Here is a 72,089-nt window from a genome sequence, read left to right as displayed (position 1 = left end):
ACAACCTCTGGATATAATACTGAGCACATATATTCAACTTCTTTGGTCTACCATGGCGAGGCCTGTTCTGAGTGAATCCTGTCTTGTTGAAAGGAATATTTCACTAGGTTTTTAACACCTACCGTAATCTGAAAGCAGTATAATGTAGTGGCAGAGATCCTGATTCCAGTGATGTTTCACTTACTGGGCTCCTTATTGTAGTTTTGATAAAATCACTGTTTAATCAGCAGTAGATTATCATTAAAGGACTACTTGGTGTGTTGCCAGGTTGTCCAGCATATTCATAATCACTCTATAACTGCTAGACTTGCAGCAGTGCAGCAGAGAAAACATTGATTTTAGCAAAATGACAGCAAACAGCTCAGTAAGTGACACATCATTGGAATCAGGGTCTCTATCTCTACATCATGCTGCACTCAGATGGGGGAGCAAAAATGTGGTGACAGATTCCCTTTAATCGCTGTATGGTCTTCTCAAACATGCTGCAGCTCAGTGTCAGGGTATTGACAATCTTCTTATAGCCTAGGTCATCTTACTGTAGAGCGACAACTCTTTTCTAGATCCACAGAGAACTCTTTGCCATAAGGTGTCATGTTGAGGTTTCAGTGACTATTCACTGAAGTATTGAAAAAATCCCTGGATAATGTACACCTCATTGAAAAAGAGAATATTTTTAGTGCATACAGTTAGGTCCAGAAATATTTGGACAGTGACACAAGTTTTGTTATTTTAGCTGTTTACAAAAACATGTTCAGAAATACAATTATATATATAATATGGGCTGAAAGTGCACACTCCCAGCTGCAATATGAGAGTTTTCACATCCAAATCGGAGAAAGGGTTTAGGAATCATAGCTCTGTAATGCATAGCCTCCTCTTTTTCAAGGGACCAAAAGTAATTGGACAAGGGTCTCTAAGGGCGGCTTTGCACACTACGACATCGCAGGTGCGATGTCGGTGGGGTCAAATTGAAAGTGACGCACATCCGGCATCGCATGCGACATCGTAGTGTGTAAAGGCTCGATGATACGATTTACGAGCGCAAAATCGTCGTAATCGTATCATCGCTGCAGCCTCCGACATTTCCATAATGCCGGTGCAGCGACAGGTGCGATGCTGTTCCTCGCTCCTGCGGCAGCACACATCGCTGTGTGTGAAGTCGCAGGAGCGAGGAACATCTCCTACCGGCGTCACTGCGGCTTCCGTAGGATATGCGGAAGGAAGGAGCTGGGCAGGATGTTTACATCCTGCTCATCTCCGCCCCTCCGCCGCTATTGGCCGCCTGCCGTGTGACGTCGCTATGACGCCGCATGACCTGCCCCCTTAGGAAGGAGGCGGGTCGCCAGCCAGAGCGACGGTCGCAGGGCAGGTGAGTGCATGTGAAGCTGGCGTAGCGATCATGTTCGCTACGTCAGCTATCACACAATATCGTACCTGCGACGGGGGCGGGGACTTTCGCGTGCGACATCGCAGCATCGGCTTGCGATGTCGCAGCGTGCAAAGCCCGCCTAAGGGCTGCAATTAACTCTGAAGGCGTCTCCCTCGTTAACCTGTAATCAATGAAGTAGTTAAAAGGTCTGGGGTTGTTTACAGGTGTGTGGTTTTGCATTTGGAAGCTGTTGCTGTGACCAGACAACATGCGGTCTAAGGAACTCTCAATTGGGGTGAAGCAGAACATCCTGAGGCTGAAAAAAAAGAAAAATCCATCAGAGAGATAGCAGACATGCTTGGAGCAGCAAAATCAACAGTCGGGTACATCCTGAGAAAAAAGGAATTGACTGGTGAGCTTGGGAACTCAAAAAGGCCTGGGCGTCCACGGAGGACAACAGTGGTGGATGATCGCCGCATACTTTCTTTGGTGAAGAAGAACCCGTTCACAACATCAACTGAAGTCCAGAACACTCTCAGTGAAGTAGGTGTATCTGTCTCTAAGTCAACAGTAAAGAGAAGACTCCATGAAAGTAAATACAAAGGGTTCACATCTAGATGCAAACCATTCATCAATTCCAAAAATAGACAGGCCAGAGTTAAATTTGCTGAAAACCACCTCACGAAGCCAGCTCAGTTCTGGAAAAGTATTCTATGGACAGATGAGACCAAGATCAACCTGTACCAGAATAATGGGAAGAAAAAAGTTTGGAGAAGAAAGGGAACAGCACATGATCCAAGGCACACCACATCCTCTGTAAAACATGGTGGAGGCAACGTGATGGCATGGGCATGCATGGCTTTCAATGGCACTGGGTCACTTGTGTTTATTGATGACATAACAGCAGACAAGAGTAGCCGGATGAATTCTGAAGTGTACCGGGATATACTTTCAGCCCAGATTCAGCCAAATGCCGCAAAGGTGATCGGACGGCGCTTCATAGTACAGATGGACAATGACCCCAAGCATACAGCCAAAGCTACCCAGGAGTTCATGAGTGCAAAAAAGTGGAACCTTCTGCAATGGCCAAGTCAATCACCAGATCTTAACCCAATTGAGCATGCATTTCACTTGCTCAAATCCACACTTAAGATGGAAAGACCCACAAACAAGCAAGACCTGAAGGCTGCGGCTGTAGAGGCCTGGAAAAGCATTAAGAAGAAGGAAAACCAGCGTTTGGTGATGTCCATGGGTTCCAGACTTAAGGCAGTGATTGCCTCCAAAGGATTCGCAAGAAAATATTGAAAATAAAAATATTTTGTTTGGGTTTGGTTTATTTGTCCAATTACTTTTGACCTCCTAAAATGTGGAGTGTTTGTAAAGAAATGTGTACAATTCCTACAATTTCTATCAGATATTTTTTGTTCAAACCTTCAAACTAAACGTTACAATCTGCACTTGAATTCTGTTGTAGAGATTTCATTTCAAATCCAATGTGGTGGCATGCAGAGCCCAACTCGCGAAAATTGTGTCACTGTCCAAATATTTCTGGACCCAACTGTGTGTATATATATATATATATATATATATATATATATATATACATACATACACACATACACAGTACAGACCAAAAGTTTGGACACACCTAATCTCTAGAACAACTGATAAGAGGAGACTTTGTGCAGCAGGCCTTCATGGTAAAATAGCTGCTAGGAAACCACTGCTAAGGACAGGCAACAAGCAGAAGAGACTTGTTTGGGCTAAAGAACACAAGGAATGGACATTAGACCAGTGGAAATCTGTGCTTTGGTCTGATGGGTCAAAATTTGAGATCTTTGGATCCAACCACCGTGTCTTTGTAGAAAAGGTGAACGGATGGACTTTTTATGGCTCGTTCCCACCGTGAAGCATGGAGGAGGAGGTATGATGGTGTGGGTGTGCTTTGCTGGTGACACTGTTGATGATTTATCCAAAATTGAAGGCATACAGAACCAGCATGCCTACCACAGCATCTTGTAGCGGCGTGCTATTCCATCTGGTTTGCGTTTAGTTGGACCATCATTTATTTTTCAACAGGATAATGACCCCAAACACACCTCCAGGCTGTATAAGGGCTATATGACTAAGAAGGAAAGTGATGGGGTGCTACGCCAGATAACCTGGTCTCCACAGTCACCAGACCTGAACCCAATTGAGATGGTTTGGGGTGAGCTGGACCGCAGAGTAAAGGCAAAAGGGCCAACAAGTGCTAAGCATCTCTGTTAACTCCATCAAGACTGTTGGAAAACCATTTCCGGTGACTACTTCTTGAAGCTCATCAAGCGAATGCCAAGAGTGTGCAAAGTAGTAATGAAAGCAAAAGGTGGCTACTTTGAAGATCCTAGAATATAAGACATATTTCCAGTTATTTTACACTTTTTTAAGTATTTCATTCCACATGTTTTAATTTATAGTCTTGATTCCTTGAATGTGAATCTACAATTTTCAGAGTCCTGAAAATAAAGAAAACTCTTTGAATGAGAAGGTGTGTCCAAACGTTTGGTCTGTACTGTGTGTGTGTATATTATATATATATATATATATATATATATATATATATATATATATATATATATATAGGGAGGGAAATAGCACAGTGAATAATAGAAGACCTAAAATATAACTTTAAATATAATTATTAGTAAAAATCCATATAGGACCTAAAAAATCAAAATAAAACTGCCAATGTACTCAACACCTGCAGAGGCAGAAATTGGCCAGTTAGATAATGTGGAATTTATCATTCATGTAACCAGTTACTGTACATAACCGGAAAAATCCGCAGCATTATTGATAGAGTGAGTGCTGCATATTATACCGCCACATGGTCACCTGCCATAACTGGATGGTAGTGAAACAAATGGTAGAGAGTAAAAAGGGAACGGTCTTACCAAATCTGCCGTATACACCTTTCCCTACTTATAAAGGCACTGGATACTGGATAGTCTTGGTAACCACCATAACAGAGAGAAAACCTGGTCCTTTATCTGGATGACTCAGGATCCCCACTGGTTCCAAACATGCGTCCAGCCGTTGTGCATAATTCTCCCAACGCGTTTCTTATATCATCAGGGGAGCATAAACATCCTAAATTCCGGTCACAAATGACCTACACAATATGGCATAAGTTACTGTTGAAAAATATACATAAACCACGTCAATCAAAGATCCGAGCATAATAACAAAAGCAGACGGTCCGTGTAACAAAGCGGGTATAACTTACATCCATCACATCCAGGAGTTTCCTGGGCAGATCGCGTCTATCGTACATTGCCGCCTGGTTTAAATAAACCGCTCATTAGGAGTAGCGTGTGACGTCACATCCGCGTGTAGCGGTGAGCTCACTTCCGGGTCACCTGATCGCGACCGCGGTCTGAACGTCATAGAAGGGGCGTATAATTTAGTCATGTGCTCCTATGCCTCAAGGTAGTATGACTACAACAAAATGGCCACGATTAGTCTCGCAAATCAGCGGTAATGATACGGCCAATATATTGACAATGGCCCATCCAAAATGACAGATGGGCCATACGAGCAGCTGTAACACCTGTTACAGGCACCCAGATAGGTAGATGGCTCTACAAAAATTGCAAACGGGCAGCAAAAAGATTTAAAAACCAGGACGAATCCATAGGAAGAATTATCAAAGAAGGCAGAAACACTAAGAAAAATTTTTTTATGTGTATATTAGTAGTTGTTAAAAATAGACCACATAACAATGGATCAGGAAAGGCCAGGGTGGACCAGGAGTATTAGATCACAAAAAATGTTATTAGGACAGCAGACCTCCTTAAATGGGCAAGAGGAAAAAGAAAAACCACCACCAATCTACATCATCCTAGGGGCCCTAAGGTAAAGACTGACCCTACCTATTTGTGGAGGTCGGCACCCTAAAAAGGCACGGTGATTGGTGCCCCCACTCGGGCGGCGACTATCCCTCCTAAATTCTATCTAATCTAGTCTACTACAAAGGGTGCGAAGGAGAGAGCTTCATTAAGGCCCAATGGTTTGCTAGTTTTAAGCCAAAAAATCCACTTGGTTTCTTGTTTGAGAATTTTGTTGTCCCAATTACCGCCTCTAAGAGGGGGGGGCACTACATCAATGCCCTGGAAACTGATTGCTTTGACATCCCCTGCATGATGTTCCATGATGTGACGGGCCACGGGAGTATCATTACCCAGGCGAATATCCCGGATATGCTCCCCTATTCTCCTCCTAAATTCCCTTTTGGTCTTGCCCACATATTCTTTGTGACAACTACAGGTGGCTTTATAGATAACGCCCTTAGTTCTGCAGTTAATGAAAGAGCGGATATCATAGCGTTTTTCCAAAACGTGGGAAAAGAAAAATTTTCCTGGGTTGAGGTGACTACATGCAATGCACCCACTGCACCTGTAGCAACCTTTAACTGGATTAGTCAGCCATGTCCCATTATGACATGAGAAATGGCTGTGCACCAGTCTCTCTTTTATAGAGCGGGCCTTCCTGTAGGTCACTGCAGGGGCGTTGGGAATGAATTTACCGATATCATCATCCATTTTGAGAATGGACCAATGTCTCTCAAGAATCCTTCTAACCTCCCCTGATCCATTATTAAAGGTGGTGATGAAGCGGATGAATTCCTCATCTGATGTTGGTCTCCCTGATCCATGTAGAAGGTCGTTCCTGGTTTTCTGCTGTGTCTCAAAAAAAGCCTTCTTAATCACATGGTTCGGATATCCTCTGTGATGAAATCTGGAACTTAAATCAAGGGCCTGTTGGCGGAATCTCTGCTCATCCGAGCAGTTTCGTTTTAATCTGTAAAATTGGCCCTTCGGAATACCTCTTTTCAGACCATTCGGGTGGCTACTCTCCCATCGTAGGAGCGAATTGGTAGCCGTCGGTTTTCTATATGTACTAGTATGGATGTTACCCATAGAGTCTCTTTCAACCAGCACATCTAAAAAGGGCAACCTCCATCTGTCAAACTCACAAGTGAAAAACAGGCCCAAGGAGTTATTATTCAATGCAGCAACCGTTCCGATTATCTCATCTTCAGTACCCCTCCATAGAACGAATACGTCGTCTATGAAGCGACACCATAGCAAAATGCTATCCTGGGGAACAGGGGAAGAGTCTCCAAAAACGCAGGTTTCCTCCCACCAACCGAGGAGGCTATATGACTAAGAAGGAAAGTGATGGGGTGCTACGCCAGATAACCTGGTCTCCACAGTCACCAGACCTGAACCCAATTGAGATGGTTTGGGGTGAGCTGGACCGCAGAGTAAAGGCAAAAGGGCCAACAAGTGCTAAGCATCTCTGTTAACTCCATCAAGACTGTTGGAAAACCATTTCCGGTGACTACTTCTTGAAGCTCATCAAGCGAATGCCAAGAGTGTGCAAAGTAGTAATGAAAGCAAAAGGTGGCTACTTTGAAGATCCTAGAATATAAGACATATTTCCAGTTATTTTACACTTTTTTAAGTATTTCATTCCACATGTTTTAATTTATAGTCTTGATTCCTTGAATGTGAATCTACAATTTTCAAAGTCCTGAAAATAAAGAAAACTCTTTGAATGAGAAGGTGTGTCCAAACGTTTGGTCTGTACTGTGTGTGTGTATATTATATATATATATATATATATATATATATATACACACACAGTGCCTACAAGTAGTATTCAACCCCCTGCAGATTTAGCAGGTTTGATAAGATGCAAATAAGTTAGAGCCTGCAAACTTCAAACAAGAGCAGGATTTATTAACAGAAGCATAAATCTTCAAACCAACAAGTTATGTTGCTCAGTTAAATTTTAATAAATTTTCAACATAAAAGTGTGGGTCAATTATTATTCAACCCCTAGGTTTAATATTTTGTGGAATAACCCTTGTTTGCAATTACAGCTAATAATCGTCTTTTATAAGACCTGATCAGGCCGGCACAGGTCTCTGGAGTTATCTTGGCCCACTCCTCCATGCAGATCTTCTCCAAGTTATCTAGGTTCTTTGGGTGTCTCATGTGGACTTTAATCTTGAGCTCCTTCCACAAGTTTTCAATTGGGTTAAGGTCAGGACACTGACTAGGCCACTGCAACACCTTGATTTTTTCCCTGTTGAACCAGGCCTTGGTTTTCTTGGCTGTGTGCTTTAGGTCGTTCTCTTGTTGGAAGATGAAATGACGACCTATCTTAAGATCCTTGATGGAGGAGCGGAGGTTCTTGGCCAAAATCTCCAGGTAGGCCGTGCTATCCATCTTCCCATGGATGCGGACCAGATGGCCAGGCCCCTTGGCTAAGAAACAGCCCCACAGCATGATGCTGCCACCACCATGCTTGACTGTAGGGATGGTATTCTTGGGGTCGTATGCAGTGCCATCCAGTCTCTAAACGTCACGTGTGTGGTTGGCACCAAAGATCTCGATCTTGGTCTCATCAGACCAGAGAACCTTGAACCAGTCTGTCTCAGAGTCCTCCAAGTGATCATGAGCAAACTGTAGACGAGCCTTGACATGACGCTTTGAAAGTAAAAGTACCTTACGGGCTCGTCTGGAACGGAGACCATTGCGGTGGAGTACGTTACTTATGGTATTGACTGAAACCAATGTCCCCACTGCCATGAGATCTTCCCGGAGCTCCTTCCTTGTTGTCCTTGGGTTAGCCTTGACTCTTCGGACAAGCCTGGCGTCGGCACGGGTGGAAACTTTCAAAGGCTGTCCAGGCCGTGGAAGGCTAACAGTAGTTCCATAAGCCTTCCACTTCCGGATGATGCTCCCAACAGTGGAGACAGGTAGGCCCAACTCCTTGGAAAGGGTTTTGTACCCCTTGCCAGCCTTGTGACCCTCCACGATCTTGTCTCTGATGGCCTTGGAATGCTCCTTTGTCTTTCCCATGTTGACCAAGTATGAGTGCTGTTTACAAGTTTGGGGAGGGTCTTAATTAGTCAGAAAAGGCTGGAAAAAGAGATAATTAATCCAAACATGTGAAGCTCATTGTTCTTTGTGCCTGAAATACTTCTTAATACTTTAGGGGAACCAAACAGAATTCTTGTGGTTTGAGGGGTTGAATAATAAATGACCCTCTGAATAAACTTTTCACAATTTTAAAAAAAAAAAAATAAAAAAAGAAATAACATTCTTTTTTGCTGCAGTGCATTTCACACTTCCAGGCTGATCTACAGTCCAAATGTCACAATGCCAAGTTAATTCCGAATGTGTAAACCTGCTAAATCTGCAGGGGGTTGAATACTACTTGTAGGCACTGATATATATATATATATATATATATATATATATACACACCAGCCCCGCCGCTGTCTCCGATCGCCCCGCCCGCCAGCCCCAGCCCCGCCGCTGTCTCCGATCGCCCCGCCCGCCACCGCCAGCCCCGCCGCTGTGTCTCCGATCGCCCCGCCCGCTAGCGCCAGCCCCGCCGCTGTGTCTCCGATCGCCCCGCCCACCAGCCCCGCCGCTGTCTCCGATCGTCCCGCCCCGCCAGCCTCAGCCCCGCCGCTGTCTCCGATCGCCCCGCCCGCCACCGCCAGCCCCGCCGCGGCTCCGATCGCCACCGCCAGCCCCACCGCTGTCTCAGATCGCCCCGCCCGCCACCGCCAGCCCCGCCGCGGCTCCGATCGCCACCGCCAGCCCCACCGCTGTCTCAGATCGCCCCGCCCACCACCGCCAGCCCCGCCTCCGATCGCCACCGCCAGCCTTGCCGCTGTGTCTCCGATCGCCCCGCCCGCCAGCCCCAGCCCCGCCGCTGTCTCTGATCGCCTCGCCCGCCACCACCAGCCCCGCCGCGGCTCTGATCGCCACCACCAGCCCCGCCGCTGTCTCCGATCGCACCGCCGCTGCTCCCGATCCACCGCTGTCCCCAATCGCCCCGCCCGCCACTGTCCCCGCCACCACGTTCGCCACTATCCCCGCCGCCACGCTCGCCACTGTCCCCGCCGCCGTCGCAGCCACCTTTTTCAGCCGCTGCGGCCCCCGAATTTGCCCCCACTGTTCCCAATCGGCCGCTGCCGCCTCCTTCATTGGCTGCCCCTTCTCCATCGCCATTACACCTCCTCCCCCTCCATGTGCTGCAAGCCACCCTCCCCCCACATGTGCTGCAAGCCACCCTCCCCCCTCCATGTTCTGGGGGCCCCCTCCCCCGGGGCCCCCCCTCCTCCATGTGCCATCTCTCTCTCCCATCAGACTCTGCCCCCCTCCCTGATCTGCTGCCTGCTCTCTCCCATCCCCTTCATCTACTGCCCCCTCTCACACTCCTCAATCTGTTGCCTCCTTCATCTGCTGCCTCTTCTGTCTGCTGTGATCCTGCTGCCTAGATCCATCCTGTAAGGTAGGTATCCCCATCTCACCTCCCTCCCCCCCATCCTCCGCCGCTCCTCCATCCGCTGCGCCATTTCCCATTATCCATCCGCTGCGCCCTTTCCCATCCTCTGCCGTTCCTCCATCCGCTGCGCCCGTTCCCATCTTCCATCTGCTGCGCCCCTTCTCATCTGCCGCCCCGCCCTCTCGCATCGCATTATCCAGCGCAGTTGCTCGCTTCCAGACTGGAGTGGATGATGCGATGCGAGACTCGTGCATTGCTCTCACGTTTGGAACTGGTCTTAGTGGCAGGCGCTCATATTTTTTTTTTTTTTTACTGATGTCTGTATTTTTTATTTCGCCAAACTAATTTTTTTGTATGGGTGGGGTCTAGTTTCCAAAATGGGATCACAAGTGAGGGAGCTCCATTGTTTAGGCACCTCAGGGGGTCTTCAAATGCAACATGGCGTCTGCTAATAATTCCAATCAATTTTACTGTGAAATGGCGCTCCTTCTCTTCTGAGCCCCACAGCTGAGAGGCAGAACTGCAGGGTTTGTGAGGAATAGTCAGACAGGCTGGGTCAAACACCGTACGGGCAGAAGCAGGACCAGAGGAGCAAGCAGAAGCGAAGTCAAAGTCAGGCTAAGGTCAGTACCGGAGGAAGCAACCGAGTGGGGAATAGGAGGGGGGACACAGGACAGGAGGGACGACCAGGGGACAGAACACAGACAAGGGCACGGGGGCACAGGAACAGACAGATCAGGATATCACTCACAGGACCAGCAATCACAGGCAAAGCAGAGCTAAGCTTATAGCCGGCGCTGGTTCACTGGAAGTGTCAGCTTTTAAGGCATCCAGGGGCCGGAAGGGAGGCCCGAGAGAAGGCTCTGCCCCCTAGCCATGTGGATAGGGAGCTGAATCATGACAAGACCAGTATCAAGGCTTCTCACAAGAGGTTCCCACTGACCCCCAGTCAGCTGTAGTGAACCCCCCCCCTCTCTCTCTCGGGGCGTTTCCTTCAGAGAGGCTTCAATACCTCTGTTGGCAGATGAGCAGCTTCTCCACACTGGCTGCTGCTCAGACACTCTCTCTGCCATGTGCCAAATATTAGGCTCCATTTTAGAAGTCAGCAGTGACACCTCCAACACACCCATGGGCGGGGTATGTGGATGGCCAGACCCACCCATCTCTCCAGCCATCCATGATACTGGGCTGTATGAACATCATACTAAGAACCTGTGGCACTACAGGTACCAGCATGGAGTTCCAGAATAACACCACTTCCGTGGTACATACTGACCAATCATATTCAGGCCAGTCACCTTGTCACAATAGAAAAAATGATATATGTATTGTCACTTATGTGCCCAATATTCATTTGAAAGTCACAGGCAGGGCCTCACAAATATGAAAAAATATGCATGTTCTTCCTCTCGTGATAACAATTTTGAAAATGTACCTCCCATAATTTTTTTATACAAACCCCAATATTCATCACTGACTACCAATTCCCAAGTCTCTAGCAGGATCAGCGAAAGCATACGCCATTGGGAAGGCAGTTCTCCTCCTCTGTGTAAACTAATCTGAATAACATAGAAAAAAATGAACATTGGGCAAATGCACTTAGAAGATCCAATATTCTTTATTTAAGATTCATTAAAACATACTCTGTAAGTGTGAACACATCATCTCTGTATCTCAGACTAGTGGCCTCTTTCTTAGCACATTTCTATGCGATAATTACCTGTCCACACCAAGGGGCTCTAGCTGAACAGAGGCGGGATGTTAGATTGCAAGCTTGCTTTCTTCCTTTTAATTAGTTTCTTTCTTCCCAGCTATACTTATGTTCAGTGTTCGGATGGATATGTCCTCTCTAGAGATCAGAAAGATGTCATGAATTTTACAATTTCTCTGACAACTTGTATTCTAAGAGTACAATAAAAGTCAAATTTTGTTTTTCTTGACATAAAATTATTAAAAAAGATAATGAAAAACAATTACAATTATAGTATATCACAAAAGTGAGTACACACCTCACAATTTTGTAAATATTCTATTATATGTTTTCATATGACAACACTGAAGATATGACACTTTCATACAACGTAAAGTAGTCAGTGTCCAACTTATATAACCGTGTACATTTAGTGTGTTCTCTAAATAACTCAACACACAGTGAATAATGTCAAAACTACTGGCAACAAAAGTGAGTACAGTCCTAATTGAAAATCGACAACACAGAGTTGGTGGATATTAGAGACTATGGGCTCCTCCACCTTTCATTTGAGAATGCCCCACAGATACGTAACCCCTTTGCGACAGCCATACGGATTAAAACGGCGGTAGAAAAAGATACTTATTCTGATCTGCCGTTTTAAAACGGCGGTTAGAAAAAAGTAAATAGCGCCCCCAGTGTCAGACAATCTCTGGGGTTTCAGCATAGCTGAGAGCCAGTAGCTCACGATTCTGGCCGTTTTTCCGTTCCCCGGTCACGTGATCATCGGTACACACCGTTTAACCATGATGACATGACAGTAAATGGTGGCGCTGGTGAAAAATGATGTCCCACCTGGCATGATAAAACATGTCAGATGGGAGCTAAATCTCCCCCGTTCCCTCGGTGTCGCCAAAGTACCCTCCTCACCCTCTCTCGATAATCAAAGATGGCGGCGTGCACAACCAGTGCGCCTGCCGCAGTCATCCTCATCGTTTGATTTCTGTTGCATGTGCCATGACAGATGCAACAGAAAACTCCTCCCCATGTCCAGTTAGGTTACCCCTATAACTCCCCCCGGTGTCCCCGGTAACTTGTGCAACTGCAATCCACTGATATCCCTCCTTCTCAAAAGATGCTGGCCGCATGCGCAGAGCGGTTGTCACCCTTCTTCCTGCGTTCAATGATGAACAGTGGACCCGGGGAGAGTGGGTGCAGTACCCACACTCCTCACATGGAGGGTCTGCACCTCCAGAAAATGGGGGATACGTTCCCTGAGCGTGCCCTCCATATTTTGGAATGAGGTTACTGCAGGTCACTCTGCCCTTGGTTGGACTGGGGCAGTGTGAGTGAAGTATTCTCAGCTCACTGCAGCCACACTCCTCACATGGAGGGTCTGCACTTCTAGAATATGGGGGATACGTTCACTCAGCGTGCGCCCCATATTCCTGTAGGTCCAGAATCGTCGTGGGACCCCTAAAATGGATTACGGCGCACTGGATTTTTTTTTCTTTTCAATAAATTGGTGAAAGAGGGAATATGTTGGGGAGCGTTTGTCAATTTTTTTTGTCGTTTACTTTTTTTTATTTTATTACTGACAGTTATTGATGTCAGGTATTTGATAGATGCCGTGACATCACTAACCACTGGGCTTGATGCCAGGTGACATTACAGTTGGTATCAACCCCATTTATTACACCGTTTGCTATGCCACCAGAGCAACGGGATTAGCTGGAAGCACCAGGATTGGCGCATCTAACAGATGCGCCACTTTTGGGGCAGCTGTGGCTTGCTATTTTTAGGCTGGGAAGGGCCAAATAACCATGGCTCTTCCCACCCTGAGGATACCAGACCCCAGCTGTCTACCTCACCTTGGCTGGTGATCCAATTTGGGGGAAACCCCACATTTTTTTTAATTACTTATTTATAAATAATTAAAAAAAACAGCCTGGGGTGCCCTCTGTTTTATATCACCAGCCAAGGTGAAGCTACCAGCTGTGGCCTGCAGGCTGCAGCTGTCTGCTTTACCCTAGCAGCTACCAAAAAGGAGGGCCCCACGTCACTTTTTTATTTATTTTTTTGGCTAAATACAAGGCTAAGCACCCTTTAGTGCTACATGTAAGTCACTAAAGGGTGGCAGCTTAGAATATACAGGGGGTGGGACGTTATATAGGTGTTTGACATCCATCCATCCTAGCTTTTTAGGCTGTGTGCCCACGATTAGGGTTTGCAGCGTTTTGGAAGCAGAGTATTTTTGCTGCGTTGTGCAGTGTGTGAGAAATTTGGCTCTACAGCAACATTTTTGTGAAGTAGCTGTGGATTCAAAATGCTTACTATACCCATGAATAAAATCCTTCAGGGGCCTAGTTTCCAAAATGGGGTCACTTGTAGGGGTTTCTGCTGTATAGGTACACTAGGGGACCTGCAAATGTGACATGGTGCCCGCAATTTATTTCAACTTTTCCAAAACTCAAATGGTTGCCTTCCATTTCAAGCCCTACCGTTTGTCCAAAAAGAGGTTTTTGACCACATGTGGAGTAACCCTGCGCTCATAAGAAATTGGTTAACAAACCGTGAGGTCCATTTTTTGGTGCTGCCTCTTGAAAAAGTGAGAAATTTGGTGCTAAAGCAACATTTCTGTGAAAAAAAGAAATGAAAATTTTCAATATGGCGACCTAAGGTTATGAAATTCTGTGAAGTACCTGTAGATTCAAAATGCTCACTACATCCTGGATAAAATCCTTCAGGTGTCTAGTTTCCAGAATGGGGTCACTTGTGGGGGAGTGCCACTGTTTAGGTTCCTTAGGGGCTCTCCAAACGCGACATGGCTTCTGCTAATAATTCCAGCCAATTTTTGCAGTCAAATGGTGCTCCTTCCTTTCCGAGGCCTGCCGTGCGCCCAAACAGTTGATTTCCACCACATATGAGGTATCAGCATAATCAGAAGAAATTGCACAATGAATTTTTGGTGCATTTTTTCCTGTTACCCTTGTGAAAAAAAACTATTTAGTTGAAGTAACAATTTTGTGGTAAAACTTTATTTTTTTTATTTTCACAGCTCAACGCTACAAACTTCTGTGAAGCCCCCGGGGTTTCAAAGTTCTCACCAAACATCTAGAAAAATTCGTTGAAGTGTCTAGCTTCAAAAATGGTGTCAATTGTAGGGGGTTTCTGCTGTTTAGGTACCTTACGGGCCCTACAAATGCGACATAGTGCTCGTAATCATTTTCAGCCAAATTTGCTTTCCAAAATTCAAATATTGTTCCTTCTGTTACGGGCCCTCCCATTTGCCCAAACAGAGGTTTCTGACCACATGTGGGGTATCAGCTCAGAAGAAACTGGGTAACAAATTTTGGGGTCCATTTTGTTGTGTTATTTCTTCTAAAAGTGAATAAATTTGGGCTAGAGCAACATTTTTAGGTAAAATGATCATTTTTATTTTTTTTTTCATTCCATATCACTTTAGTTCCTGTAAACTACCTGAAGGGTTAATAAACTTCTTGAATGCGATTTAAAGTACTTTGAAGGGTGCAGTTTTTAGAATGGTGTCACTTTTGGGTATTTTCTGTCACCTAGGCCCCTCAAGTCACTTCAAATGTGATGGAGTCCCTAAAAAACGATTTTGTAAATTTTGTTGAAAAAATGCAAAATTGCTGATGAACTTTGAACCCTTCGAACTTCCAAAACCCAAAAAATTTAGTTTCAAAAATTGCGTTGATGTAAAGTAGACATGCAGGAAATGTAATTAAGTACTTTGTGTGACAAAACTCTCTGGTTTAAGGGCATAAAAATTAAAAGTTTGAAAAATGCGAAATTCCCATAATGTTCATCAAATTTACGATTTTTACACAAATTAAAGCAAAAAAAAATATCGTCCTAAATTTACCACTGTCATGAAGTACAATATATCACGAAAAAACAATGTCAGAATCAGCGGGATCCGCTGAAGCTTTGCAGAGTTATAACACGTGAAAGTGACACTGGTCAGAATTGCAAAAAATGGACTGGTCATTAAGTACAAAACTGGCTTCGTCCGTAAGGGGTTAGTAGGGTTTAGGTCTGGAGACATGCTTGGCCAGTCCAGCATCTTTATGCTCAGTTTCTTTAGCAAGACAGTGGTCATCTTGGATGTGTGTTTGGGGTCGTTATCATGTTGGAATACTGCCCTATGGCCCAATTTCTGAAAGGAAGGGATCTTGCTCTGATTCAGTATGTCACAGTACATGTTGGCATTCATGGTTCCCACAATGAACTGTAGCTCCCCACAGTCAACACTCATGCAGCCCCAAACCATGACACTCCCACCACCACCATGCTTGACTGTAGGCAAGAAACACTTTGTACTCCTCACCTGGTTGCCGCCACACATGCTTGAAACCATCTGAATCAAATAAGTTTATCTTGGTCTTATCAGAGCACATCACTGGGTTTCAGTAATCCATTTCCTTAGTCTGCTTGTCTTCAGCAAATTGTTTGTGGGCTTTCTTAAGTATCATGTTTAGAAGGGGCTTCTTTCTGGTACAACAGCCATACAGACCGATTTAATGACGTGTGCGGTGTACGGTTTGAGCATTAACAGAGATTCAACAATGCTGGTAGCTCTGCAGCAGTCAATTTTGAAAAGACAACCTCTGGATATAATACTGAGCACATATATTCAACTTCTTTGGTCTACCATGGCGAGGCCTGTTCTGAGTGAATCCTGTCTTGTTGAAAGGAATATTTCACTAGGTTTTTAACACCTACCGTAATCTGAAAGCAGTATAATGTAGTGGCAGAGATCCTGATTCCAGTGATGTTTCACTTACTGGGCTCCTTATTGTAGTTTTGATAAAATCACTGTTTAATCAGCAGTAGATTATCATTAAAGGACTACTTGGTGTGTTGCCAGGTTGTCCAGCATATTCATAATCACTCTATAACTGCTAGACTTGCAGCAGTGCAGCAGAGAAAACATTGATTTTAGCAAAATGACAGCAAACAGCTCAGTAAGTGACACATCATTGGAATCAGGGTCTCTATCTCTACATCATGCTGCACTCAGATGGGGGAGCAAAAATGTGGTGACAGATTCCCTTTAATCGCTGTATGGTCTTCTCAAACGTGCTGCAGCTCAGTGTCAGGGTATTGACAATCTTCTTATAGCCTAGGTCATCTTACTGTAGAGCGACAACTCTTTTCTAGATCCACAGAGAACTCTTTGCCATAAGGTGTCATGTTGAGGTTTCAGTGACTATTCACTGAAGTATTGAAAAAATCCCTGGATAATGTACACCCCATTGAAAAAGAGAATATTTTTAGTGCATACAGTTAGGTCCAGAAATATTTGGACAGTGACACAAGTTTTGTTATTTTAGCTGTTTACAAAAACATGTTCAGAAATACAATTATATATATATAATATGGGCTGAAAGTGCACACTCCCAGCTGCAATATGAGAGTTTTCACATCCAAATCGGAGAAAGGGTTTAGGAATCATAGCTCTGTAATGCATAGCCTCCTCTTTTTCAAGGGACCAAAAGTAATTGGACAAGGGTCTCTAAGGGCGGCTTTGCACACTACGACATCGCAGGTGCGATGTCGGTGGGGTCAAATTGAAAGTGACGCACATCCGGCATCGCATGCGACATCGTAGTGTGTAAAGCCTCGATGATACGATTTACGAGCGCAAAATCGTCGTAATCGTATCATCGCTGCAGCCTCCGACATTTCCATAATGCCGGTGCAGCGACAGGTGCGATGTTGTTCCTCGCTCCTGCGGCAGCACACATCGCTGTGTGTGAAGTCGCAGGAGCGAGGAACATCTCCTACCGGCGTCACTGCGGCTTCCGTAGGATATGCGGAAGGAAGGAGCTGGGCAGGATGTTTACATCCTGCTCATCTCCGCCCCTCCGCCGCTATTGGCCGCCTGCCGTGTGACGTCGCTATGACGCCGCATGACCTGCCCCCTTAGGAAGGAGGCGGGTCGCCGGCCAGAGCGACGGTCGCAGGGCAGGTGAGTGCATGTGAAGCTGGCGTAGCGATCATGTTCGCTACGTCAGCTATCACACAATATCGTACCTGCGACGGGGGCGGGGACTTTCGCGTGCGACATCGCAGCATCGGCTTGCGATGTCGCAGCGTGCAAAGCCCGCCTAAGGGCTGCAATTAACTCTGAAGGCGTCTCCCTCGTTAACCTGTAATCAATGAAGTAGTTAAAAGGTCTGGGGTTGTTTACAGGTGTGTGGTTTTGCATTTGGAAGCTGTTGCTGTGACCAGACAACATGCGGTCTAAGGAACTCTCAATTGGGGTGAAGCAGAACATCCTGAGGCTGAAAAAAAAGAAAAAATCCGTCAGAGAGATAGCAGACATGCTTGGAGCAGCAAAATCAACAGTCGGGTACATCCTGAGAAAAAAGGAATTGACTGGTGAGCTTGGGAACTCAAAAAGGCCTGGGCGTCCACGGAGGACAACAGTGGTGGATGATCGCCGCATACTTTCTTTGGTGAAGAAGAACCCGTTCACAACATCAACTGAAGTCCAGAACACTCTCAGTGAAGTAGGTGTATCTGTCTCTAAGTCAACAGTAAAGAGAAGACTCCATGAAAGTAAATACAAAAGGTTCACATCTAGATGCAAACCATTCATCAATTCCAAAAATAGACAGGCCAGAGTTAAATTTGCTGAAAACCACCTCACGAAGCCAGCTCAGTTCTGGAAAAGTATTCTATGGACAGATGAGACCAAGATCAACCTGTACCAGAATGATGGGAAGAAAAAAGTTTGGAGAAGAAAGGGAATGGCACATGATCCAAGGCACACCACATCCTCTGTAAAACATGGTGGAGGCAACGTGATGGCATGGGCATGCATGGCTTTCAATGGCACTGGGTCACTTGTGTTTATTGATGACATAACAGCAGACAAGAGTAGCCGGATGAATTCTGAAGTGTACCGGGATATACTTTCAGCCCAGATTCAGCCAAATGCCGCAAAGGTGATCGGACGGCGCTTCATAGTACAGATGGACAATGACCCCAAGCATACAGCCAAAGCTACCCAGGAGTTCATGAGTGCAAAAAAGTGGAACCTTCTGCAATGGCCAAGTCAATCACCAGATCCTAACCCAATTGAGCATGCATTTCACTTGCTCAAATCCACACTTAAGATGGAAAGACCCACAAACAAGCAAGACCTGAAGGCTGCGGCTGTAGAGGCCTGGAAAAGCATTAAGAAGAAGGAAAACCAGCGTTTGGTGATGTCCATGGGTTCCAGACTTAAGGCAGTGATTGCCTCCAAAGGATTCGCAAGAAAATATTGAAAATAAAAATATTTTGTTTGGGTTTGGTTTATTTGTCCAATTACTTTTGACCTCCTAAAATGTGGAGTGTTTGTAAAGAAATGTGTACAATTCCTACAATTTCTATCAGATATTTTTTGTTCAAACCTTCAAACTAAACGTTACAATCTGCACTTGAATTCTGTTGTAGAGATTTCATTTCAAATCCAATGTGGTGGCATGCAGAGCCCAACTCGCGAAAATTGTGTCACTGTCCAAATATTTCTGGACCCAACTGTGTATATATATATATATATATATATATATATATATATATATATATATATACATACACACATACACAGTACAGACCAAAAGTTTGGACACACCTAATCTCTAGAACAACTGATAAGAGGAGACTTTGTGCAGCAGGCCTTCATGGTAAAATAGCTGCTAGGAAACCACTGCTAAGGACAGGCAACAAGCAGAAGAGACTTGTTTGGGCTAAAGAACACAAGGAATGGACATTAGACCAGTGGAAATCTGTGCTTTGGTCTGATGGGTCAAAATTTGAGATCTTTGGATCCAACCACCGTGTCTTTGTAGAAAAGGTGAACGGATGGACTTTTTATGGCTCGTTCCCACCGTGAAGCATGGAGGAGGAGGTATGATGGTGTGGGTGTGCTTTGCTGGTGACACTGTTGATGATTTATACAAAATTGAAGGCATACAGAACCAGCATGCCTACCACAGCATCTTGTAGCGGCGTGCTATTCCATCTGGTTTGCGTTTAGTTGGACCATCATTTATTTTTCAACAGGATAATGACCCCAAACACACCTCCAGGCTGTATAAGGGCTATATGACTAAGAAGGAAAGTGATGGGGTGCTACGCCAGATAACCTGGTCTCCACAGTCACCAGACCTGAACCCAATTGAGATGGTTTGGGGTGAGCTGGACCGCAGAGTAAAGGCAAAAGGGCCAACAAGTGCTAAGCATCTCTGTTAACTCCATCAAGACTGTTGGAAAACCATTTCCGGTGACTACTTCTTGAAGCTCATCAAGCGAATGCCAAGAGTGTGCAAAGTAGTAATGAAAGCAAAAGGTGGCTACTTTGAAGATCCTAGAATATAAGACATATTTCCAGTTATTTTACACTTTTTTAAGTACTTCATTCCACATGTTTTAATTTATAGTCTTGATTCCTTGAATGTGAATCTACAATTTTCAGAGTCCTGAAAATAAAGAAAACTCTTTGAATGAGAAGGTGTGTCCAAACGTTTGGTCTGTACTGTGTGTGTGAATATTATATATATATATATATATATATATATATATATATATATATATATATATATATATATATATATATATATATATATATATATATATATATATACACACACACAGTGCCTACAAGTAGTATTCAACCCCCTGCAGATTTAGCAGGTTTGATAAGATGCAAATAAGTTAGAGCCTGCAAACTTCAAACAAGAGCAGGATTTATTAACAGAAGCATAAATCTTACAAACCAACAAGTTATGTTGCTCAGTTAAATTTTAATAAATTTTCAACATAAAAGTGTGGGTCAATTATTATTCAACCCCTAGGTTTAATATTTTGTGGAATAACCCTGGTTTGCAATTACAGCTAATAATCGTCTTTTATAAGACCTGATCAGGCCGGCACAGGTCTCTGGAGTTATCTTGGCCCACTCCTTGTCAGGTTTCCAGGTTTTCCAGTTCTCTTTTGAATGAGCTTGCCCTCGGTTAACATGGAGTTTACTGTTCTGTTGCCCTACTTCCTGTCCAGCTGCTTAAAAGGCCGCCTCTAAGCCTAGTCCGGTGCCTGAGTATACTGCTTGCTGTGTGCTCCTGCTTTGCTGCTGCTAATCCTGTTTGCCTTTGGATCCTCCTAAAGACTACCGACCGACCGACTCTGGACCTTACCCGGTTTCTCAAGCTGTGCCCGGATTCCGTCTGCCATCTTCGGTCAGCACTCTGCCCGGTTCTCTCTGGTTCGTAACCACTCTGGACATTCATCCCGTACGGACACTCCTGGACTTTTACCGCTTGCCCCTTGTGTCCCGGCTGCTGCGCATTTAGGCCTTCCGGGGTGATTGCCGGACAGTCCCTGTATAGGGGTTCGCTCTGGTGGTCTCCCTGGGGGAGTCCGGTGCGTGGCTCCGGGAATTCCCTTCGCTCCGTTTCGGGAAGGTATTGTGTGTATTTGTACCGCTGTGTTTTCCGTTGTGTATTTACCGTGGTTACATATTATAAAATATCTTGTACCAAGAACTCGTCTCTGATTATCATTGCCCTACGCTATCGAAATCCTCAGAACATATATAAGTATTACACTCCTCCATGCAGATCTTCTCCAAGTTATCTAGGTTCTTTGGGTGTCTCATGTGGACTTTAATCTTGAGCTCCTTCCACAAGTTTTCAATTGGGTTAAGGTCAGGACACTGACTAGGCCACTGCAACACCAGATGGCCAGGCCCCTTGGCTAAGAAACAGCCCCACAGCATGATGCTGCCACCACCATGCTTGACTGTAGGGATGGTATTCTTGGGGTCGTATGCAGTGCCATCCAGTCTCTAAACGTCACGTGTGTGGTTGGCACCAAAGATCTCGATCTTGGTCTCATCAGACCAGAGAACCTTGAACCAGTCTGTCTCAGAGTCCTCCAAGTGATCATGAGCAAACTGTAGACGAGCCTTGACATGACGCTTTGAAAGTAAAGGTACCTTACGGGCTCGTCTGGAACGGAGACCATTGCGGTGGAGTACGTTACTTATGGTATTGACTGAAACCAATGTCCCCACTGCCATGAGATCTTCCCGGAGCTCCTTCCTTGTTGTCCTTGGGTTAGCCTTGACTCTTCGGACAAGCCTGGCGTCGGCACGGGTGGAAACTTTCAAAGGCTGTCCAGGCCGTGGAAGGCTAACAGTAGTTCCATAAGCCTTCCACTTCCGGATGATGCTCCCAACAGTGGAGACAGGTAGGCCCAACTCCTTGGAAAGGGTTTTGTACCCCTTGCCAGCCTTGTGACCCTCCACGATCTTGTCTCTGATGGCCTTGGAATGCTCCTTTGTCTTTCCCATGTTGACCAAGTATGAGTGCTGTTTACAAGTTTGGGGAGGGTCTTAATTAGTCAGAAAAGGCTGGAAAAAGAGATAATTAATCCAAACATGTGAAGCTCATTGTTCTTTGTGCCTGAAATACTTCTTAATACTTTAGGGGAACCAAACAGAATTCTTGTGGTTTGAGGGGTTGAATAATAAATGACCCTCTGAATAAACTTTTCACAATTTAAAAAAAAAAAAAAATAAAAAAAGAAATAACATTCTTTTTTGCTGCAGTGCATTTCACACTTCCAGGCTGATCTACAGTCCAAATGTCACAATGCCAAGTTAATTCCGAATGTGTAAACCTGCTAAATCTGCAGGGGGTTGAATACTACTTGTAGGCACTGATATATATATATATATATATATATATACACACACCAGCCCCGCCGCTGTCTCCGATCGCCCCGCCCGCCAGCCCCAGCCCCGCCGCTGTCTCCGATCGCCCCGCCCGCCACCGCCAGCCCCGCCGCTGTATCTCCGATCGCCCCGCCCGCTAGCGCCAGCCCCGCCGCTGTGTCTCCGATCGCCCCGCCCGCCAGCCCCGCCGCTGTCTCCGATCGTCCCGCCCCGCCAGCCTCAGCCCCGCCGCTGTCTCCGATCGCCCCGCCCGCCACCGCCAGCCCCGCCGCGGCTCCGATCGCCACCGCCAGCCCCACCGCTGTCTCAGATCGCCCCGCCCGCCACCGCCAGCCCCGCCGCGGCTCCGATCGCCACCGCCAGCCCCACCGCTGTCTCAGATCGCCCCGCCCACCACCGCCAGCCCCGCCTCCGATCGCCACCGCCAGCCTTGCCGCTGTGTCTCCGATCGCCCAGCCCGCCAGCCCCAGCCCCGCCGCTGTCTCTGATCGCCTCGCCCGCCACCACCAGCCCCGCCGCGGCTCTGATCGCCACCACCAGCCCCGCCGCTATCTCCGATCGCACCGCTGCTGCACCCGATCCACCGCTGTCCCCAATCGCCCCGCCCGCCACTGTCCCCGCCGCCACGTTCGCCACTGTCCCCGCCGCCACGCTCGCCACTGTCCCCGCCGCCGTCGCAGCCACCTTTTTCAGCCGCTGCGGCCCCCGAATTTGCCCCCACTGTTCCCAATCGGCCGCTGCCGCCTCCTTCATTGGCTGCCCCTTCTCCATCGCCATTACACCTCCTCCCCCTCCATGTGCTGCAAGCCACCCTCCCCCCACATGTGCTGCAAGCCACCCTCCCCCCTCCATGTTCTGGGGGCCCCCTCCCCCGGGGCCCCCCCTCCTCCATGTGCCATCTCTCTCTCCCATCAGACTCTGCCCCCCTCCCTGATCTGCTGCCTGCTCTCTCCCATCCCCTTCATCTACTGCCCCCTCTCACACTCCTCAATCTGTTGCCTCCTTCATCTGCTGCCTCTTCTGTCTGCTGTGATCCTGCTGCCTAGATCCATCCTGTAAGGTAGGTATCCCCATCTCACCTCCCTCCCCCCCATCCTCCGCCGCTCCTCCATCCGCTGCGCCATTTCCCATTATCCATCCGCCGCGCCCTTTCCCATCCTCTGCCGTTCCTCCATCCGCTGCGCCCGTTCCCATCTTCCATCTGCTGCGCCCTTTCTCATCTGCCGCCCCGCCCTCTCGCATCGCATTATCCAGCGCAGTTGCTCGCTTCCAGACTGGAGTGGATGATGCGATGCGAGACTCGTGCATTGCTCTCACGTTTGGAACTGGTCTTAGTGGCAGGCGCTCATATTTTTTTTTTTTTTTACTGATGTCTGTATTTTTTATTTCGCCAAACTAATTTTTTTGTATGGGTGGGGTCTAGTTTCCAAAATGGGATCACAAGTGAGGGAGCTCCATTGTTTAGGCACCTCAGGGGGTCTTCAAATGCAACATGGCGTCTGCTAATAATTCCAATCAATTTTACTGTGAAATGGCGCTCCTTCTCTTCTGAGCCCCGCCGTACGCCCAAACAATTGATTTCCACCACATATGAGGTACCTGTGTACTCAGGAGAAATTGCACAATACATTTTATGGTGCACTTTTTCCTGATACCCTTGTGAAAAAAAGCTACCTGTTTGAAAAAACAATTTTGTGGTAAAAAAAAGAATAAAATATTTTCACGGCTGAACATTACAAACGTTTGTGAAGCCTCCAGGGGTCAAAGCCTCAAAGTGCTCACTAAACAGCTAGATATATTCCATGAGGGGTCTAGTTTCCAAAATGGGGTCAATTGTGGGGAAGCTCCATTGTTTAGGCACCTCAGGGGGGTCTCCAAACGCAACATGGCGTCCGCTAATAATTCCAACCAATTTTGCTGTGAAATGGCACTCCTTGCCTTCCGAGTCCTGCTGTGTGCCCAAACATTTGATTTCCACCACATATGAGGTATCTGCGTACTCAGGAGAAAATGCACTATACATTGTATGGTGCATTTTTTCCTGATACCCTTGTGATAAAAAAAAGCTACCTGGTTGAAGCAACAGTTTTGTGGAAAAAAAAATTTTTTTTTTCTTTTCACGGCTCAACGTTATAAACTTCTGTGAAGCCCCCAGGGGTTCAAAGTGCACAGCAAACATCTAGAAAAAATATTTGAGGGCTCTAGTTTCCAAAATGGGGTCACTTATGGGGGAGCTTCATTGTTTAGGCACCTCAGGGAGTCTTCAAACCCGACATGGCATCCGCTAATGAGTGCAGCTAATTTTGCACTCAAAAATTCAAATGGCGCTCCTTGCCTTCCGAGTCCTGCCGTGTGCCCAAACATTTTATTTCCACCACATATGAGGTATCTGCGTACTCAGGAGAAAATGCACGATACATTTTATGATGCATTTTTCCTGATACCCTTGTGAAAATACTAATTTTTATGGCTAAAGTAACATTTTTGTGTTTAAAAAAGTAAAATTTTCATTTTTTCTTCTACATTGCTGAAGTTCCTAAAGGGTTAATAAAATTCTTGGATGTGGTTTTCAGCAGAGTGAGGGGTGCATATTTTAGAATGGGGTATTTTCTTTTGCCTAGGTTTCTCAAATCACTCCAAATGTGATGTGGTACCTAAAAAAATTTTTTTTGTAAATTTTGTTGGAAAAATGAGAAATTGCTGATGAACTTTGAACCCTTCTAACTTCCCAATGGAAATTTTTTTTTAAAAAAAAATTGTGCTGGTGTAAAGCAGACAAGTGGGAAATGTTATTTAGTAACTATTTTGTGTGACATATCTCTCAGATTTATGGGCATAAAATTTCAAATTTTGAAAATTGCGAAATTTTCAAAATTTTCGCCAAATTTCCGAAATTTTCACAAGTAAACGTAAAACATATCGGCCTAAATTTACCACTGTCATGAATCATGAAGTACAATATGTCACGAAAAAACAATGTCAGAATCGCCAGGATCCGTTGAAGTGTTCCAGAGTTATAACCTGTCAAAGTGACACTGGTCAAAATTGCAAAAAATGGCCGGGTCTTTAAGGTGAAAAAAGGCTGGGGGCTGAAGGGGTTAAAGTCCTTTCGTGGGATGATGGACAAGACTAACAAAAATGTGGGAGATATTTGAGACATTTTTGTCTCTGGTTATTTACTATTAATAAAATGACCTAAATAATAATTTTAACACGTATGGAATAAAAATTAAGTCTTATCCCTTTTGCTGAGGTGTATATTCCAGTGACCAGTATGAGAGAGTGTGTGAGCGATAACACCAAATTTATCACACTTGCTCCCCTTTCACACCTGAGACCTTGTAACACTAATGAGTCACATGAAACTGGGGTGGGAAGGTGGCTAATTGGGCCCAATTTGGCCATTTTCACTTAGGGATGTACTCACTTTTGTTGCCTGCGGTTTAGACATTAATGACTGTGTGTTGAGTTATTTGGAGGGCACACAAAATTTACACTGTTATACAAGCTGTACACTGACTACTTTAGTAGAGGAGAAAAACAAGAAAATCAGCTCACACTTGGGGCCCCTTCACATGTCACTAATTCTGGTACGTATGATGCTGTTTTTACACGTACCAGAATTACGGACATACGCAGACCCATTAAAATTAATGGGTCTGAGCACACATTAGTGATTTTTCACTGACCGTGTTCCGCACGGAGACAAGTCAGTTTTTCTCTGGCATCACTGATGTCACGAGGACCACGCAGTGGGGTGAGCCGTGTAACATGTACCAGAAAAAAACATATCATTGAAATAAAATTATTTTTAAGTTCACCTGTCTCCAGCGATGCTGTCACGGTCGTTGCTGTCTCCTGCTTCCAGGCCGACTAATTATGCTCATGAATATTCACTGCACCGCCGACCCGGAAGTAACAGCAGCGGCTGAAGACATCAGCACCATGGACAGCAGCGGCGTGGACAGGTGAATATAGAAGTCCCTGATCTCCGTGTGCGATCACGGATAGCACACGAAGAACACACACATGCCAAAATCGTGGCACACGGAGGGCCAATTGCATCTTTAACACGTCGGTGAAAAACGTGTGTTTTTCTCTGACATGTAAAGGGGGCCTTAGTATGTTGTCCATATCTTCTGGAACCAGGAGGAAGTACGAGAATTCACCACTGCTGGGCATTGAGTTGTACATATAGAGGAAGAAAAACGATGCAGCTTCAAAACCAGTAAATTCCTTAAAACTTCTTTTATTGAAAAAATATAAAAAATATAATAAACATGATGTCACACAAAAATCGGACAAGGCAGGTAGAACGTTATTCTTATGCTTTACCTCCCTTGTATGATTTTTGTCAACACAAACTAACTCATGACAGTGGTCATCAGATGACCCCCGGCTGTCATTATAACTTATCGACACCCTGTGTTTGCGTCAAGGGATCGCCGATGGCGGTGTTGTTAAAAAAAGAAATGCTGAAGCTGTGTAAATGCTACATTTTTTATGAGCTGCTTTTTATCTGTACATTTTGATGAAGCTATCACACTCGGGTCGGCAGACCCATGGCCATTCCGTGCATTTGCAGTCCGTGCTCGGACCGGTTGGCGTGGATCTGTGAGTCACATAGCATAAATACTGTGTTCACAAAATCTATTGCATTTAGCTGTCCATGCAAAGTGAATGACATGGAAACTCCGCTCACTGTGCATCTAAAAACGCTTTGTCTTTCTTGGCTTCTATGGGGTGCCTGAAAAAAGATTCATGTAAAAATCACATGTTAAAAACACAGTTGCTCTTTTAAGTCCAGAATTAATACTTTTCTGTAACTGAAAAAACATTAATAATACTGCTTCAAATCCACATAAAAAGTGGGAAAATTAATTAAAAAAAATGCATCAAAAATGTAATATTTTTTTCTTGTGCTCATGTACAGAAAACATGTGAGCAAAAATAAACAACTGATGAAAAAAATACAGCATTTATTCTATGTGAGAACACAGCCTTGTTTAAAAAAGAGCACTTAAAAAAAACTACAGCTTATCCCACAAAATAGCAAGAACTTATATAGTGAAAAAAGTCTGACTGCTACAAGAAATAGTTACATAGTTACTTAGGTAGAAAAAAATACCTAGGTCCATCTAGTTCAACCTTCCTCCACTAATTCTACATTTTGTCCCTAAGTCACTTATAACAAACAATGTTGTGTGTAGTGAGGAAATCATCCAGCCCTTTTTTAAAAGCTGTTATAGTATCAGCCATTACTACCTCTTGTGGTCGGCATTCCACAGTCTGACTGCTCTACCTTAAAGAACCCTTTCCTATTTAGCTGCCGGAATCGCTTTTCTTCCACTCGCAGTGAATGCCCCCTGGTCCTGGTCCTTAGTATTGTCTTTGGAAGGAATAAGTCATGTGCCAGTCCTTTATATTGACTACACATGTATTTATACATATAAATGAGATCTCCTCTGAGACGTCTTTTTTCTAAGCTAAACATATCTAGCTTTTTCAACTTGTCATCATATGGGAGGCCTTCCATTCCTTGTAGTAGTCTAGTTAGCCGCCTTTGAACTGACTAACTTCTGAATGTACTTTTTAAAATGTGGAGCCCAAAACTGGATCCCATATTCCAGATGTGGCCTTACAAGTGATTTATAGAGGGGTAACAATACGTTGGGATCCCGGGATCTAATCTCTCTTTTTATACACACTAAAATCTTGTTTGCTTTAGCAGCTGCTGCTTCACATTGAGTGCTGCTGCTCAGCTTATTTGTAAGGCTACTTTCACATTTGCATTCAGTGGAGTCCGTCACTATGGAGAATAGCGCAGTCCATTAACGCACTGCGCTATTCTCCATAGACTTGTATGGACGACGCACTGTAACGCAAGTGTCAGCGTTCCATCCGCTGGACGACGCAGCGTCGTTATTTTGACGCTGCGTCGGGCGGAATGAACGCTGCATGTTAGGCTACTTTCACACTTGCGTTCAGCGCATTCCGTCACTATGGAGAATAGCGCAGTCCGTTAACGCACTGCGCTATTCTCCATAGACTTATATGGACGACGCACTGTAAGGCTAGTTTCACACTTGCGTTGGACGGGATCCGTAGCATTGCGTTGTGTGACGCATGCAACGGATGCGTTGCATACAGTGGCACAACGGATGCTACGGATCGTACAAAATAACGCAATCCGTTATAGGTTTTTTTTTCCTTGACTTTACACATCTGGGCATGCGCAGTTGTGTAAAGACGGATGCGTTAACGGAATCCGTTAAATGACGCATTCTAACGGAATCCGCCACTATAGGCGTCCATTATAAAAACAACGGACGCCAAACGGATTCCTGCAGGTTGCTTTTTTTGAAACTCCGCCAAGCGCAGAAAAACGCTACATGCACGTTCCATCCGCCCGACGCAGCGTCAAAATAACGACGCTGCATCGTCCAGCGGATGCAACGCAGACACTTGCATTACAGTGCGTCGCCATATAAGTCTATGGAGAATAGCGCAGTGCGTTAACGGACTGCGCTATTCTCCATAGTGACAGACTCCGCTGAACGCAAGTGTGAAAGTAGCCTAATCAGAATCCCTAAGTCCTTCTCCTGTTCTGTAGTCACGAGTTTACTTCCATTCAATGTATATGCAGCTATAGGATTACTCCGTCCTAGGTGCATTACTTTACATTTATCAACATTAAATCTCATTTGCCAAGTATCTTCCCATTCTGACATCTAATCCAGATCATTTTGTAATATTGTACTATCAAGGTCAGTTTTTAATATCCTACATAGTTTGGTGTCATCAGCAAAGACTGACACTTTACTATCAATCCCATCCACAAGATCATCAATAAAGAGATTAAAAAGAATTGGTCCTAGCACAGAACCCTGCGGCACCCCACTGCTTCCTATAGCCCATTTAGAGAATGTACCATTTATGACTACTCTTTGTTTCCTATCTTTTAGCCAATTCCTTACCCAGTTGCATATAGTTTCCCCTAGTCCTTGCTTCTGGAGCTTTAGTATAAGCCTATTATGTGGTACAATATCAAATGCCTTTGCAAAGTCCAAATAAATAACATCAGCTGCATTACCAATATCCAGGTTTGCACTTACCCCCTCATAGAACCCCAACAAGTTGGTTACACAGGACTTATCTTTCATGAGTCCATGCTGTCAGTTATTATATTATTTTCTGCAATATATTTTTGCATGTCATCCCTTAAAATGCCCTCAAAAACTTTGAATACTACTGATGTCAGGCTTACTGGATGGTAGTTGCCTGGATCTACCCTCTTACCTTTCTTAAAGGGAACCTGTCATCAGAAATTTGGCTTTCAACTTAAATATTTCCCCCTCTGCAGCTCCTGGGCTGTGTTCTAGTTAGGTTCCTGTACTTTTTGCGCCCCCTTTTAAACCAAAATAAATACTTTATAAAGTTATACCTTTTAGTATGAAAATCTTGTAAATTCTCCATGGGGGCGGGCCGTCTGGTGTCCGTTGCTGTCCCTCCTGCAGATTGACGCCGTCCCCCATTGCTCCATTTCATATCCCATTTCATATCCCAGGACGCCGACCACTGCGCCCGAGGTATTTATTTTGGTTTAAAAGGGGGCACAAAAAGTACAGAAACCTTACTAGAATGCAGCCCAGGAGCTGCAGAGGGGGAAACATTTAGGTTGAAAGCCAAATTTCTGATGACAGGTTCCTTTTAAATATCGGTACCACATAAGTATTTATCCAACCACCCCGATAGAGCAGGACATTACCGGATTTCAGTCTACGCTCTGCTGATGCAGTCTGCTTAATGTCCCTCACTGTTACCTCTTCCTCTCAGGTAGAAAGCAATAATATATTGGCGGACTAGTGGCCCAACATTTTCCAGAATACATTATGTGAGCCACATAATTCTCCCTCATTCTTTGCTGTAAAGGTTGGGAGTGTTGTGGTACATGAGGCCCAGAATCCAATCCCATTATCCCCACTGTGGGAACAATAACTGCCATGTGTATGGGGCTCTAATGCCCTGTGTGCAGGGAGAAGGGATACATTCATTACACTAGACCCAACTCCCATTATCCACACTGTGGGAACAATAACTGCCATGTGTATGGGGCTCTAATGCCCTGTGTGCAGGGAGAAATGACACATACATTACACCAGACCCCACTCCCATTATCCCCACAATAACTGCCCTGTGTATGGGGCTCTAATGCCCTGTGTGCATGGAGAAGTATTACATACATTACACCTATTCTGTCTCTTCCTGGTAGCAATGAATCCAACCGCTCTAATTATCAGTCCCTTAGATAACTGTATGATTTTACTCACTCTACCGGCTTCCACAGATAGTGTTAACTCAGCCCAAACGATGACTTGTAGGAAGACAAGGAGAAACGCTGTAGTTTTCTTCTAGAATCTTGTATTAAGTACAAAGTAAAGGCAGGTGAAAAGGAATAATCTGTACAGGGTTGCAGACATGTCTCTTCAGTAATGATTCCTCTAGACTAAACTGAAGGAGAAGGGAGGAGCTTTCTATACAGAAGCCAACTAAGGGAGGAACATAGGGACAAACTTCATACAGTCTAATCTACCTAGTAACAGTAAGGAATTTCCTGATAGGAGGAAAAAATATGCAATGCAAGAATTATATACAACAGGTTGTTCCCATTCATGGGACACAACACTCCCCGTCTGAAATCATATGATTTAATAAGTCCTTCTACGACGTAAGGAGTCGATCCTGTCCCTCAATGTCACGAAACCTGTAACGAGAAAAGAGACAAACACAAAAAATGCAACCGTAATGCACTGAATTCAAGTCCATGCTTGGTTGATGAAGCATTGTCCTTGCGTAAAAATGTAAAAGTAGAAAAATGTAAAAAATGAATCCAAGTTCAACAAACCCATCTTCAGATTGAGGAAGCCGCAAACATGCCAACTCTTCCTCCAACCCAATAATCCAACGGTAATGTTTTGATCCAAAGGAAAAGTTCAAGGTTCATTAGACACGGACAATTGTGTCTCCGTACAGCAGGGGTAAGGAAAGGTACGCTCCCCGCCGTGGCAGTGTCCAACGACAAAGTTAGTTCATGTAACGTCCTCCTTTGGTAAAGGTAGCACGAGCTCGGTGACTGGACGAATCACACACATGTGCCAGCCGTGGCACGTTGAAGACTTGTAGTCGGTGAAACAGTGAGCAATGTGAATAAGACAAGCTACGGCTCGTACCTCAGATGACCAACTTGAGAAGCGCTCGAAGTGATGAAGTCTCAACTTCTGTTTTGATGTCACTGAAATGTAACGAGCGGAGTCGACCGGTCTAATTTCCTTGTCGGATTCTGGTTCCACCAGCTCGTACACAGGTCTCCTCGTATAAGATACTTGGAGGTGTCAGCCACATGTTGTCGCCGAATCTGGATGCAGCAGTGAGTCTCGTTCCTCGGTCGGCTGGGTTTTGTTCGGTGGGAATGTGGTGCCGCTGCTCAGCATGATCTCTGTTGAGGATATTTTGCGTAATCTCGACTAAGCATTTCTCCATCTCTGGTTGTCTTTCCAAAGTGCGTTTTAGAGAGGAGGACCTTGCGGTTGCTTGCTGGGAGTTGTTTGGCAACCTTGGCCTTGGAGACCGAAAGGGTAATGGGGCTACCCAACTGTTAGAGTCATTTTGAGAGAACTCTTTATCCATAATCTTTACGAATTCTTTGTCTTTTCTCATCGGAGCCAATTTGTTGTCTTCGTTTGTAGACTCGAACGCTGTTGACCCGAAGTCGTCATCCCAGATATGATATGCGTCCGCGCAGTCGGGAGGCTGCTGTCGCCACCTGGTGTCACTCAGCCTCTCTTTCACCCCGTAGTGATGCGGACATGGTTGAAAGTGAGTGCCGCGACCGTTTGGGAGGATGTGCGTCTTGTAGGAGGAGATCGCATCGGGACTCTTCCTTTTGCCTACGCAGACGTTTCCTATGATCACCGAGCCTAAGTCGTAGCGTTGAGTAAATGGCGCATCATGTGGCCCGTTTATGTGTTGGCGTACTTTGTGTAGCCGGAGGATGTCCCTTCCAATCAGAATCAGGATTTTTGCACTATGATCAAGAGGTGGGATCTTGCTGGCGATAGTTCTCAGGTGAGAGTGGTGAAGAGCTGCCTCAGGTGTCGGAATCTCTTCCCGGTTAGCCGGTATCTGGTTGCACTCGACGAGTGTCGGTAGAGGTATCTCTACGGTATTTTCAAGAGATGTTACCACGAGACCACTGGCTGTTCTTCCGCAAGCTTCTGAGATGCCGCTGCAAGTATCTAGTGTATAAGGGTAGGCATTTCCTTTTAAGCCGAACAAGTCGAAGAGTTCAGACCTGGCAAGTGACCTGTTACTCTGGTCGTCCAGGATGCTGTACACCTTCACGGCCCTTTCTGGGTGACCTTTGGGATATACCCTTACTAGGCATATTTTTGCACAAGACTTGTCCCAGAGATCTTCTCCGCAGACTGCGGTGCACGAGGAGGATACTGTCAGGTGGTTTGCCGCTTGGCCTGTACTCTCCCCGCAATGACTTGTGGTAGGAGAAGGTGTAGGTGCAGGATCAGGCTGAGATGGGTGCAGCGCTTGTACGTGATCTGTGCTGTCACACTCCATGCACTTAATTGTAACCTTACAGTCCTTGGCAAGGTGTTCTGTAGAGGCACAACACCTGAAACATACCCCAAACCTTTTCAAGAGTTCCTTTCGTTCTTGAAGGGGTTTCTTCCTGAAGCCAGTGCACTTCTTCAGGGGGTGTGGCAGCTTGTGAATTGGACACTGGCGGTTTGGATTTTCCGCCTTCCCGCCTTCATTGCCCTTGTCTGGTGCTGACGTTGGTGTAGGTGGTAGAACATCGGTCTTTTTGACTGATACTGGGCCCCTACATTTTCTGTCATTTTGATGAGTGCTCTCATATCTTACGTTCCGCGATGCCGTTGATGAACTCGCAGAAGTAGGAGAATGGAGGGAAGGAGACTTGGTGCTCTTTTTTTTAGTTTGTTCCTACCGTAGTCCACCTTTCCTGCACGTTGTAAGGTAATTTGGCGACTATGGGTTTCACCCCACGAGCGGTGTCCAGGTAGCTGAGGCCAGGTAGGTGTGTGTCTGTTTTGGCCAGCTGGAGCTCAGACAGCAGGTCGCTGAGTTCCTGGTACTTTGAAGCATCCTTGCCAGATATTTTGGGAAGGTCGTATAGTTGTTTCAGCAATGCATCTTCAATTGCTTCAGGACTGCCGAAGCCTTTCTCTAGTCTGTCCCATGCGGTTGCGAGACCAGTTGTTGGGTCGCTGATGTAGACGGATCTGAGTCTCTTGATTCTTTCAGTAGACCGTGGCCCTAGCCACCTGATTAGCAAGTCCAGCTCTTCAGAAGCCGTAATGCCGAGGTCACGCGTTGCGGTTTTGAAGGCACACTTCCACCCTCTGTAGTTTTCAGGCTGGTCGTCAAACTTTGTGAGACCGGTGTTGGTGAGTTCTCGGCGGATCATGTACCTCGCAAAGTCGGACATGTCTGATCTTTCCGACGTTGGGGGCACATTTGTTGACTGCGTGGTGCTGGTTGCGTGATTCATAGCTTCTTGGTTCGGGAACATGGGAAAGTATGGAGTGGTGTAGGCATTTAGACCAGTGATCGGTTTGGTGTGTACAATCTCTGTTGTATACGGGGCTGGAACTACATAGTTGTTGGGAGTGTAGCGCCTTGCCGGCATGTTAGGTTGCATGTAGGTTGCATACAGAGGTTGCTGATGCGCAGGGTGTGGCTGTGCATTGGAATATGAAGCAGGTTCAGGCTTGAAAGTCTGAGGTGCATTGGACTGACCTGGAAGGCTGGAAGCTGTAGGTGGATCAGTGTCTTGAGGCTCTGGAGAAGTGTTAGCACTGACGGGAATGTTGATGGTAGTTGGCAGTTCGTCGGCTTGGCTCAGCACGTAATCTCTTGTACGCTTAAGTGAGTCTTCTGAGTCGAGATCACACAAAGTGGCGCTGCCTTCTTGGCTCCCACCCAGAGCTTGCTCAAAGACTTTTAGCCTTGCCATGGCCGCCACATGTTCACATTCCTTCTGAAGGGCTTCAATTTCTGCTTCCTTGCATGCAGATTCTGCTTTCATCTCTGCTTCCTTGCGTGCAGATTCTGCTTTCATCTCTGCTTCTCTCTAGGCGAAGATGGCTTGTACTTTTGTTGTTTCTGCTTCAGCGCGTGCCTTTATGAGCTGCTCGCTGAGGGTTGAGTACCTTGATGAGCCTGATTTGAGTGAGTGCCTTGAGCTCTTAACGGACCTGGATTTGTAAGATGCCGCTCCTGACATTTGCGCAATTTTTGCTTCAGTCTCGCTCACAATGTCGCGCACGGTGCGGTCTCGTTCAGCATTAAGCTGTTGAAAGTCCTGTAGTTCTTTTTGAAACTGAGACGTATTTGATCTCAGCAGGGTAGAGGAATATTTTTTACAAATCTCTTTGTAAGACCGGTATGCTGAGTACAGTTGTTCAAGGGCTCACTCTGGTGGTAGCTCATGAGCACCAGGCGCAGATAAAACAGTCACTTGTTTTTGCACTCTTTGCCACAATAATGCTGTATGGGTAAACAGTTCACTTCTGGCTGTTTCTAGGTTCTCTATAACCTTCCATGTTGGTCTGATAAACCGCTTAGATCTTTCACTGTAATTTGAGTGTGAGTCCCTGTCTTCCTCTTGTTGCTTTAAAGCAGGTAGTGAGAGAGCTCTCTTTGGGTATGTGCGCACTAGACGTTTTTTTCACGCTGCGTTTTTATGTGCGTTTTTGTCTAAAAAAAACGCACCCGCGGCTAAAAAAAACGCGGCAAAAACGCATGCGTTTTTGCCGCGATTTGGTGCGTTTTTTGCTGCGTTTTTAATCAGTGCACAATGCCATTAAAGATTGTTGATGAAAAAAAAAAAAAAAAAAAGGTCTGATGTCATTTCCTTCTTCAAAATGTTCATTGTATGCAGGAGAGCAGACAGCTGCAGAACTAGTGTATGCAGGAGAGCAGACAGCAGCTGCAGAACTACAAGTCTCAGCATCCTCCATTCACTAGTGTATGCAGGAGAGCAGACAGCAGCTGCAGAACTACAAGTCTCAGCATCCTCCATTCACTAGTGTATGCAGGAGAGCAGACAGCAGCTGCAGAACTACAAGTCTCAGCATCCTCCATTCACTAGTGTATGCAGGAGAGCAGACAGCAGCTGCAGAACCACAAAGCTCAGCATCCTCCATCCAGGACTGTATGCAGTTTTTTGCCCAAAAAGAAAAAAAAAATGACATGGGCTTCGCCATATTTTTGTATGCTAGCCGGGTACAGCAGGCAGGTACGGGCTGCCCCCAACCCCCAGCTGCCTATTTGTACCCGGCTGGGAACCAAAAATATAGAGAAGCCCTTTTTTTTAATTATTTCATGAAATAATTAAAAAAAAAAAATGACGTGGGCTTCGCCTAATTTTTGAGTCCAGCCGGGTACAACTAGGCAGCTGGGGATTGGAATCCACAGTGCAGGGTGCCCATGCTTTCTGGGCACCCCCACTGCGAATTGCAGTCCGCAGCCACCCCAGAAAATGGCGCTTTCATAGAAGCGCCATCTTCTGGCGCTGTATCCAACTCTTCCAGCTGCCCTGAAGCCGGGTGGCTAGCCGGGTAATAATGGAGTTAGGGCTAGCTGTATATTATCAGCTAGCCCTAAGCCCGATATTCATGGTGTCACGCCAATATTAGACATGGCCACCATGAATTTCTAGTAATGATAAAAAAAAAAACACAACACACAGAAAAATATTTTTATTAGAAATAAAACACAACACAATTAGTGACTCCATCTTTATTGAAATAAACCCCCCTCCGCGCCGTCCAATCCGGATCCAATATCATCTGATCGGTCTGCTGGAAGGCAAAGCGATCAGATGATGTGTCAGGTTCTAGGGGCTGAAGCACATCACACATCAGCTGATTGTATAAAAGCCGGTTATACAATCAGCTGATGCATCAGTAGAAAAAAAAAAAAAAATACTCACTTATGTGCTGTGCTGATTACCGGCAGCTCCTGGAGCGATCGATTGGACAGGAGTCTGATCCCGTCCGATCGCTGCAGCAGCTGCCGGTAATCAGCTGATGAAGTCCCCTGACGGCAGGATCAGCTGATAGCCGGCCACGCGCGAAAAAGCCGGCAAGACTACGATCAGCTGATGCGTCAGGTGACTGCATCAGGTGATCCACCGCCAGGTCCTGCAAGCAAGGTCCTGCCCCGGGGAGACTGCACACAGCCAGAGCGGCGGTACCGGGAGGAGATGGGAGCGGGCATGGCACCGGGACCCTGCGGACAGGTGAGTATATATGACATTTTTTTTTCTACTGTTCACTTTGGTTTTCGCCGCTGCCTCCACCTCCCGCCCAGACATGGCGCCGCACGGAGCTGACATGCACAGGACGGGAGGTGGAAGCAGCGGTGACGGTACCGGGAGGATTCACGCTTCTGTGTTTACCAACAGAAGGAATCCTCTTCCTGTACACGTCACTGTAGTGCCCACCCCTTGCGTTTATAGCTGCGTTTTTAGTCATAGAAACGCGGCTATATGCGTTTTTCATTGCGTTTTTAACATCTCATTGAATTCAATGAGTGAAAAACGCAGTGGAAAACGCAGAAATAATTGACATGCTGCGTTTTTGTGGTCACCACAAACACGCAGCTAAAAAAAAACGCTGTGTGAGGACAGCACTTCTGAAAACCCATTGACATTGCTGGGGAAGCAATGTCACTGCGTTTTCAGCACAAAAACGCGGTAAAAAACGCCGCTAAAAACGCGGCAAAAACGCCTAGTGCGCACAAGGCCTTTGACTCCATCAGGAAGGGTGAATGCTGCTCTGCACTGGTTGTCAGGGAAACAATACAATGTTGCAATCTCTGCAGCCAGCAGTCTGTGTTTTGCAGAATGTATTTGCAGAGTCTCTGGCTGCAATTTACAATTAGCTTATGGGTGATTCTAGGTTTAGGCTATGTGCGCACGTTGCGTAAATACATGCAGTTACGCTGCGCTTTGTAGCGCAGCGTAACTGCATGCGTCCTGCGTCCCCTGCATAATCTATGGAGATTGTGCAGGGGCCGTGCGCACGTTGCTTTTTTGAACGCAGCGATTTCCATGCAGAAATTTACATCCGAATCGCTGCGTAAAAAAAAGCAACATGTCACTTCTTTGGTGCGCTTTGGTCCCATTGAAATGAATGAAGGTTGTTCAAAGCGCAACGAAAATGCATCGCTGTGCGCTTGCACTGCATTTTTGTTGCGCTCTGAATGATACTGAACGCATGCAGTTTGCCCTGGAAGTGAGGTCAAGAGGTTGGTTTCCTGTTGACCTCACATCCTGGCAAAGTACAGTCATCTTTCCTGTATTTTGGAGAGAGGCGGGCGTGTTTTTTTTTTTCCCTACACAGGTTCGGATCAATTATTTGGAGCATATACCATGGCGTGGTATAATCGTTTAAAAATAGATGTTCCGAAGATGATCAGCCTGGTGAGTATAGTCAATGTTTTATTTTTTTGTCCCATAGTTTAGCCCCCGTGACCTGGTCCTGGCCCGTCCCCTAGTTTAGCCCCTGTGATCTGGTCCTGGCCCGTCCCGTAGTTTAGCCCCTGTGATCTGGTCCTGGCCCGTCCCGTAGTTTAGCCTTTGTGATCTGGTCCTGGCCCGTCCCGTACTTTAGCCCCTGTGATCTGGTCCTGGCCCGTCCCGTAGTTTAGCCCCTGTGATCTGGTCCTGGCCCGTCCCATAGTTTAGCCCCTGTGATCTGGTCCTGGCCCGTCCCGTACTTTAGCCCCTGTGATCTGGTCCTGGCCCGTCCCATACTTTAGCCCCTGTGATCTGGTCCTGGCCCGTCCCATACTTTAGCCCCTGTGATCTGGTCATGGCCCGTCCCGTGATGCGGCCCCGTCCCGTAATGCGGCCCCGTCCCGTGGTGCGGCCCCAACCCGTGATGCGGCCCCGACCCAATGCGGCACCGTCCCGTGATGCGGCCCTGTCCCAATGCGGCCCCGTCCCGTAATGCGGCCCCGTCCCGTAATGCGGCCCGTCACCTGGTGCTGTCCGGTGCTGTGGTGCTGTCCGGCCCGTTGTGCTGACCCGTCCATTGTTGATGTCCCATCCGCTCCTGCTCCCCCGTCCACTCCTGCTTGAATGATATATTTCTTCATGAGCTGAGGTGACGTCACCCCAGCCGTGGGAAATGTCCTCAAGTTACCCTATTCTCCCCAGCTGAGGTGACGTCACCCCAGCCGTGGGAAATGTCCTCAAGTAATCCCATTCTCCCCAGCTGAGGTGTGATAAAATGTAAAAAATGAAAATAAAGTTTGTGATCTTATCTATCGATTCTTTCTTTTATTTTCTATATTTCCATGTATCCTTCTTTCTATGTGTTTGTTCTATATTTCCATGTATCCTTCTTTCTATGTGTTTGTTCTATATTTCCATGTATCCTTCTTTCTATGTGTTTGTTCTATATTTCCATGTATCCTTCTTTCTATGTGTTTGTTCTATATTTCCATGTATCCTTCTTTCTATGTGTTTGTTCTATATTTCCATGTATCCTTCTATGTGTTTGTTCTATATTTCCATGTATCCTTCTTTCTATGTGTTTGTTCTATATTTCCATGTATCCTTCTTTCTATGTGTTTGTTCTATATTTCCATGTATCCTTCTTTCTATGTGTTTGTTCTATATTTCCATGTATCCTTCTTTCTATGTGTTTGTTCTATATTTCCATGTATCCTTCTTTCTATGTGTTTGTTCTATATTTCCATGTATCCTTCTTTCTATGTGTTTGTTCTATATTTCCATGTATCCTTCTTTCTATGTGTTTGTTCTATATTTCCATGTATCCTTCTATGTTTGTTCTATATTTCCATGTATCCTTCTTTCTATGTGTTTGTTCTATCTTTCCATGTATCCATACATTTATCTGTACACATTTTTTATTTTTTTTTCCCGGAACATGGTTTTTACTGCTCTTTTGTGTTTCTAGGTGGAGTCGTTCCCCTGCTTATGGGACCCATCCAGTCGAGATTATAGCCATAAACAAAAGCGGGAAAACAGCTGGATAATTATCTGCCGTGAACTTTTCCCTCGGTGGCATGAGGCTGATGCTGCACTGCAGAATCAAATTGGTAATGTTAATTGATGCGTCGTACTGTCTACCAAAATATTTTATACTCTGTCTTCAAGATTTTTAATTTTTTATTTTTATTTGTGACAGTAAAAGATATACGGAAAAGATGGTGGTCAGTGAAGGACCGGTACAATCGGTTCCAAACGGAGGCCAACCGTAGAGGATCTTCGCCTTCAAAATTTAAATTTCCTTTCTATGATGAGCTGCAGTTTCTCCAGACAAGCCGAGTCTTACGTCCGTAAGTTTACAAAATTCTTGCTCAATAAACAACCAATGTTACCCATCTTATTTACCAATGTGTTAATATTATAAATTCTCTAAATGAACTATTTTATGTATTCACAGGACCGAAGGAAATATAGATCCTCCACAGGAGCCTACACAAGAAAGTACTCTGGAGAGTGAAGAGCTGGTGTTACAACAACCACCACAAGACATCTCCAGCCAGGCGTCTGAGGAATCAAACATGGCGGCAACAGAACAGCAACATCCCAGCACAGGCGGTTCGTCGGTGGCAGCGGCAACTTCAGTGTCTGGGATCCATCAACACACTCAAAGAGGGAACCCCCCCCCCCCCCCCCAAAAAAAAACAGAAAACAAGGAGAGCCAAGTACTGATCCACTAGAAAATGAAAAACTTTGGCTATGCTAAAAAGTACGGCACAGGAGGATCACTTAGATAATTTTGGGTCAAGCATTGCGAATCGATTGCATCTCCTAAACAATCGTTGTAAACAATCAACATGCATGACGGCCATTTGTTCAGTATTGGCTGGCTTTGAGGAAGATGTGCCCTTCCCAACAGGAGGTGAGCTTGCCTGTGGCATTGAAAATTTTTTTTCATGTAAACAGGCAAAAACACCAATTGTAGCATCAACTACAACAAGTGCCACCTTCACACCTTCTAGTGCCACCATTCCAACACCACCTGCCCCTTATTCCTTTGTTCGTCCCTCCCCTACCCAGACTTTCCTACCACATTTGGGAGAAAAAGCTGTGGAAAAACAAGCGCAATAGGGTCTTACCCCAATATGTGAGGTGTAGGGAGGGGGGAGTCAAATTACTCACCAATTGCAGTTGTGAAAAGCCACAACTACTATAAACGCATGTATCGTCGATCCAAGGCTGCAGCCACCAAAACCGGTAGATAACAGAGAGCAAAGGAGAGAGGTGTTCAATTGTCGCGCCAATAGATCACTTCAGCAGATGTTCAGATCAATGTCACTTTATTGTCATTCAGGTCGACGCGTTTCTGGAGCAACTGCCCCCTTCATCAGGACCACCAGGAATAGAAATAACATCCAATAATTGGATGTTATTTCTATTCCTGGTGGTCCTGATGAAGGGGGCAGTTGCTCCAGAAACGCGTCGACCTGAATGACAATAAAGTGACATTGATCTGAACATCTGCTGAAGTGATCTATTGGCGCGGCAATTGAACACCTCTCTCCTTTGCTCTCTGTTATCTACCACATTTGGGGTGAGACCTGCCACCCCATATTATCAATCACAATTAAGGCGTGAGGTTCACCAAAAAAACATTGAACCAAATACCCCTCAAATTACTGGCCCATCACAAAGCTTGGAAGCCATGACCAACCTGTATTCTGAAGACGTTTTTAATCTCTAAATTAAAATTCCCCCAAAAATTTGAGGCTTATTACACAGCTATGTTTAGACTGTAAAATAAAAAAAAGGGTCCTATCCTAAAGAATTATTTAATGTTTCAAAAAAAATTTAAAACAATGTGTATGTTTATTTTTACACTGTCAAGTTTAGAACACTGTAAAATAAAAAAATACTAGTTTTCAATTGAATCTTTTTGGTTAAATAAATTGTGAAAAACAGTTTTGACTTTGTGTGTGTGTGTTAACTTCTTATTTTGTTTCATCCAAATTGTGACACAGTAAATACATAATTTTTCATTTAACACATATTTATTTCACATAACATAAACATAACAAACATGTTGCATTTGAGGTATTAATTAGGGGTGACAAGATGTGCGTTCCATTGAGCGTGAAAAAAAATCTTCAACATCTTTTCTTTCATTCGGGGTCCTGTCTTCTCTGCTGGTCTGGCTGCTCAACACCGACACTGGAGTATTGCCAGTGAACGGCACCTTCCGGACTCATAAAGTAGTCAGTGAAGGTCTCTCTCACAGAGACACCAGAATTACTAGGCCGACCAGAAACGGTCAATACTGGCATAAAGCTTCGTGCCTGTGCTTCTTCAACTACATCACTGGTGTACTGACGAGCAAAATTGTGGAGTGCACAGCACGCTTTTATGACAGCATCAACCGTGTTTGGTTTTAACTGGATGGCTGTGTGAAAGATCCTCCACTGACTACTCATGATTCCAAAGGTGCACTCCACATATCTACGTGCACGACTCAGCCGATAGTTAAAAATCCTACGCCGGTTATCCAGTCCCCTCCGTGGGCATGGGCGCAGCAGGTTTGTTCGTAAAGGGAAGGCCTCATCCGATACCATCACAAAGGGGACTGGATCTGTGGAGCCCGGCAAAGGTTGTGAGGCTGGGAGCGTTACGCAATCTTGAAGAATTTGCAGACCAATCTGTGATGTTCTCAACACCCGAGAATCCCCCGTACTGCCATAAGCACCAACATCGATGGCCACAAAGTTGTAATGGGCATCCGCCACTGCCATGAGGACCACAGAAAAATATTTTTTGTAATTAAAAAAATTGGATCCTGATCGCGGTGGCTTCTGCACTCTTACATGTTTGCCATCGACGGCACCTATGCAGTTGGGGAAGTTGGCCACAGTCTTAAAGCCTGCCGCAACCTGCAGCCAAGTCTGCTCGGTTGGGGAAGGCATCACTATGGGCTGCAACTTCTGCCAGATCACGTTGCATGTGCACCTCACAATTTCGGAAATGGTTGATTTACCAACCCGAAATTGAAGATGCAGGGATGCAAAACTCTCTCCAGTGGCCAGAAATATGGAAAAGAAAAGAAAATTAAATGAAAACCAGTTTGGGACTTTTTTCAAAATTTACATACATTGCAATTTAATTCAACCAATTCGCAGCAGTGACCTTATTAGCGATCTCGCTGTGTGTGACACTGGGCAGCGAGCTAGCCCCTGCTGTGAGAACGCTGCTCGTTACACACAGCTCGGCTTCATTTTTTAGTTGTTGCTCTCCCGATGTGAACCACACATCGCTGTGTGTGACAGCGAGATAGAAACAATCTGATTGCGCAGTGAGCCGGCCTCTGCGGACGCTGGTAACCAAGATAACTATCGGTGAACCAGCCAGGTTATCTGATATTTACATTAGTTAATAGCTTCCGCCGCTCTCACGTTGCCAGTGCCGGATCACTGCACGCATCGCCGGAGTACACATCGGGTAAATAAGCAAAGCGGTTTGCTTATTAACCTGATGTGTACTCTGGCTAGGTGTGCAGGGAGCCGTGCTAGGCGGTGTGCACTGGTAAGTAAGGTAAATATCGGTTAACCAAGCGCTTGGTGACCCAATATTTACCGTAGTTACCAAGCACAGCATAGCTGCCACGCGTCGCTGCTGGCTGGGTGCTGGTCAATGGTCGCTGGTGAGATCTGCCTGATTGACAGCTCACCAGCGACCATGTTGCGACGCACCAGCGATCCTGACAAGGTCAAATCGCTGGTGGGATCGCTAAAGCGTTACTGCCTGCGTTGTGACAAGAAGACATTACATATAAAGGTGTTGGCTGTGCATTGTCCTCAAGTTCTGGCTGCATTGTGTAACAGCTATATTGACTTTAATGTTGCCAGGTTTTTAGAGAAATTAAATTAAGTGCAACATGAACATTTTCCAGCAAAACAAAATCTACGTAATTCCCAGTGTCTGTCACATGAGGAGTGTGGCCAAAATGTCGAGATTCAACATGCAAGGGTGCAGATTCCTGTAGCAGACACAAAAAAAAACAAAAACATTGATTGGTATATATTACGTTACAACTTACCGCAAGGTGATGAGCAGCCTTTCCTCAGCTGAGATAGACCTTCGCATCACAGTGTCAATGTGTGTTAGGTCCGTTTTGACAATTGCTAGTAGATGATCAAAAGCGTGGATCGGGAGCCGACAAAAAGAAATGAATTTGTCTGGATACCTTTTTAAAAAAAAAAAAAAATTAAAAAAACAATAACAACCAGAAGCAGAGATTACAGAGATTACTGAATCCTCTCATGATTAGAAGCACGTATAATTCATAATACATATAGTTGGCAGAGAATGCAGAAACATGGCAGAGAATGCAGAAACATGGCAGAGCAGGCGGAAGCATGGCAGAGCAGGCGTTAACATGGCAGAAAAGGCAGAAACATGGCAGAAAAGGCGGAAAGATGGCGGAGAATGCGGAAAGATGGCATAGAAGGCGGAAAGATGGCATAGAAGGCGGAAAGATGGCATAGAAGGCGGAAAGATGGCATAGAAGGCGGAAAGATGGCATAGAAGGCGGAAAGATGCTGGAGAAGGCGGAAAGATGCCGGAGAAGGCGGAAAGATGTCGGAGAAGGCGGAAAGATGCCGGAGAAGGCGGAAAGATGCCGGAGAAGGCGGAAAGATGCCGAAGAAGGCGGAAAGATGCCGAAGAAGGCGGAAAGATGTCATAGAAGGCGGAAAGATGCCGGAGAAGGCGGAAAGATGGCAGAGAAGGCGGAAAGATGGCAGAGAAGGCAGAAACATGGCATTCATAATACATATAGTTCACAATGGTTAATTTAAAAAACATTAAGATACAGATTATATATGTCAACTGATACGTTATTAGCATAATTTATAAAAAAAAAAATGATGAAAATAGCCTATAGAGATGCATATAGAAATATGGTATAACATACACATATACATATGTAGCAACATAAAAAAAAGTAGGTTTTGCTCACCGCCTTAAATCTCTGTACAGTGAGGCAAAATGGCCTTTCTCCTCACGTGCCATAACAAGAGGATGCACCCACATCTTTTTTGTCATTGCCTACAACATATTGTATTGGTTAATAGAGCACAACACACAAAACAGAAACATGATCAAATTTGGGGAAAAAATTACCTGGCGTCTACGACGGCGAAGTAATAACAGTAGAATAATGAGCAGCCGACTTCGTTGTGCCCTGCGTAGACGTATCTGTCCTGTGGGGTGCGGCATTTTTTCAGCCAATATCACTCTGTTTCCACAATGGAGAATGTAGAGAATGTGAAGAAGAAGGAAATGACATCACAGGTTTTCTTTTTCCCAAGGCCTGTTTTCAACAAACTTTATTGAACAGTGGGTTGGAAAACGTGCCTAAAAAAACGCATGGCAAACGCATGAAAAACGCATGAAAAACGCATGCGTTTTAGATGCGTTTTTTTCCCAATACGCATTGTTTACAATTGCTCCCTCTGCCAGAGGGTGCGTTTTTTTCTGCACTGAAAAATACGCAACGTGCGCACATAGCCTTATAGCTGCACACAGTTCTGATAACAGGTTTAGGCTATGTGCGCACGTTGCGTAAATACATGCAGTTACGCTGCGCTTTGTAGCGCAGCGTAACTGCATGCGTCCTGCGTCCCCTGCACAGTCTATGGAGATTGTGCAGGGGCCGTGCGCACGTGGCGTTTTAGAGCGCAGCGCTTCGGCTACTGCCGAAGCGCTGCGTAAAAAGAAGTGACATGTCACTTCTTCCGTGCGCTTTGTCGACAGCTCCTGCTCTGTCTATGGGATGAGCTGCAGGGAGAGCGCATGGAATCAGCGCTCACTACGGACATTTCTGCAGCGATTTAAAGTGCACATGTGCTCTTCAGATCGCTGCAGAAATTTCTGCAGTGAACTGTACGCAACGTGCGCACATAACATGCTACTTTACAGGGCACTTTGTCAGAAGCTGCTATAAAGTTTTATGCTGTGGCTTGTTATCAGCCCCTTGGGGTAATCCTTTATCTGGATTGTATGCAGTATAGCACTCCTGGTAACAGGTTCTTTACTGATATATGTATACTAATCCCGGTCACAGCTAGTCCTTTTCACTGTTCTGTCTCTTCCTGGTAGCAATGAATCCAACCGCTCTAATTATCAGTCCCTTAGATAACTGTATGATTTTACTCACTCTACCGGCTTTCACAGATAGTGTTAACTCAGCCCAAACGATGACTTGTAGGAAGACAAGGAGAAACGCTGTAGTTTTCTTCTAGAATCTTGTATTAAGTACAAAGTAAAGGCAGGTGAAAAGGAATAATCTGTACAGGGTTGCAGACATGTCTCTTCAGTAATGATTCCTCTAGACTAAACTGAAGGAGAAGGGAGGAGCTTTCTATACAGAAGCCAACTAAGGGAGCAACATAGGGACAAACTTCATACAGTCTAATCTACCTAGTAACAGTAAGGAATTTCCTGATAGGAGGAAAAAATATGCAATCCAAGAATTATATACAACAGGTTGTTCCCATTCATGGGACACAACAACACCAGACCCCACTCCCATTATCCCCACAATAACTGCCCTGTGTATGGGGCTCTAATGCGCTGTGTGCAGGGAGAAGTGATACATACATTACACCAGACCCCACTCCCATTATCCCCACAATAACTGCCCTGTGTATGGGGCTCTAATGCCCTGTGTGCAGGGAGAAGTGATACATACATTACACCAGACCCCACTCCCATTCTCCCCACAATAACTGCCATGTGTATGAGGCTCTAATGCCCTGTGTGCAGGGAGAAGTGATACATATATTACACCAGACCCCACTCCCATTATCCCCACTGTGGGAACAATAACTGCCATGTGTATGGGGCTCTAATGCCCTGTGTGCTGGGAGAAGTGATACATACATTACACCAGACCCCACTCCCATTATCCCCACAATAACTGCCATGTGTATGAGGCTCTAATGCCCTGTGTGCAGGGAGAAGTGATACATATATTACACCAGACCCCACTCCCATTATCCCCACTGTGGGAACAATAACTGCCATGTGTATGGGGCTCTAATGCCCTGTGTGCTGGGAGAAGTGATACATACATTACACCAGACCCCACTCCCATTATCCCCACAATAACTGCCCTGTGTATGGGGCTCTAATGCCCTGTGTGCAGGGAGAAGTGATACATACATTACACCAGACCCCACTCCCATTCTCCCCACAATAACTGCCATGTGTATGGGGCTCTAATGCCCTGTGTGCAGGGAGAAGTGATACATATATTACACCAGACCCCACTCCCATTATCCCCACTGTGGGAACAATAACTGCCATGTGTATGGGGCTCTAATGCCCTGTGTGCTGGGAGAAGTGATACATACATTACACCAGACCCCACTCCCATTATCCCCACAATAACTGCCATGTGTATGAGGCTCTAATGCCCTGTGTGCAGGGAGAAGTGATACATATATTACACCAGACCCCACTCCCATTATCCCCACTGTGGGAACAATAACTGCCATGTGTATGGGGCTCTAATGCCCTGTGTGCTGGGAGAAGTGATACATACATTACACCAGACCCCACTCCCATTATCCCCACAATAACTGCCCTGTGTATGGGGCTCTAATGCCCTGTGTGCAGGGAGCAGTGATACATACATTACACCAGACCCCACTCCCATTATCCCCACTGTGGGAACCATAACTGCCCTGTGTATGGGGCTCTAATGCCCTGTGTGCAGGGAGAAGTGATAAATATATTACACCAGACCCCACTCCCATTATCCCCACTGTGGGAACAATAACTGCCATGTGTATGGGGCTCTAATGCCCTGTGTGCAGGGAGAAGTGATACATACATTACACCAGACCCCACTCCCATTATCCCCACTGTGGGAACAATAACTGCCATGTGTATGGGGCTCTAATGCCCTGTGTGCTGGGAGAAGTGATACATACATTACACCAGAGCCTACTCCCATTATCCCCACTGTGGGAACAATAACTGCCATGTGTATGGGGCTCTAATGCCCTGTGTGCTGGGAGAAGTGATACATACATTACACCAGACCCCACTCCCATTATCCCCACAATAACTGCCATGTGTATGAGGCTCTAATGCCCTGTGTGCAGGGAGAAGTGATACATATATTACACCAGACCCCACTCCCATTATCCCCACTGTGGGAACAATAACTGCCATGTGTATGGGGCTCTAATGCCCTGTGTGCTGGGAGAAGTGATACATACATTACACCAGACCCCACTCCCATTATCCCCACAATAACTGCCCTGTGTATGGGGCTCTAATGCCCTGTGTGCAGGGAGAAGTGATACATATATTACACCAGACCCCACTCCCATTATCCCCACTGTGGGAACCATAACTGCCCTGTGTATGGGGCTCTAATGCCCTGTGTGCAGGGAGAAGTGATACATATATTACACCAGACCCCACTCCCATTATCCCCACTGTGGGAACAATAACTGCCCTGTGTATGGGGCTCTAATGCCCTGTGTGCTGGGAGAAGTGATACATACATTACACCAGACCCCACTCCCATTATCCCCACAATAACTGCCATGTGTATGAGGCTCTAATGCCCTGTGTGCAGGGAGAAGTGATACATATATTACACCAGACCCCACTCCCATTATCCCCACTGTGGGAACAATAACTGCCATGTGTATGGGGCTCTAATGCCCTGTGTGCTGGGAGAAGTGATACATACATTACACCAGACCCCACTCCCATTATCCCCACAATAACTGCCCTGTGTATGGGGCTCTAATGCCCTGTGTGCAGGGAGAAGTGATACATATATTACACCAGACCCCACTCCCATTATCCCCACTGTGGGAACCATAACTGCCCTGTGTATGGGGCTCTAATGCCCTGTGTGCAGGGAGAAGTGATACATATATTACACCAGACCCCACTCCCATTATCCCCACTGTGGGAACAATAACTGCCCTGTGTATGGGGCTCTAATGTCCTGTGTGCAGGGAGAAGTGATACATATATTACACCAGACCCCACTCCCATTATCCCCACTGTGGGAACAATAACTGCCATGTGTATGGGGCTCTAATGCCCTGTGTGCTGGGAGAAGTGATACATACATTACACCAGACCCCACTCCCATTATCCCCACAATAACTGCCCTGTGTATGGGGCTCTAATGCCCTGTGTGCAGGGAGAAGTGATACATATATTACACCAGACCCCACTCCCATTATCCCCACTGTGGGAACCATAACTGCCCTGTGTATGGGGCTCTAATGCCCTGTGTGCAGGGAGAAGTGATACATACATTACACCAGAACCCACTCCCATTATCCCCACAATAACTGCCCTGTGTATGGGGCTCTAATGCCCTGTGTGCTGGGAGAAGTGATACATACATTACACCAGACCCCACTCCCATTATCCCCACTGTGGGAACAATAACTGCCCTGTGTATGGGGCTCTAATGTCCTGTGTGCAGGGAGAAGTGATACATATATTACACCAGACCCCACTCCCATTATCCCCACTGTGGGAACAATAACTGCCATGTGTATGGGGCTCTAATGCCCTGTGTGCTGGGAGAAGTGATACATACATTACACCAGACCCCACTCCCATTATCCCCACAATAACTGCCCTGTGTATGGGGCTCTAATGCCCTGTGTGCAGGGAGAAGTGATACATATATTACACCAGACCCCACTCCCATTATCCCCACTGTGGGAACCATAACTGCCCTGTGTATGGGGCTCTAATGCCCTGTGTGCAGGGAGAAGTGATACATATATTACACCAGACCCCACTCCCATTATCCCCACTGTGGGAACAATAACTGCCCTGTGTATGGGGCTCTAATGTCCTGTGTGCAGGGAGAAGTGATACATACATTACACCAGAACCCACTCCCATTATCCCCACTGTGGGAACAATAACTGCCATGTGTATGGGGCTCTAATGTCCTGTGTGCAGGGAGAAGTCATACATACATTACACCAGACCCCACTCCCATTATCCCCACTGTGGGAACAATAACTGTCATGTGTATGGGGCTCTAATGCCCTGTGTGCTGGGAGAAGTGATACATACATTACACCAGACCCCACTCCCATTATCCCCACAATAACTGCCATGTGTATGAGGCTCTAATGCCCTGTGTGCAGGGAGAAGTGATACATATATTACACCAGACCCCACTCCCATTATCCCCACTGTGGGAACAATAACTGCCATGTGTATGGGGCTCTAATGCCCTGTGTGCTGGGAGAAGTGATACATACATTACACCAGACCCCACTCCCATTATCCCCACAATAACTGCCCTGTGTATGGGGCTCTAATGCCCTGTGTGCAGGGAGAAGTGATACATATATTACACCAGACCCCACTCCCATTATCCCCACTGTGGGAACCATAACTGCCCTGTGTATGGGGCTCTAATGCCCTGTGTGCAGGGAGAAGTGATACATATATTACACCAGACCCCACTCCCATTATCCCCACTGTGGGAACAATAACTGTCATGTGTATGGGGCTCTAATGCCCTGTGTGCTGGGAGAAGTGATACATACATTACACCAGACCCCACTCCCATTATCCCCACAATAACTGCCATGTGTATGAGGCTCTAATGCCCTGTGTGCAGGGAGAAGTGATACATATATTACACCAGACCCCACTCCCATTATCCCCACTGTGGGAACAATAACTGCCATGTGTATGGGGCTCTAATGCCCTGTGTGCTGGGAGAAGTGATACATACATTACACCAGACCCCACTCCCATTATCCCCACAATAACTGCCCTGTGTATGGGGCTCTAATGCCCTGTGTGCAGGGAGAAGTGATACATATATTACACCAGACCCCACTCCCATTATCCCCACTGTGGGAACCATAACTGCCCTGTGTATGGGGCTCTAATGCCCTGTGTGCAGGGAGAAGTGATACATATATTACACCAGACCCCACTCCCATTATCCCCACTGTGGGAACAATAACTGCCATGTGTATGGGGCTCTAATGCCCTGTGTGCTGGGAGAAGTGATACATACATTACACCAGACCCCACTCCCATTATCCCCACAATAACTGCCCTGTGTATGGGGCTCTAATGCCCTGTGTGCAGGGAGAAGTGATACATATATTACACCAGACCCCACTCCCATTATCCCCACTGTGGGAACCATAACTGCCCTGTGTATGGGGCTCTAATGCCCTGTGTGCAGGGAGAAGTGATACATACATTACACCAGAACCCACTCCCATTATCCCCACAATAACTGCCCTGTGTATGGGGCTCTAATGCCCTGTGTGCTGGGAGAAGTGATACATACATTACACCAGACCCCACTCCCATTATCCCCACAATAACTGCCCTGTGTATGGGGCTCTAATGCCCTGTGTGCTGGGAGAAGTGATACATACATTACACCAGACCCCACTCCCATTATCCCCACAATAACTGCCATGTGTATGAGGCTCTAATGCCCTGTGTGCAGGGAGAAGTGATACATATATTACACCAGACCCCACTCCCATTATCCCCACTGTGGGAACAATAACTGCCATGTGTATGGGGCTCTAATGCCCTGTGTGCTGGGAGAAGTGATACATACATTACACCAGACCCCACTCCCATTATCCCCACAATAACTGCCCTGTGTATGGGGCTCTAATGCCCTGTGTGCAGGGAGAAGTGATACATATATTACACCAGACCCCACTCCCATTATCCCCACTGTGGGAACCATAACTGCCCTGTGTATGGGGCTCTAATGCCCTGTGTGCAGGGAGAAGTGATACATATATTACACCAGACCCCACTCCCATTATCCCCACTGTGGGAACAATAACTGCCATGTGTATGGGGCTCTAATGCCCTGTGTGCTGGGAGAAGTGATACATACATTACACCAGACCCCACTCCCATTATCCCCACAATAACTGCCCTGTGTATGGGGCTCTAATGCCCTGTGTGCAGGGAGAAGTGATACATATATTACACCAGACCCCACTCCCATTATCCCCACTGTGGGAACCATAACTGCCCTGTGTATGGGGCTCTAATGCCCTGTGTGCAGGGAGAAGTGATACATACATTACACCAGAACCCACTCCCATTATCCCCACAATAACTGCCCTGTGTATGGGGCTCTAATGCCCTGTGTGCTGGGAGAAGTGATACATACATTACACCAGACCCCACTCCCATTATCCCCACAATAACTGCCCTGTGTATGGGGCTCTAATGCCCTGTGTGCTGGGAGAAGTGATACATACATTACACCAGACCCCACTCCCATTATCCCCACAATAACTGCCCTGTGTATGGGGCTCTAATGCCCTGTGTGCAGGGAGAAGTGATACATATATTACACCAGACCCCACTCCCATTATCCCCACTGTGGGAACCATAACTGCCCTGTGTATGGGGCTCTAATGCCCTGTGTGCAGGGAGAAGTGATAAATATATTACACCAGACCCCACTCCCATTATCCCCACTGTGGGAACAATAACTGCCATGTGTATGGGGCTCTAATGCCCTGTGTGCAGGGAGAAGTGATACATACATTACACCAGACCCCACTCCCATTATCCCCACTGTGGGAACAATAACTGCCATGTGTATGGGGCTCTAATGCCCTGTGTGCTGGGAGAAGTGATACATACATTACACCAGACCCCACTCCCATTATCCCCACAATAACTGCCCTGTGTATGGGGCTCTAATGCCCTGTGTGCAGGGAGAAGTGATACATATATTACACCAGACCCCACTCCCATTATCCCCACTGTGGGAACCATAACTGCCCTGTGTATGGGGCTCTAATGTCCTGTGTGCAGGGAGAAGTGATACATACATTACACCAGAACCCACTCCCATTATCCCCACTGTGGGAACAATAACTGCCATGTGTATGGGGCTCTAATGTCCTGTGTGCAGGGAGAAGTCATACATACATTACACCAGACCCCACTCCCATTATCCCCACTGTGGGAACAATAACTGTCATGTGTATGGGGCTCTAATGCCCTGTGTGCAGGGAGAAGTGATACATACATTACACCAGACTCCACTCCCATTATCTCCACAATAACTGCCATGTGTATGAGGCTCTAATGCCCTGTGTGCAGGGAGAAGTGATACATATATTACACCAGACCCCACTCCCATTATCCCCACTGTGGGAACAATAACTGTCATGTGTATGGGGCTCTAATGCCCTGTGTGCTGGGAGAAGTGATACATACATTACACCAGACCCCACTCCCATTATCCCCACAATAACTGCCATGTGTATGAGGCTCTAATGCCCTGTGTGCAGGGAGAAGTGATACATATATTACACCAGACCCCACTCCCATTATCCCCACTGTGGGAACCATAACTGCCCTGTGTATGGGGCTCTAATGCCCTGTGTGCAGGGAGAAGTGATACATACATTACACCAGAACCCACTCCCATTATCCCCACTGTGGGAACAATAACTGCCATGTGTATGGGGCTCTAATGTCCTGTGTGCAGGGAGAAGTCATACATACATTACACCAGACCCCACTCCCATTATCCCCACTGTGGGAACAATAACTGTCATGTGTATGGGGCTCTAATGCCCTGTGTGCAGGGAGAAGTGATACATACATTACACCAGACTCCACTCCCATTATCTCCACAATAACTGCCATGTGTATGAGGCTCTAATGCCCTGTGTGCAGGGAGAAGTGATACATATATTACACCAGACCCCACTCCCATTATCCCCACTGTGGGAACAATAACTGTCATGTGTATGGGGCTCTAATGCCCTGTGTGCTGGGAGAAGTGATACATACATTACACCAGACCCCACTCCCATTATCCCCACAATAACTGCCATGTGTATGAGGCTCTAATGCCCTGTGTGCAGGGAGAAGTGATACATATATTACACCAGACCCCACTCCCATTATCCCCACTGTGGGAACCATAACTGCCCTGTGTATGGGGCTCTAATGCCCTGTGTGCAGGGAGAAGTGATACATATATTACACCAGACCCCACTCCCATTATCCCCACTGTGGGAACAATAACTGCCATGTTTATGGGGCTCTATTGCCCTGTGTGCAGGGAGAACAGTGATACATACATTACACCAGACCCCAGGGCCGGCGCCAGCACCCGGCAAATCCGGTCAAATGCCGGGGCCCTGAGCTGCCGGGGGGCCCACTCGTGGTGGCAGGAGTAGCGCACCTCTACTCAGGGGGGCCCGGTGGCCGCGCTGTCACCCCCCCCTCCCGAGGATCGCGCTTTCAATTGTATCGGCATCGCAGGTGCCGATACTATTGAGAGCAATGATGAGAGAGTGAGTGGCGCGCTCCCTCTCTCATCATTCTCCCCACTGTAACTGTCGGCGTTCTGAAAGCTCTGCAGCAGAGCGCGGTGACGTCATCACTGCGCGCCTGCTGAGAGGTCAGAGCGAGCAACAGCAATGCGCGCCGAGGAGACCGGATCAGCGGGGGAACGAGGAGAAGGGAGTATTAATCACTGTATACTACATGAGGGTGCCTACTGCTATCTGGCGCTGCACTGTGCTATATACAGGCTGTGATATTTACAAGTTGTATACTACATGAGGATGCCTACTGCTATCTGGCTCTGCACTGTGCTATATTCAGGCTGTGCTATATACAAGCTGTATGCTACATGAGGGTGCCTATTGCTATCTGGCTCTTCACTGTGCTATATACAGGCTGTGATATATACAAGCTGTATACTACATGAGGGTGCCTACTGCTATCTGGCTCTGCACTGTGCTATATACAGGCTGTGATATATACAAGCTGTATACTACATGAGGGTGCCTAATGCTATCTGGCTCTGCACTGTGCTGTCTGGGTCTGCAATGTACTATATAGGGCTGTGTACTACATGAGGATACCTAATGCTATCTGGCTCTGCACTGTGCTATATAGGTGCTGTGTACTACATGAGGGTGCCTAATGCTATCTGACTCTGCAGTGTACTATATAGGGGCTCTGCACTACATAAGGGTGCCTAATGCTATCTGGCTCTTGACTGTGGTATATAGGGGCTGTATACTGCATGAGGGTGCCTAATGCTATCTGGTTCTGTATTGTGCTATATGTGGGCTGTATACTACACAAGGGTGCCTATTGCTTTCTGGGTCTGCATTGTGCTATATGTGGGCTATATACTACATGAAGGTGCCTAATGCCATATGTGTCTGCCTTGTGCTATATGTGGGCTGTATACTACATGAGGATGCCTAATGCTATCTGGGTCTGCATTGTGCTATATGGGGGCTGCTTAATGTTATATGGGGGCTAAATAGTGCATATGGGGGCTACATAATATTATATGGAGGACAATGGGGGCTGCATAGTACTATACCCCCAGAGTTGTATGTTCCCTCCACCCAGGTGCTGTATACCCCCTCAGATCTGTATGCTCTCTCCACCCAGGTGCTGTATACCCCTTCAGAGCTGTATGTCCCCCCACCCCAGTGCTGTATATCCCCCAGAGCTGTATGTCCCCCACCACCCCAGAGCTGTATACCCCCAGAGCTGCATGTCACCCCCCACCTCACAGCTGTTTGTCCCCCCACCTCAGAGTCACCGCCCTCCTCTAGAGCTGTATGCCCCCCATTGCTGTATACCCCTTTCCTCAGTAATATGTATTTCCCCCAGTAATGTGTATGTCCCCAGCCTCTCTTGTGATGTATATACAGCAGTGTTAGTGTGCTCTGTGTGCGGCTATGTCTGTTATACAAGCCGGGAGGTGAATGAGGCTGTTGCCGGCTTCCCAATATTAGAAATATATATACTGGATAAATATATAAAAATAGTGTGTGTGTGTGTGTGTGTATCTATGTATGTCAGTGTATATGACTGTGTATAGATTTGTCTGTTTATATGTGTTTTTGTGAATTTCTCTTTAAATAAATATGTGTACGTATGCCTGTATGTGTATGTATCTGTGCAGGGCCGTCTTTGGGGGTTTTGCTGCCCTAGGCACTGTGAGTGGTGGCGCCCCCTTCTGATCAGTCAGATTAAGGGTATGTGCACACAGCATTTTGTTTTCAGACAGATCCGCGCTGTAACCCGCCCAAAAACCCCAAACTCTAAATATTAAAGAAATGAACTCATACACTGCAATGTAAACGACTTGCTGTCCATATGTTCAGTCTTTGGAGTTTTTTAAGCGCGTCAGGTTTCCTCAGACATGAAGCGACTGACAGTGACCATTATATGGCGGCTGCTGCTTGGATGCCGCTTACTACTTCATTTAAAAAATAAGTAAAATCCAGTAGCTAAAAGATGTTGAAAAAAACAACCAAGAAGCAACAGCAAAAAAAAATAAATATATATTTGCTTCAGGATAAAATGATGACTGTCCTGAAGCGTATTCTGTCTGAATAATTCCGGGGGTTCACAGACAACTACAAGACGTGTGCACATTCCCTGATAGAGCCCAGAGCCTTCAGATAGTAGTTAAGACCTGCATACACATTAACCTAAAGTGGTCTAAACCCGCCAATATCGACGGGTTCTGCTGACAGCCCAATGTGTATGGGGGCTCTAACTTCTGATTGTCGGGGGGAATAAGGCTCCAGCATGTCCGATTACGGAGTGTAGATCCTATTATCCTCTAAATGATAAGCTGCTGCCTGAGATGTCCAGCAGCGGCTCTAATAAAGAACACAGAAATACTTGGCAGAATGAGTGCTCCTGTATATGGGAGAGCTGAGCAAGATAGCTGCCGGCCTAAAAATCAGACCATAGTGTATGGGGGCTTTAGTCTCTTATTTATTAGGCTGACAGACATGCAGATAGCTGTATTTTTAGTCCAGTACGCTGACCTTATGTTTTAGGATCAAGACTGATAAAGGTAAAGATTACAACAGCTACATGACTATCACCAGAACCATCATCAGTACAGTAATACATAACTAAAACCACCCTAAATACAAGAATACGTAACCAAAACCACAGTTAGTACAGTAATACATCAATAGAACTACTGTCAATACAGTAATATCACCAAAACCACCCTAAATACAATAATACATCACCAAACCCACCCTAAAGACAATAATACATTGCCAAACCCACCCTAAAGACAATAAGGCATCACCAAAACCACCATCAGTACATGAATACATTGCCAACTTCGTACAGCAATCATGTGCAGTGTCAGGTTAGACCCATAAACATATATGTATTCCATTAACGTAGAACTCTCAGTATGTCCTTAACAATGGTAAGGAGATGCTGGTAGTTGTTACCAGCCATCATTAAACTGTAGACCATATAAGAACCTCAATACTGATTAGTCCCAGGCAGTAGACTTAACTTTTGGAGGAGATCTTATATGTTTAGGTCCATTAATTCTGAGATTAGAAGGGCAGAGGTGGGCTTAGTAGGGAGAAGGGGCATCATGGGGTGGGACTTGAGACCCCCACCAATTGCTCAAAAGACCTCTTAAGTGCACAGCTCAGGAGACCGGACTATGAAATTTTACTCCCGGAATCCATTCTGTCTGCATGTTCTGGTTCTCGGAAAAACTCGGGGCCACTGTAGTCAGACCCCCAGCGATTGGAAAGTTATTCCCCATCCCAAGGATAGGGGGTAAGTTTCCAATGTGAGAAAACCCTTTTAAAGCATTGACTGATTCCAGCAATGTGTCACTTACTGAGCTGTTTGCTGTCATTTTCTCTGCTGCAGATCTTGCAGTTATACAGAGCTCAAGAATATGCTGGACTACCTGCAGCACACCAAGATTAAGGAAAACAGAGCAGTGTATATGGGCTTCATTAGGAGTGAAAGGCAACAACTTCAATAGGTATGCACAAATAAGAAGAAACAGAAGTCTTTACATTTGCCTACGTATCTGTATATCCCATGGTCAATAATTAGCGATAATAAAGCTTTGTGCACTATAGCGTTTATTAGACACAAGGTCCATGGGATATAGAATATAATAAAACACAGGACAGGATTTGACAATGACAGGCGAATAATCCCCATGTGGGGCCACATGCGATCTCCCCCTGTTGGTAAGCTCCCTGTACTGCGATCTCCCCCTGTTGGTACGCTCCCTGTACTGCGATCTCCCCCTGTTGGTACGCTCCCTGTACTGCGATCTCCCCGTTGGTACGCTCCCTGTACTGCGATCTCCCCCTGTTGGTACGCTCCCTGTACTGCGATCTCCCCCTGTTGGTACGCTCCCTGTACTGCGATCTCCCCCTGTTGGTACGCTCCCTGTACTGCGATCTCCCCCTGTTGGTACGCTCCCTGTACTGCGATCTCCCCCTGTTGGTACGCTCCCTGTACTGCGATCTCCCCCTGTTGGTACGCTCCCTGTACTGCGATCTCCCCCTGTTGGTACGCTCCCTGTACTGCGATCTCCCCCTGTTGGTAAGCTCCCTGTACTGCGATCTCCCCCTGTTGGTACGCTCCCTGTACTGCGATCTCCCCCTGTTGGTACGCTCCCTGTACTGCGATCTCCCCCTGTTGGTACGCTCCCTGTACTGCGATCTCCCCCTGTTGGTAAGCTCCCTGTACTGCGATCTCCCCCTGTTGGTAAGCTCCCTGTACTGCGATCTCCCCCTGTTGGTAAGCTCCCTGTACTGCGATCTCCCCCTGTTGGTACGCTCCCTGTACTGCGATCTCCCCCTGTTGGTACGCTCCCTGTACTGCGATCTCCCCCTGTTGGTAAGCCCCCTGTACTGCGATCTCCCCCTGTTGGTACGCTCCCTGTACTGCGATCTCCCCCTGTTGGTAAGCCCCCTGTACTGCGATCTCCCCCTGTTGGTAAGCTCCCTGTACTGCGATCTCCCCCTGTTGGTAAGCTCCCTGTACTTCGCTCTCCCCCTGTTGGTAAGCCCCCTGTACTGCTAGCCAGTGCTGTTGTGGGTCTCTATGGCTCACTGTTTTTCTAGCCTGTGATTATCTGACTCTGGTCAGTACACTGCTGTAAGTAAAGGCTGGTAGGTGTTTCATGTATAAGCTTGGTTCTAGCACTCAGCACTTTGTATATCAGGGAGACAGTATATGAATTACCCTACATGTGGCCCCACATGGGGATTATTCGCCCGTCATTGTCACATCCTGTCCTGTGTTTTATTATATTCTATACTCCATGGACCTTGTGTCTAATAAAACTTTTTATGTGCACTATAGCGTTTATTATCGCTAATTATTGACCATGGGATATACAGATACTTAGGCAAATGTAAAGACTTCTGTTTCTTCTTATTTGTGCATACCTATTGAAGTTGCTGCCTTTCACTCCTAATGAAGCCCATATACACTGCTCTGTTTTCCTTAATCTTGGTGTGCTGCAGGTAGTCCAGCATATTCATGAGCTCTGTATAACTGCAAGATCTACAGCAGAGAAAATGACAGCAAACAGCTCAGTAAGTGACACATTGCTGGAATCAGTCAATGCTTTAAAAGGGTTTTCTCACATTGGAAACTTACCCCCTATCCTTGGGATGGGGAATAACTTTCCAATCGCTGGGGGTCCGACTACCGTGGCCCCGAGTTTTTCCGAGAACCAGAACATGCAGACAGAATGGATTCCGGGAGTAAAATATTTCTGCAGCACACCAAGTAGTCCTGAAATGATAACTACTGCTGATTAAACAGTGATTTTATCAAAACTACACTAAGCAGCCCAGTAAGTGACAACACTGGAATCAGGATCTCTGCCCCTACATTATGCTGCTCTCAAATTAGGTGGCAAAAACCTGGTGACAGACTCATAATTCTCCTCACTAAAGAGTAACCACCCTAAGTAAGCCCAAGGCTGTGCCCAAGAATAAATAACTGCCCATCACTGAGCTCACAGCACAAAGAATGACCTCACACCGTGTCACTTATAGTATACAGCCTCCACATTCTCACCTATAACATTTCCACTACACTGCCCCCTCAAATGAAAACCCCCACTGTCCTCACCACTGAATTATACCCTCCAGACCTTCCTCACTTATGAACTATGACCCCCACTGTCCCCACCTCTCCATGCAGCCCCCACTTCACTGCCCCCCTCATGCTGTCCACACTCTATAATAAACCTTAAGCTTCGCATTCTGTATACCGAGCCCTCCCAGGGTCCTAACTGAGCGCTCCCCGTGCTGCTCCTTCTCCATATCAAGCCCCCTCCATACCAAGCCCACCATGGTTCCCCTTCCATACCGAGCACCCCCCATGCTTCCCCATTCTCCATACCATGCCTCTCATTCTCAATACTGCAACTCCCATTTGCTATACTGTCCACCACCCTCATTTTCCCTCCCCCACCCCCCCATTTTCCCATTCTGCTCCATCCCCCATGCTGCGCCCCCACATCATGCTCCATCCTCCATGTTGCACCCCCACATGGTGCTTCATCCCCCCATCCTCCATGTTGCACCCCCACATCATGCTTCATCCCCCCATCCTCCATGTTGCACCCCCACATCATGCTTCATCCCCCCATCCTCCATCTTGCACCCCCCCCCCACATCATGCTTCATCCCCCCATCCTCCATGTTGCACCCCCACATCATGCTTCATCCCCCCATCCTCCATGTTGCACCCCCACATCATGCTTCATCCCCCCATCCTCCATGTTGTGCCCCCACATCATGCTTCGTGCCCCCCCATCCTCCATGTTGTGCCCCCACATCATGCTTTGTGCCCCCCATCCTCCATGTTGTGCCGCCACATCATGCTTCATCCCCCCATCCTCCATGTTGCACCCCCACATCATGCTTCATCCCCCCATCCTCCATGTTGCACCCCCACATCATGCTTCATCCCCCCATCCTCCATGTTGTGCCCCCACATCATGCTTCGTGCCCCCCCATCCTCCATGTTGTGCCCCCACATCATGCTTTGTGCCCCCCATCCTCCATGTTGTGCCGCCACATCATGCTTCATCCCCCCATCCTCCATGTTGTGCCGCCACATCATGCTTCATCCCCCCATCCTCCATGTTGTGCCCCCACATCATGCTTTATCCCCCCCATCCTCCATGTTGTGCCCCCACATCATGCTTCATCCCCCCCATCCTCCATGTTGTGCCCCCACATCATGCTTCATCCCCCCCATCCTCCATGTTGCGCCCCCACATCATGTTCCATCCCCTCATCCTCCATGTTGCGCCCCAACATCATGTTCCATCCCCCCATCCTCCATGTTGCGCCCCCACATCATGTTCCATCCCCCCATCCTCCATGTTGCGCCCCCACATCATGTTCCATCCCCTCATCCTCCATGTTGCGCCCCCACATCATGTTCCATCCCCTCATCCTTTATGTTGCGCGCCCCCCCGGGTTGCTTGTTCGGCACGGTCTTCAGCTGTACAGCGCTTACCTGCTCCAGGCTGCATCTCCCGTTCTCCACGGTGGCGGTGGCAGGATCTGACATCTTGCTCGGCGGCGGTTCCATCTCCCGTCCTCCTCTGCGCGGCGCTGCCTCACGCTGCTGTGACCTCTGCACAGTGAGCGCACGGCAGCACGTCGGGGCGGGGAGCTGATTCCAGCTCCTCTGACCCCGGAAGTGCCGGCACGCTCACAGTTTCATTTATAGTCGCGTGTTATAGACGCGACTATAAATGACTGCGGCGCCCCCTCCCTCCTCCAAAAAGGCGCCGGATTTAATAAAGAGTTTGGAGGAGGGAGGAAGATTTATTTTAAAAAAAAATAAAATTAAAGTTTTGGTCTGGGCGCTGCCCCTCTGGAAGGCGCCGCCCCAGGCACGTGCCCTCAAGTGCCTAATGGCAAATACGGCCCTGTGTGTATGTATCTGTGCATGTGTATGTGTGGATGGGGCCCACTGAGATTCTTTCGCCCAGGGCCCAGAAACACCTGGAGCCGGCTCTGCTAGACCCCACTCCCACTATCCCCACAATAACTGCCCTGTGTATGGGGCTCTAATGCCCTGTGTGCAGGGAGAAGTGATACATACATTACACCAGACCCCACTCCCACTATCCCCACAATAACTGCCGTGTGTACAGGCTCCTCCAGCACATAACACGCCCCCGTTACCGGCCTCACCACACAACTGTCAGTCACACCGTGACCCCTGCACGCCGCGCACAGCCGCCCTCAGTCAGGAGAGCAGACTGTGACGTCACCAGTCAGCTGACTGCAGGGAGCCTCCGGAGACCGCGCATAGTCAGGTGGGCGTGGTTATCCGTCTATAAGTGCGCAGACGGCCGAGGAGCGCTCATTCCTCTCTGGCAGTTTGTGTGAGTTGGTGGCAGTGCGCGCCTGTGGTGGTTTTGGTTTTGATGTAGTGAGGTTTTTACTTGTTTTCTTGAATTTATTTTTTTTGTAGGTATTTCCCTAGTGACATGGCTGAGACAATGGAGCAGCAGGTAATTCCCTCTATGCCGTCCTGTGTAATGGGTGATAGTGCTGTCAGGAGCAGCTGTTTCCACCCTGGTATATATTGGGCATGGAGGGAGCAGATGTAGTGGAGCTTATAGTCTGCCCCTTACTGTGGGGTCTGAGCCCCTCACTATTAGTGCAGCAGTAGGTGGCTCCTCAGTGCCCCTGGTATATGCCCTGTGGGAGGCTCTCTGGTATCTGCTGGTGCCAGGCTATGTAGTGCCCCAGGTGCACAGGATCTGCTGGCAGTGCCCACCTCAGGTCGGGTTTGGTGCAGATCTCCAGGTGTTGGTGCTTCCATGTGAGGATTATGGCCAGGACTGTTCTGTAGCGCTGTGTGGAGCTGTAGAGCAGTACATGATCTGATCACTGATGGAAATGGCTGTGCTCCTATGGGTGTCTTCCTATACCTGCAGTCTGTGCTGTGGTCAGTGCTGGCATTGAGCAGGTGCTGCAGTGAGTGCGGCTCATCAGCTTTAACCCCTTAGTGAGGGTCCTGAATTCTTTATTTTCAGAGATGATCTAATGCATATGTGATGCATGTAAAGGGATCTGTCAGCAGGCTCTCACCCCCGTAATGTGCATGTAGATTCCAGAAATCAAGCTCAGCACAACCTTTACATGGTCAGTCTTTGAGAAATCAGTGTTTTTAATTCATGTGCAAATGAGGTTGTGGATCTGTCACTCCAGCTCTGTGCCACCGCTTACTACTTCATTGAGAGCTCCATTGCCTGAGGTTACCCAGCATAGAGGCTCATTCTAGCAAGAGGTGGTGCTGGGTGAGGAATAGAGCTGGAATGGTAAAGGCATGAAGGCTACCATAACCCTTCAGCCTCATTTGCATATGAAAGTGAGGCTTATTTAGAAATGAACAGACTCCTAATGTGAGGGGTCTTCTGGATTTGTCTCTGAAAGCTGCATGGGCATGTAAACAGATTAGTTGGTTTTGAAGTCTGGATTTCTCCACTTTTCTCTAATGGCTCATTTAGACAAGGTGGTCTTCATGACATATTTAGAAGTGTCTGATAAACCATTATCTGCGTATTATGATTGACAGCACATCTCTAGTTGCCTACATGCTGATTAATTGTTTAATAGAGATGAGCAGACCCATGCACATTTGGGTTTGTCTAATATGGAATGAGAAGTTATAACTGGAAACGAAACCTGACCCAAGACAACAAACCCCATAGAAGTAAATGGGGACAAGACTTTCTGTGCTGTAAAATGGTTGGAGTAAGGGCTAGGTGGCTGCTAAGGGGTTAAGAGCAGTGTGCCCACGTGTGCGTATTGCATGCAGTTACGCTGCGTTCTGCACTGCAGCGTAACTGTGCAGGGGATGCAGGACACATGCAATCTTTGTGCATAATCCATGCCCACGTTGCGTTTTAGAACGCAGCGATTTGCATGCTGCCAAATCACTGCGTTCTAAAAAGCAACATGTCACTACTTTTGTGCGCTTTGCATGCTGTCTCCATTCTGTCTATAGGGAGAGGCAGCATCCAGAGCGCACGAATTCTGCAGTCGGCAAAGTTTCAGAACGGAGCTTTTCAGCTGCGCTCTGAAGCGGACGTTGCAGTGCAGAGCGCACAAACGTGGGCACAGCCTTATACATATTTCCTGGAAGATTACACTGCAGTCACACTTCTCCTGGCCTGCTCATTAAGCTTCATGAATATTCACTTTTCCCCTGCCCACTGTGTGCCAGTGTCTGCAGACTGCTAGATATGCCCCCCTTCTTTTAGTATCTGATTTATTGTATGGTAGTGTAAAATAACGTAATGAATGGCATGTGGTTTTGCCATATTTTTGATTACCAGCAGGGGTAAAACTAGCTGCAGCCTCCAGGGGACTGCTTTCACACTGTTTTTCTAACATGCCTCAATGCCTCATAAATGTTTTTTTGCTGCGAAAGCAGATCCTGTTTTGCAAAGAAACGCATGTTATTTTCCAGGATCCTGTCACTTGAAGTTTATGGGCGGGCATTGAAGTCATGTCATCGGGAGTGAGGGGAACTGAATGTGATGGACTGGGAGCCGGCATCTGACAACTGCAGTAAGCTGTAACCAAGGTTAACATCGGGTAACTAAGAAGCGCTTTGCTTGGTTACCTGATATTTATCTTGGTTACGAGCGTCCACTGCTCTAAGGAGGGGGGAGGGGGAGAGAGGGACTGATCACGCCAGGCTGGTTTCTGGGCATGCTCAAGCAGGATCCTGTATCAGCATGCCAGCGTTCACATGCGTTTGCGTGCTGTTTAGTCAGGATCCAGCGATTTGCAGTATTTGGACGCAGCTCAAAAATGCTACAAGTAGCGTTTTTGGAAAGTTAAACTGGAAGTTGCTGGATCCTCACTATAACGCACGCAAATGCATGTGGACGCGAGTCCATTGCAAATGCACTGAAGTGAAAACATATTTGCACTGGATCTGTTTTTGCGGGTGGGGGGGGATAATTTCAGGACGCATGTTAAAAAGACGTAGTGTGAAAGCAGCCTTACTGTGGCTGTTTATGAAAAATAAAGATCCACCCAATTTATTTAAATTAAAAAAGTGCTGTATTTCTTTTTATATTCTTTTTTTTTAACCAATCCATGGTAAAGCTGACTGCTGGTTATTCAGTTTCAGAAGGTCTGTGGATATTGCCCCATAACAGCCTAAAAATACTAACCTGCAGCCAACCCAGACATGGCACATTCATTAGATGTAACACAACTCATCCTGATGTAGTCCCATGGCCGGACTGCTCTGGTGCTTTGTCCTGCAATCCAGCAATGGTTCAGCTCAGTTAATTGAGCAGCAGGCAGCCCTCAGTTGAACCCTGTCTGATTGCAGGACACGGCTGCACAGCAATCCCCAGTGTGAACTCCAATGATCAGACTGCTGTCCACAGTTCAGTAATCTGGCAGTGGATTCATCAGTGGTCACTTGGTATCATGGGAACCTGGCTGTGACATCCAGTGCACAATCCCAAGAGATGGTTCCCACCTCTCCCCAAACCTGTCTGATCTGTTACCTTCAGTCCATATGCTTTACCCTGTTAGTGGCCTCCAGGTCCCGCACTCCTGTGATCCAGCATAATTAGAGGTTTTATTCTTGAGGAGGGGATGGATGCGGCAATGGAAATTGGGTAAGATTGTTATTGGTAAGCATTTATTGCTATAGAAGTAATGCCTTTTCCTAGGTGCATCTTTAGGATCCAGTGATCATTGCAGCATGCCATGTTGTTGTAAAATGGAGACTAAACTGATTAGTCTGACCCTGGGGATTTAATCTAGTTCATGGAAGAATTAATTTTAATGAAATTTATTTTGAATGGAATTACCAGACTGTACAAGTGATTTGTTGTTCTTTTTTTCTTGTGTAGAATGTGGTGGTAAGGTTGATAAACCTCCCATTTGTGAGCTCTACATATGACATGGTGTCCTCCACCTACGTGACCACTAAAGACAACCATCCCTACCTGAAGTCTGTATGTGACGTCGCAGAGAAAAGTGTGAAGAGCATCACTTCTGTGGCCATCACCAGCGCCATGCCAATCCTGCAGAAACTCGAGCCTCAAAGTAGGTTTAGCGTCTCGATGGTGGTCACTGTCAAACATGTAATTCTGTGGTAATCTGCACACCGAATGCTTGGTGGGTTGCTGCAAGGCAACTTGTCCTGAAGATCAGCAAATTCATCTGCAAGTGGAGTACTGAAATGTACAAATCTGTATTTTCCAGAATGCAGACTTGTGGGTTGTTTGGTGTTTTTGTTTTTTTTCAGCCTTTATGATGCAGAGCCATAGTCTACTTTCCAATCCTCACTGCTTCTAGTAACCCTGAGCCTTTCACAGAAATGGGATTTCCTGCTGATGTCCAGGATGGTTCAGTGCAGCCAAGGTTATGGTGCATTTTCTTGGACTTTTGAGCGCTTGCACAGAACCCTTTTGGCCCTCATCAGAGCTGTCAGGCGGATAGTGGTTCATTGAGCATTGTGGGTGCAAGACATTAAGGCTACATGCTCACACTGCATTATTTTACCAGTTTTGATACCAAAATTGCATGCATTTCCTTCCCCAGTATGGTCTGAGACTTCATTTTTACTGTGGCTATATTTGCAGTTTTTTCTATTACATTATTGTGATGACCTCAGAAGCTGCATGTTTCTTTACATTTTGTAGCAGAGTTTCTAATTAGTGATGGGAGGACTTGCAGATCAATCCCCTGCTGACTCGGTGGGCAGTGATTGATCCCTGCATCTGGCCAGTTGCCTTTTCCTAGTCTATTGGGACCAGAATCTGGCACAAAGGGGTAGGAGCAAATCTTTATACTTGCCTTGTCACCGGTGCAGCTGTAAGCTCCCACAGTCACTCATTCACTTCCAAGCCACTCATTACCTATTTTGAATATGCCTTCTTTCCCCACCCACCAGCATCTGATTGGTTGCAGGCAGACATGTGCACGCGCACACAGTGATAGCATGTCTGATGCTTCCAATCAGATGCTGGTGAGCAGGTATATATTGTACCGTAAAATTTCACATAGGGGCCTCACCATATTATGATACTAAGCACAGCCTACAGCGGCTGTCAGCCCCAGCCATGAGCTTGTCTTGGCTGTGTAGCAAAAGAGGAGGAAACACATGCTGCTTTTATGTACAAAAGTAGGTAGAAAAGTGTACAGTTCCCTGATAAAGCCAGACAGCTGGGAGCTGGGTTTCTCAGGCTGAGAAGACTCATGCTTGTGGTGCCCCATTCCTCAGCCAAAAAGAAGAAAAGGCAGCCGGCAGCTGCCCAGGACTGCTGCATTCATTAGATGTTACAATCCTGCCACTTTACCTGGCTCTTCCTAATTGGTGTGGTGGCAATTGGGCTAACAGGGGCTTAATTACAGCCCACAGCTGCCACGAAGCCCTAGATCAGTAATGTGAGGCATCTCAGACCCCCTCCATCAGTAATCTGTTATCAAAAGAAGCCCCCCAAAATCCTTATTTTGAAATGAAATGCACCTACTGGTAACTCAGTTTCCAGTATTCTCTCATGACAGCACTACAGGGGGTAATCCCCTTGACCTATACAGGGACAGGATCAGAGGTTAAAAGACCCCCTCCACCCTCCAGTGTCTTTTTCTAGTACTTGCAGAGGGGGGGATACACTATTTATACCAACAAATACAGTTTATTTTGCCAATGAGTTACTAAGAGGATGGAAGTAAGGGTGTTATCCTGAGGGACTAATGGAAACTGAATTACCAGTAGGTGTAATTCCCATTTTCCAGATCGTTCCACAGGAGCAATACCAAATGGCTCAGGGGGGTACAGAAGCCTTAAAGTGGTGGTTCACCCTTATCTTTTTTTAACTTTTCACTATCAATGTAAATTCTTATTGTAGGTCTATTTTCACTTCCTGCAGAGTAGGGCTACACTGCACGCTCAGTGCTGATCACATGACCCCGGGTGCTGTGGCCTCTGGCATCCACTGATGTCACGTCAACGTCCAAGCTCTGAAAGTTTACGTAATATCAGAAGCTTGTGCTGCCTCTGATCGTGAGGGACTGGGCTGTAGGCGACAATCACCATGTCACAGCCCAGCATGAGAAGGGGGTGGGGGGGGTGGGGGAGGTTTACTTACCATCCTGCAGCTGTGTGCGAGGTCAGCACCAGGAGAGAGAGGCGTCATGTCAGGTGAGTATATTTTATCGCAGAGCACAGTGTGCATCTGCAGAGCAGTGTGTTTTCCCTGGCTGTGCAGAGATGGAGCTGCTGCTGTCATTGATGTGATTTCTCTGTGCTTCGATAACATGCAGAGACAGGGAAGATGGCAGGGAGGCGTTTGGGTGGAGTGCTGAGTGGGTGTGATAGATGCAGTCCTACAGGCCACTGCAAAGGATCATGGAAGTTGTGGGAACTGAACCCAGGAAGTCAGGAGAGATATTAACCCCATCAGCTGGAGCCAACAATGAGGATGTGCTGCTAGAGAACAATAAAAGGTAATAGTGTTAAAATAACGTGTGGAAAGGAACATAAGATTTCTGAGAAAAAAAGTGTTGTTTACTGGACAACTCCTTTTAGGACCCAAGTCCCAGGCAAGAACTTGGTTAGATATAGTAACCAATTTGTAAACTCCAGAAATCTGGATAGTATGATCAATCTGAAACAATATGCACTGCATACAAAGGTTTCTCATTGAGAAGTAACATGCCTGTTTTAGGATCCAGAACACCCAGAAATTGCCAAGCCTGTTCCACCAGAGGTCACATTCTGGCCCCAGAAGTCCAAGGACTGTGCCTTGGGTAATGATGGACCCGCCATACAGTAACCTAGTCCTATCCTGAGCTGGTATAAAAAAACAAACCCTCTACCACCTGGGGCAGACTGCCTAACTAGGAATGGACTATACTCCATTAGTGTATAATTGTCACTAGTGTAGACATATACACAGCCTTCAATGGTGACCAGGGAACATCTAGAGGAACGAGGGTCTCTTTAAATCCCAGAGTGATTCTTCATTTGAGAGCAGGGAGACCCTAGATTTTCTTGTGAGACCAGTGAGCCTGAGGTAGACTATGGAGCTCTCTGCCACCAGATGAGGTGTCCTCTTGGTTATCACAATTTGATTAATAAATACCAAATGCAGCCTTTCTTTATCTTGCTTGATCAATATGCATCCACCCAACGCATTTCATTAGTTACTCATCAGGGGAGTCTTAAAGAGATGCTCTGCATTCTGTCAGTATCTTTGCTCCTGACAGGGCATAGATTAGGATATTAAAATGCATATTAATCAAGCAATATAAAAGGCTGCATTTGGTATTAATCAAATTGTGATAACAAAGCGGAAGCCTCAGCTTATATATTTTTTTTTTTTTGTACCCAGTTTATCATGGTAAGACCTTTACTTTTTCTTTGCCGGGACCCATTTAATGTGAAGGGTGGGATCCTGGGCTACTATAAAAAGGTCTGTGGTTCTACAATTGTCCTATTGCGCTAAATCCAATTTTCTCTAGAAGGCGATTCCTTTGTGAAAAATGTGACTTGTTAGCACTGGACTGCTTGGCAGGGAGGGTGGGCTCGGGGGAATCTCCATTCTTATAGCAAGTGATGGCTGAGGGACCTTTCTTAAAGGTGTTGGCCCTTGCAGGGCCGCAATCAGGGCATTACTACTGTGCCTGGTGTAGGGGGCCCGGACAGGCCCAGGGTAAATACTTATTTTTATTAAGCCCCCGGCAGGATGGGCCCCTCCTTCACCAGGCCCCAGTCACAGTTGCCCAGTGGTGTCACTTCACCTTCTTATGACTATAATCACTATTTGCATGTGACAGGGCGGAGAATGCAAATTGGCCATCTGGTGGAGTGGAGGCAGTCATTGGAGCAGGGCGCCGGCACATCATTGCTGGACCTTGCAGCAGTGTGGTGAGGTCATCACTCTGCGACCTCATTACCCTCCTGCATGTAACGGCGGCAGAGGTGGCTAGGATGCGGCAGCCAGCGGGACAGGTAAGCGCTGTGAGCTGAAGACATTCGCCAGGGTGTGTGAGGTGGCCCGCCCGCTCATCTCAGACCGGGGGGGGGGGGCCACTGCTCTCAGCCTGGGGTAGGGGCGCTGATCCCAGACAGGTTCAGGTGATCTCAGACTGGGGGGCCTCCCAACCCCTGCCTTACCTCAGCTAGATGCATGGGAGGGCGCTGAATTGCATCAAGGGCAGGTGAGTATAATGTGACTCATTTATGTGCTGTCTGTATGTGTTGTGTAAGATGTGTCCTGCATAGTGTGCAATATGTAGCTGTGGGTGGACGTATATAGCTTAATCTATGGCTGAGGCTATGGCTGAGTTATTGCAAAAGTAGCAGTGAGGCTAGGAAGTTTGAGTGGTGGAGGCGGAGCTGGGGGTTGAGCCTGGGCAGAGTCCCAAGGGGGCCCGAAAACTTTGCCAGTATGGGACTCCTAGTGGCGGCCCTGGTCCCTTGGTAGCTTGACAAGGCTGAGACCCCTGAGCCTGTAATCCTTTAATCTGGTTAAATTTGCACCATGCTAGGAGCACCTGTCATGCAACTCTCCTGAAGGGACAGGATAAACACTGGAGGTAGGGAGGGGCATTTTAATCTCAAGTTGGTGTGCAGTCATGGAACATGACTGCCTACTGAGTTTTAGGCAGACTGAGCCTTGCGATCAGCTGTGACATCACTCTGGTTAGCTACAGCTGGAGGTTCTCACTGCCTTCCACCTGTGACCACAGGTAACCTGACCTCTGGGGACCTCAATTAACTCAAGTGAGATCACTGAAGTCACCTGAGGTAAAGTTAACCAACCAAAGTCTTTTTAGTTTTTATTTCTTCTCACTTACAGATTAGTAATGTGGGAGTGAGGTCTCAGCTGCCTCCTATTACTAATTTGAGTCTTGGTGGCAGCTGTGAGCTGACATCACCCCTGAACCCCCCCCCCCCCCCCCCCCCCCCCTTGAAATCTCAGGGCAATCAGCAAGAGCCAGGTAAAGTACCAGCAATCCTGGGCAGCTGTAGGATTTGTAGCCTCGGCGGAGCCCAAAAAGCATGACTCTCCCTAGCCTGAGCATACCAGCCCCTAGATGCTGGGCTCTTGGGTATCAATATTGGAGGGACTGCACATGTGTTTGGATTTTTTTGTTTTTTAAATGCAGTTTTCTGTTTTGAAACACAGGAAAGATAAGCACATGGCTAGGAGTTGTAGCCATAAGCTTTCTGTGCTAGGGGGACCCTATGTTTTTACTGTGCAATAGACCTGGTCAGTAACTGCAAGTGTCAGTCACTAAGTGTGTGTGGGTTTCTGACTGCAACCACAGCAGTGGGCAGGGGAAGCGGTGCATATGTAAATGAAGGTTATGAGTAGCCCCAGAAGTGAATGAGGCCACGGAGCAGTTACAGCCACACCAGTGACTTGGTTAGTATTGCATACTCATAATTTTTATTTCTATTTTTGAGTCCCAGTCTGCATTTTGTAATCACAGGCTTCATTTTTATTTTTTTTTTGGTCACCACACAGATTCAGCATGTGTACATCGCCTAAATTCAAATAGAATATCTTCTCGGCATATTTCCCAGGAGATGCCACACAAATTCCAAATTTGCCTGATTCACTCACCTTTATTCTTCACACTAGAAACATAAACAAGACCTGTGTATCATGGAAGGGCTGTATCTTGTAACCTACAGTCCATTCTCTCCTAGCATCAGAAGTATGCATAGCACCTTGCCAGTATTTGCCAGAACTCTGCTGGCATCAATATGTAGATGTAACTTTGTTCTTTTCCCCTCTCCCTTCCCAGTTGCTCTGGCAAACAATATTGCCTGCGTTGGACTTGATAAAATTGAAGAAAGGTTGCCTATTCTGTATCAGTCTTCTGAAAAGGTAAGCTACTGAAGTCATGTAGAGCCTTAAAGAAGGTGTCCACTACTTAAACAACCCCCATCTCAGTCCCCTTGTTTGCTCACATAAATAAATGTGCCTATACTCTTCTCCAGGCTCCACATGATGACCCACTTGCCCCATTACCAATCTCCACTGGCGTCCTTCTCCCCACCTTTGGACATTTTTGAGCAGGAAGTCAGCACAGCGCTCACATCCTGCTGAAATGTCCAGTTGGGGAGATACTGGGTGCTTATTGGTCGCGGGTCCCGCATGTCATGTGGGCCCTGGGAATGTGGCTTGACATCTCTGCAACTTCACCAATGGGGTATAGGCTTATTTTTACAGGGGCAGTCTTAGTGGACAACACCCCCCCCCCCCCCCCTTAAACTTTACCTACTGTCATATTAGAGGTGTCATCTTGTACATTTTAGGTTGTGGCTAATGCCTCAGAAGCAGTTGTTGGTGCCAGAGATGCTGTTATCCATAGTATCACAGGAGTAGTGGATAAAACCAAGGGAGCTGTTCAGGAGAGTGTGGAGATGTCTAAGGCTGTTGTAAATGGCAGCATTAATACTGTTCTGGGAAGCCGTGTAGTGCAGATCATAAGCGACCGTGTGGACTCTGCACTAACTAGGTCTGAATATCTTCTGGAACAATACCTGCCACAAACAGATGAAGAGCTAGGTAAGCGAAACCTAGCAAGCCAATGGTGACCCAGCCTGGGAAACTTGCCTACCTTTGTGGACAGGGTACGTGAGAGTTGTTGGTTTCAGGCCAAAAAAACTAGCCTGACTAAAGGGTAATTTCCATTTTTATAAATGGGCACAAAGTTTTATTTCTTGTGACCTTTGAAAGGCTGGTCTGTCACTGAATGCCAATTTAACCAACTTCCCAACTAAAATGCCCTAGATTTGGCTAATATCTTACTGCATTTCTGGTGATGTCTAAAATGTGATATCACAGGAGGCTGCCTCAGCTTCATGCAGCTTCTCTCACCATATTAATCTTTTAAAGGGGTGCTTTGGTTTGTCATCCCCCCCCCCCTCCATCTTTGTAATCACAATCTTAATGTTTCTGCATTTG

The 72,089-nt window shown here is 46.6% G+C and overlaps 1 protein-coding gene and 1 long non-coding RNA gene across 2 annotated transcripts; one reads left to right on the top strand and one right to left on the bottom strand.

Annotated features, from left to right (window-relative positions):
- Positions 1–43,369: 43,369 nt before the first annotated feature.
- LOC142288340 (uncharacterized) lies at positions 43,370–44,478 on the bottom strand. Its single transcript, XR_012749129.1, has 3 exons — positions 44,393–44,478; positions 44,229–44,317; positions 43,370–43,454 (listed from the first exon to the last, which is right to left on the bottom strand). It is a non-coding gene; the product is annotated as an uncharacterized LOC142288340 (long non-coding RNA).
- A 16,936-nt stretch (positions 44,479–61,414) lies between these two features.
- On the top strand, positions 61,415–71,690 carry LOC142288341 (perilipin-2-like; the record flags this gene model as incomplete). The annotated part of the gene is made up of 5 exons (XM_075333505.1): positions 61,415–61,433; positions 61,592–61,631; positions 65,010–65,205; positions 70,924–71,006; positions 71,438–71,690. Coding segments are annotated over exons 2-5 (556 nt in total), but the record flags the coding sequence as incomplete, so codon positions are not given.
- Positions 71,691–72,089: the final 399 nt, after the last annotated feature.

The sequence above is a fragment of the Anomaloglossus baeobatrachus genome, unplaced genomic scaffold (genome assembly GCF_048569485.1).
Source record: "Anomaloglossus baeobatrachus isolate aAnoBae1 unplaced genomic scaffold, aAnoBae1.hap1 Scaffold_815, whole genome shotgun sequence".
NCBI classification, from domain to species: Eukaryota; Metazoa; Chordata; class Amphibia; order Anura; family Aromobatidae; genus Anomaloglossus; species Anomaloglossus baeobatrachus.
The sequence above is the reverse complement of the archived record's forward strand: the minus strand, read 5'-3'. Positions and strand labels throughout refer to the sequence as shown.